This window comes from Mus caroli, unplaced genomic scaffold (assembly GCF_978045245.1).
Source record: "Mus caroli unplaced genomic scaffold, Mus_caroli_1 scaffold_13, whole genome shotgun sequence".
In the NCBI taxonomy this organism is placed as follows: Eukaryota; Metazoa; Chordata; class Mammalia; order Rodentia; family Muridae; genus Mus; species Mus caroli.
Window position 1 is genome coordinate 116,568,046 of NW_028227268.1, and position 72,089 is coordinate 116,640,134.

Here is a 72,089-nt window from a genome sequence, read left to right on the forward strand (position 1 = left end):
TAATTTCTCACTCAGCTGTCCAAAAGACTCTACTTCAAGAGTGGCTCTTTTATCTCACTGTTCAGAAAGATAAAAAAAAAAAAGTGTGTTCAGAAAGCAGCAGTGTGTGTGAGCGAGCATGCATAGGACTGTGATATGGGTACTTCATGAAGCTGTGCATGTAGACATGCTTGCATGTGCATGTGTGTGTGTGCACAGGCATCATTAGAACATGTGTACATGTATGTGCATGGTGCATGGTGGGTGCAGCAGTGCATGTGTGAGTGTGAGTAAGCATGTATAGAAGTGTGAGATGGGTACTAAGTGAGGCTTGCATGTACACATGTGCTTGCATGTGCATGCATGTAGATTCACAGCATCATCTGCACACATGTGTATATAGGTGTGTGGCAGACACAAGAATGTGAGTCTGAATGCACACGTGTATGAGGCCACATGTGCCCTTGTGCTTCTTGTCACAAATGCTCCAACAGCTCTGGCCGGGCAACATTGATAGTGTGCCACCTAATAGCAAGAGGTGCATCGAGCCTCAGGGTGTTTTCTCTGCCTGTTCAGAGATCCCAAAGGCTAGATCCTGCCAACCTATGCTGTGCCCCCCAAAAAAGATCATGTGCTTTAATTGTCAGGTATGGATTATGGGGCCCAGGTTTTGTTTAAATGGAGACACTACCACACTATGCAACCCAGGGTGGCCTTGAATTCAAGATCCTCTTGCAGAGACTCCCAAGTGCTAAAATTCTGGGAGTATGCCACCATGCCCAGCTTCTCACTAGCTTTCTATTTTAACTTATTTGTAGCAAAATTTTCAGACCCATAAAAATAAAGAATGCACACAACTTCTCCGTGTCTGATTTATGGACACTTACTTCATTTTACAAGGTTTCATATCTCAAATAGTATAGAACTAACACCGCTGCTGTGGGTAGAGACTGTGCCCTCTGAGCAGGCATATGTGATCCAAGTAAGGGTGCTAGCCCATGCCTCCTCAGCACTAATGCCACCAGGTTGCTCTCCACAGCACTTTGCATGCCCATCGCCAATGGCTTCCTTACATTTCTGCCAGTGTCTGGCACTGTCAGACTCCCATCTGTGGATTTCTGTCTCATTCTCAAAATTACTGCTCACCATAAAATATTGATTTCCTGTGCATGGCCTGTTCATCTGGAAGTGGTGTGAAAGAGAATGGCCCCCATAGGTTCATATGTTTGAACACTTTCCTAGCTTGGTGGAACTCTTTGAGAGGGATTAAGGTGTGGCTCTATGGAGAAGATCCCAGTGTCCTCTCTCTGCCTCACACTCGCGAATCAAGATGTAAGCTCTCAGCTATTCTTGCTGCCATATCGTTGCTCCACCATGATAAATTATAACCCTCTGCATCTGTCAGCCCAATTAAATAGTTTCTTTTATGAACTTTCTGGTTTTGTTACAGCAGCACAAAAGTAACTAAGACAACTTGCTTGGCCCATTATCTTTCCTGAATGCTGGACCTTTGCCGTATTGGATTGTTATTCTCTAGACACGGTGTCAACAGTTCATATTGCAATGATTCTGTATGTCTTCCAACACTGTTGCAATGCATTTTTGTATGTTGGCAACATTGTTTACGTTTATGGTTAAAATGATGTGACACATCTGGAGGTTCCTCAGAAAATTGGACATAATACTACAGGAAGATCCAGCAATACCTCTCCTGGGCATATACCCAGAAGAAGTTCCAATTGGTAATAAGAACACATGCTCCACTATGTTCATAGCAGCCTTATTTATAATAGCTAGAAGCTGGAAAGAACCCAGATGTCCCTCAACAGAAGAATGGATACTGAAAATTTAGTACATTTACACAATGGAGTACTCAGCTATTAAAAACAATGAATTTATGAAATTCTTGGACAAATGAATGTAACTGGAAGATATCATCTTTAGTGAGGTAACCCAATCACAAAAGAAGTCACTAGATATGCACTCATGGATAAGTGGATATTAGCCCAGAAACATAGAACACCCAAGATACAATTTGCAAAACACAAGAAAACCAAGAAGAGGGAAGACCAATGGATGGATACTTTGTTCCTCCTTAGAATAGGGAACAAAATACCCATGGAAGGAGTTACAGAGACAAAGTTTGGAGCTAAGACAAAAGGATGGACTATCCAGAGACTACCCCACCCGGGGATCCATCCCATAATCAACCACCAAACCCAGACACTACTGTATATGCCAGCAAGATTTTGCTGAAGGGACCCTGTTATAGCTGTCTCGTATGAGGCTATGCCAGGGCCTGGCAAATACAGAAGTGGATGCTCACAGTCATCTATAAGATGGAACACATGGCCCCCAATTGAGAAGCTAGAGAAAGCACCCAAGGAGCCGAAGGGGTCTGCAACCCTAGAGGAGGAACAACAATATGAACTAACCAGTACCCCCAGAACTCATGTTTCTAGCTGCATATGTATCAGAAGACAGCCTAGTCGGCCATCACTGGGAAGAGAGGCCCCTTGGTATTGCAAACTTTATATGCCCCAGTACAGGGGAATGCCAGGGCCAAGAAGCAGGAGTGGGTGGGTGGAGAGCAGGGTGGGAGGAGGGTATAGGGGACTTTTGGGATAGCATTTGAAATTTGAAATGTATATAAAGAAAATATCTAATAAAAATGATGTGACACGTACAGAATATGGACTTACTGACTCAAGCTAAGGGACATGTTGACACTCATCATTTACTCCTCCTGCCTAACTGAAACCTTGTCCCCATTGGCCAGAATGTCCCCATCCTCACCTGCTGCCGTAACAGCCTGGGACCCCTCCCAACTCTGTTCCTATGATTTTGATAGGTTTTGATTGTAGATGAGAATATATCGTATTTTTCTGTGACTCACTAATTTCACTTAGCATAACAACCTCCAAGTTGCAAGGATAGAACCCTCTGGTCTCTTTAAGCCTAACAATATTCTTTTATGTACATTTACAATATTCCCTTTATTCCTACATCCATTGATCTAGATAATTCTGTGACTTGGCTACAAAAAAACATGGCCCCTCAGATTTCTCTTTGGTATCCTGATGTTTTCAGCACATTCAAAGAGTTTATTATGGTAGTCAGATTTCTGCAGCTTTTCAGTATATTGATATCATTTTGTAAAATTAAAGGAATAATATTAATAACCAAAAATTATGACAGAAAAAAGATATGGAAAGACAAAATTATGGCAATATTAAATATTGCCCCCAATGGCTCAGCTGAGGTCCCCATGAGTCCTCCTCAACATACTAAATTTTAAAATTCTTTGGATGTGTGTTCAGTTAGTTGTACCACTATGGGTGTGTAACCAGTCAGTCATATCACTATGGGTACATACCCAGTCAGTGAGGTCACTATAGGTATGTACACAGTTAGTGCTGTCACTATGGGTATATACCCAGTGAGGTCATTATAGGCATATGCCCAGTCAGTGACATCACTATAGGTATGTACCCAATCAATGAGGTCACTAGATCACATAGTAATTCCATTTTTAACTTCTGAGGGGCCTCTGTTAATGGTTAATCTTGGTTGTCAATTTAACTGGATCTATAAACACGTAAAAGATAAACTACTGGACATCCAGATAAGGAATTTTTTAACATATTCTTTGCAGTAAGGACCCACCCTAAATGTTCACAGCACCATTAGGCAACCAGATAAAAGGTGGTCTGAATGGGAAAGCTTCCATTTGCCTGTTTGCCTTCCCATCATACCAGAAAGTTCATCTACTCTGTGGCTGCTTCTGCCACAGATGCTATAATTCCTCACTAACTTCAGAACTAAGATTCTTTGGTTTTCCCATGTGAACTAAACACAAGTGGCCTTTTAGGAATTCTCCAGGCCCTCAGTGCCATGCTGGGACTGTTGAGGCACTGCCTCATGGTCTAAGGAACTGTAGGGTTCTTGGTCTTCCCAGAGTGAGGACAACTGCTTTGTATAAGCCATTCCAGTAAGTATTCTTTTACTATGTATTCAATCTTTCCCTAGAGAAACCTGACTAGCAGGGAACAGAAAGTAAGGTTAGAGGGTCAGCCTAGCACATCAAAGACTACAGGTTTAGTCCCCAGCATCATCTAAAATCAGGTGATATGAGCAGAGAGGTATGTAATCTCTGACACTCCAGATGGAGGCTGGAGAGTTAGGTCTTCAAGCCCATGCTGGGTGTCTTAGTTACTGTTCTGTTGCTCTGCAAAGATACCATGACCAAGGCAACTTTTATAAAGAAACATTTAACTGGGGGGCTTGATTATAGTTTTAGAGTCCATGATCATCATGGTAGGAAGCAGACAAACATGGCGTTCGAGCAGCAACTAGAAAGTTTACCTTCTAATCTTCAGGTAGCAGGAAGACAGACACCAGGTCTGGTATTGGCTTTGAAACTGCTAAGACTACCCCCAGTGACACACCTCCTCCAACAAGGCCACACCTAATCCTTCCCAAACAGTTCCACTAATCGGGGACTGAGCGCTCAAACATATGAGCCTCTGGGGGCCAGTCTCATTCACACCCCCACCCTGGGCTTTTCAGTCAGGTAGAAGTGCCCTGGACTGTATTAAACTCTGTCTCAAAGCAACAGACAGTAGATCCAGAACCAACTACAGAGAACCCCCTTGTTTTTCAGCTATGGCTCTGTTAATTTGCATTTCTATCAGCCATCCCCAGAGTTACCTTTGCCCTACGTTTTTCCCAATACAGTTTCTTATTGTGGTTGTTGTTACAGCCACCCTGACTGATTGAAGCAACATCCTACTGGGATCTTAACTTCCATAATCGATAAATGTCTATTCAAGTAATTTCTCCCTTTTATTGAGTCCTTTATTGTATTTCATTGTCCCAAATTTAATATCACTCCTGGATAGGAGTTTCTAATAAGATTCATAATTTCCAAATATTTTCTCTCAGACTGTGCCTTGTTTGTATTGTTTGGTAAATTGAGATAGTTTCATTTACCATGTCATTTGCTTAATAATGCCATTTCAAATGAAAGAATTTTTAACTTTAATGAAGTCCAATTGATCCATTTTCCCCTTTGAATCAAACTTCTGAGATATATCTAAGTTATCTTTGTCTAGCCTAAGATCAGAAATACTTTTCTTGAGTTCCAAAAGTGTATGAGTTTGGCGCTGATTTTTAGGCCAATGGTCAACTTTTAATTAATTTTATGTGAATTAAATCTTTAAATGTATCTTTTTGCACATTTGCATTTCCCTAACTGTCCCCATTCCAGTCCTTGTGAATTTCCTTCCCTTTTGAAGAGCCTTGACAACACTTTGAGCAATTGAGTGAGCTTCACACTCTGTTCTGTTTCACTGTTTATCTGCATAACTCTTTTAGAGACTGACGCTACTCCGTATGTAAAGCTTGCTTTCTTTTTAGGTTAAAAAAATGAACTCAGAACTTGTAATAAGGCATGGTGTTACCCAAATCATGGTGCAAACAGCAAGCTATACCCACATACAAGAAGTCCCCTTACAAAATGCTCCTCAAGCAAGTCTTTCCTGAGCTGTGCAAAAATTGAGTCCAGAAAGGCCTGCAAGTCTGGAGTGGGCAAGGGAGAGCAGCGGGGGAGAGAGAGGATAGTGGGGAAGAGTTGGAGACTAAAAGCCTGTCTCCATAAGAGCTCAAATAAGGGCTATCCAGTGGAGTTACCATAATGGTTGAAGTACAAATAAAAGGTAGAAACAGGCAACCACAAAATCAGCAGATAGAGGTAGATCACACTGCCTAGCACTGTGTGGGCTACAGAATCCCTGCCACCAGCATGCTTCTTGCTTTCTTGCTCACTCTCACTCTAAAACATGGAAGATTCTCTTTTGTTTGGAGCTAGTAAGGAGTCCTGCATAGACCAGTCACTGAGAAAGGAACAGCCCCCCTCTGGCCTCGAGCCTCCACCTCCATCTTCCTGACTTCAGCAGCCCTTTGGGGCTTACTTTCTCTACAGCAGTGTCTCTCAACCTGTAGGTCAGAACCCCTTTGGCAAACCTCTATCTCCAAAAATATTTACATTACAATTCATAGAAGTAGCAAAATTACAGTGGTGAAGTAGCAACAAAATAATTTTATGGTTGGGGGTCAGCACACCATAAAGAACTGTATTAAAAGGTTAAGGCATTAGGAAGGTTAAGAGCCACTGATCTAGAGGATTCCAGAGACAAACATAGGCCTTTGTCCAGAACTTTCCCTTTGTGGACACATCTCCTTGTCGTGTGGTCCTTACCAAGCAGAAGGAAGACATTTTTCTGGATGTGGAAGATGCTGGTCTGGCCCAGCAGGCTGAGGAGAGGGCTCCCCCAAATGGATACAGCCACTGGGCTAGTAACAGAAGCCTCCTCCAGGTGGCAGGAAGGAGGGGCAGCTGGGATGGCAGGTGGCTGGGGACCTTCAGCTGTAACCACCATGTCTGCTTTCCCATGGTCACAGCAAAGAAACAACTGGCCAGACAGTCAAGTGTTGCTCTTTTAACAGGTTAATTCACAAAGGTTTTGAGATTGAGAACTGAATCCTCTGGTCTTGTTCCAGGCTATTTGGCTACTTCAGGTATTTGTTTATGGGTTTCACAAAAAAAAAAAAAAAAAAAAAAAAAAGCCTTGGGATCCCATGGTGTGTGCACTGAATCTACAGATCAGCTCGGGAAGACTGTCATCTTGATAATGCTGTTGTCTTAGCATGAACTTTGAGCAGCTCCGCATTTCTTCTGACCCTGTATGCTTCCCCTTGGTAATGTCTTATACTTTTCTTTTATAATTTTCATTCTAAGTGTTTAGCATTTTGGTGATACTGACATGAGAACTATCATCTTCTTTTTTTCATTTTTTATTAGATATTTTCTTAATTTACATTTCAAATGCTATCCCAAAAGTTCCCTATACCCTCCTCTCTCCCTGCTCCCCTACCCACTCACTCCCACTTCTTGACCTTGGCATTCCCCTGTACTGGGGCATATAAAGTTTGCAAGACCAAGGGGCCTCTCTTTCCAATGATGGCTGACTAGGCCATTTTCTGCTACATATGCAGCTAGAGACACGAGCTCTGGGGTACTGATTAGTTCATATTGTTGTTCCACCTAGAACTATCATCTTCTTAGTTACACATAATTGAGTTTTATATATTGACCTTGTGATATGCAGCAGCCTTAGGGAAGCTGTTCTTGTAAATCTGTTAATTCCTCGGGATTCACGTATGGGAGCATATGTGGCCATACTGTTTACTGCCGTTATAACTGTTTCTTCTTTTAGCATGCCGATTAGAGCTTCTGAGGCCACACTGAGTGAAATGGGTTTAAGAGCACTCTTCCTTAAAAGGGCACTGCTGCATTTCTGTCTAATTACTAAACCAACCTTGAATTCCTGGGATAAATCCTACCTGATGATGTATACAAATAAGTCTCTTGTTAAGTTTCCTGATTGGTTTGTTAATATTTTATTGAGGACATTCTTAATGTTTGTAGAGGATGTTACTTAGTCTGCAATCTTCATTTTTGTGTGATCTCTTTCCAGTTTTGGTAACAGACTTGAAGAATAAGCTGAGAAATATTCGCCTCTCTACTTCCCTGATTTGGTATTATTTATTCTCTAAATGTTTGGTAGAATTTGACAATGAAGTGTTGTTAGCCGTCCAGTGGCTCACATGGACGGGGTACACCTGAGTGGCAGGCCAGTGCTGAAAGAAAGGGAAACTAGGCAGACGAGAGAGAAATGGAGCCAAGACAATGTTCTGATCAAGGTTCAAATGTTTAATGGTGAATGCAATTATAAGGGATCAGGGGGAGGCCCATTCCCGCCAATTCATCCTTGGAGCCTGGAACCAGTTGCAGGTGATTACATGCAGGATAGGGCATAGTCTCCAGAATAGCTCCGGGGCCTCTCAGCAGGTAGCAGCGACAGTGACTGAACAATCTAGGGAGGAAGGCTCCATTCCTAGGTAATCTCCTTATTGACAGCAAGGTCAAGGTCTGGCTCAGACTGCTTCAGGCTGAGGGGAGGCTACAATTTCCTCCCTATTATTAATATTAAAAAAAAAACTGGACTGAGGCATAAAATTTATTTATGCTCTATAGTCCTGTCTGGGAATTATGGTGGCTGGCAGCCAAGCCTGTCTTAGGAAATCTTAGATCTTCCCAAACCATCCAATTCCATCTTGGAGGCTATGTGCAGCTAGTTTGTGTTATATTTCTCACAAACATGGCTCTGTGGTATGTTATCAACAGCCACAGCCTTTTTGGCATGTACCTCTGTCTTAGACTGGTATTGGTCCAAGATCTGGGTGCCTGTCATTGACTGTCAGGCCCTCTCTAGCACACCTTATTCCCAATTCAGACCAAAGCCACAATATGTTCTTAAAATGCTTCTTGATGAAGATTAACAACTGCCACCTGCGCTGTTGGAGGCAAGGCTGTACACCTGCTGCAGTCAGGCTGAACCTGCCTTTGTGGCTGACCTGCTTGAAAAACAAAGGTGGGACAGTGAAAAGCAACAGTATAAAAGCTTCTTTGGAGAAGTCCAGGTACTACATTCAGTTGCAAATTAGCAATGATCAAGCTTAGACTTAGAGCTCCCAGTGTGGGGGAGGTGACTTTGAGAATTGCAGAAAGGCTGCAGCTTCTCTGGGGGTGGAGGCTGTGCTTCAAATTAACTTTTCGGCTAAAGAGGATTTTTAGTCATAATCAAGGTTAGAGTCATACTTACTAGAAGATTCAGGATCTGTGTCCAGTTGACAAACTAATCTCTCAGGCAGCCATCGTACTCCGTCTTCTTTTTGTGAAAAAAACACAGACGGAGCCCCTTCCCCAGATTAGGACCGGATCTGGACCCTTCCATTCGTTAGTTAATGGGTCCTGTCACTTTACCATGGCATAAGAACTAGAAGTAACTGGATGCCAGTGGCCATCCACTGCAGACTGACATTTAACATCAGTTTGCAAAAAAATTAGAACAAATAAAGCAAAAGCAAGATGTGCCTTTGGTGACCTTGGGGGATATAACTGCCCTTGTTTTGTTTTTAAAAGCCAATTTTTTAAAGTTCGATGAGCACGTTCAACTATTCCTTGTCCCATGGGGTTATAAGGAATTCCAGTTTTATGTTTGATGCCAAATTCTTTACAAAATGAAGTAAAAAATTTTGCTAATTCTAGGATGGTCCGTTATCTGTCTTAAAAATTTTAGGCAATCCCATGGCATTAAAGGCTTGTAGGCAATGATCAATTACATTTTTGGAGGCTTCTTCAGTATGAAGAGAAGCAAAAAGAAATCCTGAACAAGTGTCAATACAAACATGTATATATTTTAATTTTCCAAATTCTGCATAATGAGTTACATCCATTTGCCAAATATGATTAGGCATAAGACCTCGTGGATTAATTTCTAAATGTGGCACTGGAGATAATGTAATACATTTAGGACATTGTTTTACAATCATTCTTGCCTGCTCCTTAGTGATCTTATGTCGGAGCCTTAAGGTATGGCTAGAGAGATGAAATTTTTCATGATCACGTTTGGCCAAAGCAACAGGATCTGAAATTAAGGCTTCTCCTATTAGAGCTCTGTCGATGCAATCATTGCCTGCTGCTATAGGTCCAGGAAGACCAGAATGAGATCGTATGTGGCCAATATAGAACGGGTGTTTTCGGGCAAGAATGATGGTTTGCAATTGTAAAAACAGGGATCCTGCTGGCGTATTAAAGTTAAACGTACCACAAGTCTCCAATAAGGGAATTGATTGTGCAACATATAAACTATCAGTAAAAATATTAAAAGGCTCATTCACAGACTGAAAGACATTCAGTACTCCTGTTAATTCTGCTAATTGAGCTGAGAGGCCAGGAGTCTTTATGATTACCTGTTGATTATTTATAAGAAATCCAGCTCACCCTTTAGAGGAGCCATCAGTAAACACCAGAACAGCATTGTATAAGGGTTGTAAAGAGGTCATATTAGGAAATATCACCTCAAAAAAAAAAAAAAGGAAATATCACCTCATGTACATTCAAAAATTTTATCAACCTATCTTGAGGGTAGTGGCTGTCTATAGTTCCTTTAAACCCTATTTGAGCAAGCAACCAATCAGTACTGTGCTGTTTCAGCCAAGTGTCTTGACTTATGCTGTAAGGCTGAACAATAATATCTTGCTCTTTTGCCAAAATAAGTTAGTGCCTGCTTCCTTCCAAGGATAATCATCTGAGCTACTGCTTCATAATATAGCAAGATATTACATTTAGGAGAAATCCTCGAATGTATCCACATTAGAGGAGACTTTTGCCATAACAATCCTGTAGGCACATGAATCATATTAAAAATTAACAGATATAAAGGCAAAGAGTAATTTATATAAGTGACAAATTGCTCTTTAATAGCTTTCCCACTTGTTGTAAGGCCAGCAATCCTTCTGAGGTTAAAGATCTAGGGGAGATAGGATCAGAATTCCCTTTAAGAATATCAAATAAAGGTTTAAACTCCCCTGTAGTAAGCTATAAATAGGGGCAAAGCCAATTAATATCACCTAACAATTTTTGAAAATCATTCAAAGTCCTTAAGTTGTCTCTGCAAATAACTATCTTCTGGGGGAAAACAGCTTGATTAATAAGTCTAAAGCCCAAATAATTTTAAGGATCCTGAGTTTGTATCTTTTCAGGAGCTATCTGTAATCCTTTCTCAGCTAAAGCTTTTTGTAAATCTCTATAACACAAAAGCAAATCCTGGGGGTCTTTTCCCGCCATCAAAACATCATCTGTGAAATGAATGATGCAGATCAAGGGCCATTGTTGTCTCACAGGCTGAATGGCATAAGGTAGGACTATTAGCCATGCCCTGTGGGAGAACTGTCCATTGATATCTCTTCATAGGTTCCTTAAAACTTATAGAAGGAACACTAAAAGCAAATCTTTCACAATCCTTAGGATGCAAAGGAATAGTAAAGAAACAATCTTTCAGATCTATCACAATTTTATAATATCCTTTAGGAATGGCTACGGGAGATGGAAACCCAGGTTGTAAAGGTCCCATAGATACCATGGTCTCATTAACTTTTCTTAAATCTTGTAACAATCTCCATTTACCAGATTTTTTTCTTGATAATGAAAATTGGTGTATTCCAAGGGGACTGAGATTCTACTAAATGTCCTGCCTCTAGTTGCTCCTGCACTAGCGAAGAAGCGGCTTCTATTTTTTTTCTTTAGGTAAAGACCATTGATCCACCCACACTGGAATATCATTAAGCCATTGAATTTTATTGGCATGGGATGCAGGCAAGATAGTGGCCATTACCAAAAATACTCCAAACCTCTTGTGTTGGAGTGAGGTTGAGGATCTTCAAAAGTCTTAATTCCTTGTCCCTTCTTTTTTAGCCCATGACCAGGCAAAAGTCCCTGTCTGAGTATCTGCTTAGTCACCATCTCCTTAAGACTGCACATTATAATGCCCATCTCTTCCCCATAGAGTTACAGGCAAATTCGACATAACATACAGCTGAATTTGTCCTGATTTGCCTTCCCCATCTCTCCAGGTTAGCAATTTGGAGCTTCATTTTGGGTTACTAGCATAACCAATTCCTTGAAAGTGAGTAAGCATATCAGTCAAAGGCCAAGTTGAGGGCCAATCCTGTCCTCTAATAATTGTTACATCAGCTCCAGTATCTTATCAATCCTTCAATGCTTTTTCCATCAAATGTCAATTTAAGGTCAGGTCTCTGATTAGAAATAGGTTGAACCCAATTCACCCCAGAGGAGTCAAAGCCACCTTGTCCTCTCTCATTTTTAAAGAATCTAGATGGTGGCTGATGTAAAGGAATTAAAACAAGTTGAGCAATTCTTTGATTAGTGGGTACAGTTATAACACCATGAGGGGAAGCAGCTATGATTTTAATTTCTCCCTCATAATCATTATTTATAACACCTGGATAAATCAGCAGGCCTTTTACAATAGAACTGCTTCATCCTAAAAGAAATCCACAAGTTTCTACAGGTAAAGGTCCAAAGACTCCAGTAGGCAGAGTTTGGACTCCCATTTCTGGGGTTAATACTGCGTGGGTGGTGGAACAGAGGTCCAATCCTGCACCTCCTGGTTTTGCCCTGACAAGTTCAAAAACTGATCTCTTTGGCTGGGCAGCAGGTTCATGGCCCCATAAGCTGTTTTCTGTGAGTAAGTCGGAGCCTGGGGCTGGCCCCTCCTCTTGTTTCCCGGCAACAGATAGCCCAGAGTGCCTGGCTTGGATTTGCACACCTTAGCCCAATGGTTGCCCTTCCTGCACCGGGGTCAAATTCTTGGGACAAGGCCTGCTTGTCCACCTTCAGCACCTTTGTTCTTAGGACAATCACTTTTAAAATGACCCAAACTTCCACACTTAAAACATGCATTATTCCCTCGTTTCCACAAGAACATTGCTTGTAAGGCAGTTCCTTGCAAAGTAGCACCAAAAGCCAAACCCTGATTATATGACAACCCAATTTCTGCACAAAGATGGACATATCCCACTAAATCTGTTTGTCCTTTGTGCGGCTGGATAGCAGCGCAACACATTGCATTAGCGTTCTCATAAGCCAATTGCATAACGAAAGGACTTCCCGTGTCAGATTTTCCAAGGATTCTACTAGCTGCTATTAATAGCCTATACACAAAGTTCTGGTAAGGCTCATCAGGACTCTGCCGAATGCTGGCTAAACTCCCACCAACATCCCCTCTAACTGGTAACTGTCCCCAAGTGCAGAGGGCAGCCGCCGCGATTTGCGTGTACACTCCAATGGGAAAACCAATCTGATTAGCCTGGTCCTCATACGGACCTTCTCCCAGAAGCATGTTACTATCCCAGTCTAGGTTGCTGGTCTGAGCATTTAAAGCAGCAGTTGTCTTACTGGTGTCTCACCATTCAGAATCCCAAAGCAAGAAATCTCCTCCTGACAAGGTAGCCTTACATAGTCTTCCAATCTAGGGGGGTTAAGTGTGACTCCACGACCATATCCAGTAATGCTTGTGTGAAAGGGGCTGAAGGACCGTATTGCACAACTGCTGTTTTTAACTCCTTTATCAGCTTGAAATCCAAAGTCTGGTAATGTCTGACTCTAGTATCTTGCTGGTCAATTACTTCGATGACAGGAAAGGCTAGCATATCAGATGTATTCTGCCCTCTCCCACGAGCCTGACTCACAGCTCTTCCTAACAGCGCTTGGTACATTTCAGAAGAGTTACTCCTTCCTGTATCTGACATCCTTTTTAGCTCCTGAAGCTCATCAGTCAATTTCTGCAGCCTAACTTCACACTCTAATTTGCTTAGTTGTGTGTCCCTATGAGTAGCATCTCCCAAGGTGGAGACTATAGGTGGAGCGGGAGACATGCAAGGAGGCCAATCCTCTTCAAAATATTTGGCAGCTCCTCTTTCTGAGTGATCTTCTTTGTCTAAAATTAGCTCATCATCAGAGTCTCTATATCTATCAAATTTAGAGTTGGGAGGACCCTTTTCTGAGAAGACGCTCTCTGAAAGGCTCTCTTCCTGAGATTCATCAAGCTCTGCCTGGGTACTATCTAACCCCTGGGAGATCACCTTTTCAATAGCATCTTTTACGAGCGCCCTGAGGCAAAGGGTGAAATTATTTCAAGGCTTTTCCAATTTTCTCCCAGGTTATGATGTCTAAAGTTTCTTCTTCCTTGAACCATGGGCAACAAGAATCTATCCTATCTAAAAGATTTTCTAACAATTGTACTTCGAGCCCTACTCCTCTTGCTCGAAGCAACTCTTGAAAACTGAGGGCAATTGCCTGATTCATTTCTTTTTTTAAACCCTTTTCCTCTCGCCTGAGGCAGCTTTTAAAAGCTGTGGACAATGCCTAGTTCCTAGTTCTGCAGACCTAAGTGGATCTAGCACTGGGTTAGCACCAAATCCAAACTTAGCCCGTATCTTTCCACACCTCTAGAAACCCTTTAAAAAATGAAGTTTGAATGTGTACCTGCTGCTTTTGTGTCTGATATGATCCTTTTCTTTTTCTTCCCATGGAGCTCCACACAAAACAGCGTTCCTTCAGCGTCTTCCTGAACTTCTTCAGGTCCCAGTCCAGACGCCAGATTGTTGCAAGCAGTCCAGCAGCTCCCATGGATGGGGTACACCTGAGTGGCAGGCTGGTGCTGAAAGAAAGGGAAACTAGGTGGACGAGAGAGAAATGGAGCCAAGACAATGTTCTGATCAAGGTTCAAATGTTTAATGGCGAATGCACTTATAAAGGGGGGGGGGGAGGCATTCCCGCCAATTCATCCTTGGAGCCTGGAACCAGCTGCAGGTGATGACTGCAGGATAGGGTGCAGTCTCCGGAATAGCTCCGGGGGGGCCTCTCAGCAGGTAGCAGTATCTTGAAGAGGAACAGCGACAATGGCTGAACAATAGAGTGATCTAGAGAGGAAGGCTCCACCCTAGGTAATCTCCTTAGTGGCAGCAAGGTCAAGGTCTGGCTCAGCCTGCTTCAGGCTGGGGGGAGGCTACAATGAAGCTTCCTGGGCTGGGGCTTTTCTGCTTGGGGATTATTGGACTACATCTATATTTAAGGGTGGGTGGGAAGGGCCATCCTATGAGGACGCTAGAGGACAGGGGAGAAAGCAGCCATCCCAAAGCTGGGAACCTTCTAGTTTCTCTCAGGCCTTGTTGAGGAGCGGACTGAAAGGAATATTGAGATGTAGTATTCAGTTCTTACCTGGCATTTAGTTAATGAACAGGACTGATTCAAACCGGTAGAATCCTTTAGAACAGGTAGAATTCTCTGTGTCTTCTCAGAATTCATGAACTCCAAGCAGTGGAGTAGAACAGACATCGGCTCTTCTTACATTCTGGGACCTCTGTGTTCACAGTACCGATGCACGTGTGCTGCTTATCTCACTGGTGATGCAATAGACAGTCCTCCTCACCCAACTGTCTTAGGTCCATGGGTCTCAACCTGTGGGTCTGGACCCTCTTTGGAATCAAATGGGAGCAACCTAAGACCATTGGGAAACACAAATATTTACATAATGACTCATAACAATAGCAAATTTAGTTATGAAGTAGCAACAAAAATAACTTTATGGTTAGAGATTGCCACAAAATAAGGAACTGTATTAAAAGGGTCATAGAAGAACCACTGTTAAAGGACCTGCACACTATCTATTCTGGGGAATATTTTGTGTATGATTGAGAGGAACGTGTGTGTATTCCCTGAGCTTAGGTGAAGTGTTCCATAGATGTTATTTTGTTCAAGTCCATTGGTAACCCTATATAAACTTTCTGTGGTCAGCCTGACTTACTGTCTGTTTGCTCTGTCCGTTACTGTGAGTAAGGCGTGGAAAGCTGCAAATATTATTGTTGAATTGCTCATTGTTCTTTCTGCTAGGGTTTGCTTTTCAGATTTAGTGGTTCTCTTGTTAAGTGCATAGATGTTTACAATAAGTATCCTCTGCTGATATATCTGTTCCTTCATCACATAAATGACTCTCAGTCTCAAGTGAAATTCCTCATCTGGAGACTGATTTTGTCTGAGATTACTATACCCATGCCAGCTGTCTTATTTTTATTACTGTGTGGTGAATTCCTATAATTTTCTATTACCTAAGCATCCATTTTAAATAGATGTTGGATTTGTTCTCAGCCACAGCAAGCATCATGAAGTTCATGTCTCCTTGCTCTAACTAGATATTGACCAGAAAAGATGATAAGGTGCTGCCCTAGATTGCAATAAAATATTGTTTACCTCAGACACCCAAAATTACAGTTACAACTATTTTACATGTCTTTTAAATGTTGTATGTGTGCGTATGTGTTCATATGGGTGTGTAAGCAGGTGAGCACACTTGTATGGGCACACACTGGGGGTAGTGGGCAGAACTATAAGTTGAACTTCTTTCTCTCTTGCTTTCCATTTTACTTTTTGAGACAGGGTCAGTCACTGAACCTGGAACTCACAAAATTGGCCAGGCTGGGTTGCCCAACCAGCTCCCGAGAGCCACCCGTCTCTGTCTCCAACTCCAGTATGGTCTTACAGATCCACCAGCATTTACTGGTGCTGTTGATCCACACTCATGCTTGTACAGAAGACAGTTGATCAGTTGAACCGACCCCCTAGTCCTTTGTAAAGATTTTAAGACAGAGAAATACAGCTACCACTGCTAGCACTATGAATGTCTTCCCGTGGATGCACACTGCCCTGAAGATTTCCTTTTCTCTCGCCAGTTCATCCCTGCCTTAGCATCGCTCTCGTGTAATCACTGCTCTCCCTCTTACCTGAGACCTTGAATTGCTCTGTCAGTGGTTGTGAACTTAACTTTAAGTTGGTTATGAGAACAGAAGTGGGGGGGGGGCTGATTTTTGTAATTGCCCACATAATAAGCTTTATTGGTGCACTACATGTTGTGTTATGAGTAAGATTGCTCTCTGGTGTTGCTTCCTTTTATCTCAAATAACTTTTTAGAAACTCAAAGGCACAGATGCTAGTGAGGAGTTGGCTCAGTCTTTGGATGAGAATGTCTTCAGTATGAAAGAAGCTTGCAGGCTACTCCTATTGATTAGGTTTTAGGGTTTAGAGTGTGCGGATTTGTTTTGTTTGGGTTTGGGGGGATACTTTGGATATATCACCCCACCACTGTGCTCTCTATTGCTTGTAGTGACATCAGTTGTTTTTCTTATCAGAGTTGCCTTTATAAACTCTTTTTATTGATTTCTGTGTCTTCTTATCTTTTGACTGTTTCACTGTGTCTGCAGTTGCTCTGTCTTGCTGTGATCCTGCTCAATATTCATTTGTCGCTTTTTTTTTTTTGACTTGTAGGCATTTTCATTATTTGGCATAATCTTGCCTGTTATTTTCAATAGCTTTCACTCCTCCTCCTGGACTGTCACTGTGCATATGTTTCTCAGTGTTGTTCTGGATCTGTTGATGCAGAAACACAGCTCTTTCCTCAAAAGGAATAAGAGATGGTTTGTTCTGGGCCAACAAAGGATGACTGTGGCCTAAGAACGTGCCCCACTGGACAAGTGGTTATGGACCTTATATAGCCACAGAGCAACGAGGGTCCTCAATCCATGTGCTTACCAAACACACTAGAGCGTGGAGGAGACCAGGTAGGCAGGTTATAGCAAAGTAGAGGAAACTCTAAGATAGATTGGAGATGTTAGCAGGTGATGTTTATGACACTGCTTTCTGTCCCATGGAACTAAGAATGCTTTTTCCTAAGGTCTAATAAAAATGAGTATGTATAGACTGGAAAGATGTCTGCAGGAGATAGAAATAGCTGCTAAAGCTGTAAAGGAAGTAGCCCCTGGGTCATACTGACATTATTAGCCATCATGTATAATGATGCATGGTTAATACTGCTCGTCAATTAGCAGGACCTAGAGTCATCTAGGAGAGAGCCCCTGGGCACATGCCTGTGAGCATGAACTGAGGTGGGAGGCCTCACCCTAGCTGGCAGACTACACAAGAAGGAAACAGGAGCTGAGCACTAACATGCAGGGTGCTCTGCTTCCTGAAGCTCCAGCCGCCATGACTTCCCTTCAACTGTAAACCAAATAAATTCCTCTTTCTCTAAGTTGCTTTCATCAGATGTTTGGTTATAACATTTAAAAAAATAACATATAACTGTCCTTCTATTTCCATTTCTTATTTATTTATTATTTTTGGTCCTTGGTAGCATTATATTCATATAAATATAGCATTCACATAGACATATAGTAAGAATATTATTATATCTCAGAGAAAGAAAATGTGAAGTTGAGTGGGTTGGGAGGTAGGAGGATATATGGAAGGAGTTAGGGGGAGGGGGATGAATACAATCAAATTCATCATATGAAATTCTCAGAATTAATAAAAACATTATTTTAAAAATAGTGTTACATGCACAGTTAAAATAATCAAAAATAAATTAAAATAGCAGATGAGACAGGGAATGGCATTTTAATTACCGCCCCCCAATTCTCTGCATGTTTCTTGATACTCTTTATTAGACTGACTCATTTGCTCCTTGTTTCTATAGTTACTATAGTCTATGAAATATTTTAGTTGATGTTTTGAGGGTTTGAAATAAATCATTATTTTTTTTTTTAATTCTAGCTTTTCCTTCTAGCCAGGTTGATTTCATGCCCAAAACCTCATGTGAAATAACTAGGTTCTAATTTTAGAAATGATTGGTCTTTCATGTCTAAATTACTCCAGCTCTTCCTTACGGCTAATAATTTCCTTTGCTTACTGTTTGATATTATATCAGATTTTTACCTTGGGTAAGTAAACAGATAGTCATAATGCAGGCTAAATCAGATAATAACAGTGTCATTTTTTTAATTCTTTTCTCAACAAAATTGTCCTTTCTCCACGCAACAAACATTAATGACAGTGGGCCAGACACAAAGCCAGACTCGTGGAAGATCAAGATTCTATGGACACAGCCCTACCTTAGTCCTCATTTTACAACCACAGAGGAAAATAGCTCCAACAGGAGTCATTTTGTAATACAGCCTGTTTACTTTCCATTGGCAAAATAAGACTGTTATTTAGTCTCTCTACAACCTCAACTAATTGTACTGTGAGCTACACTGAAGACTAATTTCAGAGGAAAATGCGGGCTCACGAGGCATAGTCTCTTAGGTTACACATTCTCACTTTTAAAAATAATGTTGTCTCTACATGTCTTATGTTTTGAACACGAATCCTTTCCTAAAGCGTGCCTTTATTATTTTTAGTAAAGCCAGCCTGTCTGAAAGATTCCCAATTTCTGTGCCTGCACCGTGAGTGAGGTAGGTTTGGGCTCTAACATTTGTCCAATTTTGATTAAAAATAAATAATTGAACTGATTAGAATACCATGATGCCGTTGTCGTTGACTGTTTTTGGACACTTTGAATATGAAGAATCAACTCAAGTGTTTGAGTCAAGAGAGCTGGAGGCACTCCAAGGCAGGCTGGAGTCTGAGTGTGTTAGGATTCCCAGAGCCTTCCAGCCCTGACGGTGGCCCATACCCGAATCCTGTGGAACTGAACCCTATGAACTGGAGATAATGTGATTGAGAGGTATGACTAGGCACCATATCAAAGGACATATAAATTTACATATTTACAATATTCATATACATATTTACAATACAGATGGTCATCAGAACAGGCTGTGCTGATAGGATTGGGGAATTCATTGAATCTTAGTTCCACTATCAAGAGCAATAGCCAGCCAGCTGGACCCAGTTAATATTCCTCTGTTTCTCTTAGAAGAAACCCTGTCATTTGCACTGTAGATGTTTTATATCTAAAAAGAAGTTCTCCAAAAACAGGGCTCCTTTTGGAAGATATAAAATAAGTCTCTGTCAATCTATAAACTAGATTTTCTTCCAGCTACACTGAATAATGAAAGGATTATTTTATGGCAATAAAAAAAAAAGGATTGGAATCTTTTTAAAGATGAAGACCCAGATCAAATGAAGTATGGAGACTTGGGTGAGAATAAAAACATTGTCAGTGAGAAGCAGTAATACTGTCACTGTTGCCGGGAGTTTTCCTGGGACCAACATCACCAGCATCCCTGTTGTTCTGGAATCTCAGACATGTCTGTTGTTTAAGAGAACACACCAGGACAGAGTCCGAGAATCTCAGACAGTTTTCCCAAGCTCTAAATATAAAAAAACTTAAGGGCCAGGTGTGGTGGTGTACACCTTTAATCCCAGCACTTGGGAGGCAGAGGCAGGCAAATTTCTGAGTTCAAGGACAGCCTGGTCTACAAAGTGAGTTCCAGGACAGCCAGGGTTATACAGAAAAACCCTGTCTCGAAAAACAAAACAAAACAAAAAAACAAAACAAAACAAAACAAAACTTAAGGACTGGGTTCTAAAGGCTGAGTATGGGAAGAAACATCACCAGTGGGGTTTTACACTCTGTCCCTGTGGTTTGAGATGACTGTCCCCATACTCCCTGCTGCCCATGCAGCTGTGTTCTCAGAAGAAGTTGGCACGCAGGGAGAGTGAGACCCAGCCTGGGAGTCAGTCCTCCCCAGTTCTGCAGCACAGCAGGTGGCTGGGATCCTGCTTAACCACACAAAAGCCTTCCCAGAATTCTCAAAGCCTTTCCTTCTCACTTAGCATCTTTATCACAAATATGCTTAAAAGTATGCTTTTCATCTCTTGTGCCTCACTTTCACACTTGAAATACTTTCTTACTTTTCTTTATAAAATTTCTCAATCTAGAAAACTCATTTTGGTAACAAAATAAAATAACTTACATTTTAATTAAAACCTAGAAAGCTACCTCTCTCTCTCTCTCTCTCTCTCTCTGTGTGTGTGTGTGTGTGTGTGTGTGTGTGTGTGTGTGTGTGTGTGTGTGTGTGTCTTTCTCTCATGCATGTGTACATATACTTATGTGTGCAGATATGGAAAGCCAGAGGTCAGCACTGGATGCCTGTTTCAGTTGCTCTCACCGTATTTTTGCATCTCATTGGTCGGGAGCTCACTGACTTTGCACAGCTTGCCAGCCAGTAGAGTGAGGATCAGCCTGTCTCTGCCTCCTTGGCCCTGGGATTACAGGTACACATATTTGTACCCAGCATTTCTGTTTTTTTTTTTTAACAGTTTATTATAATTTATTTTATTTAACAATCTAGGAAGTTTGCAGCCATCAGCAGTTCCAGTGCAATTTCAGGTGCAATTGGGAATTCAGGAATTTCAGTGGAGCTGTTAGTATAGCGGACCTTGTAGGTAAAATACATGCACACTTTTGATAGCACATGTGAGGGGATCTCTCTAAAATTGACCTCGTTGGTTTCATTCTCAGCAAACTGACCTGGACCACTCAACATGGGCTTTATTGTTCCTGATGTTAATGCATGTTCTCTTTTTACAATAAATTCATGACCATCAGAAGACATTAATTTCACATACATAGCATCAGGGCCTTCACAGCCACCATAGGTTTTCTCCTCTCCATCCATTATGTTCTTGTAGAATTCTATCTGAGCCCAGAGGAACTTTAGTATTTTCCTGGCAAGGCCGAGACGCGATCTGCCAGTAACTTGTGTCTGAAGGAAGTCAGCATTTCTGTTTTAATTCTTCTCTCTTATAATACTTCCTGACTGCAGTTGCTCCTCCCTCCTCTCAACCCAGCCCCTCCTCCCTCACCCCTCATCCCCTCACCCCTCACCCCATCCACTGCTCCTCCTCTGTTTCTTTTTAGAAGAACACCCAGCTTTTTTATGTGAAACCTGAGGATCTGAACTCAGGTCCTCAGGCTCATGCTGCAAGAGCTGCACTGACTGAGCCATCTCCCTTCCGGGAAGTTACATTGAAACATAGAAGATGTGGACACTGTGTGTTAAATATCTAACAATAATAACACAGGCAAGAGTGTGCTTGCTGTCTTTGATACATTTCTATTTTCTCTTACTAATAAGTCTAAGTTAATTTATTAAACTTGTTTCAGTCTTATGAATTAAGAAGTATTTCAACTACATTTACATAAGCACTTACTTTCCTATAAGCTGATTTCGACTGGCCCTTCACGGGATGGTATCATGTAGACCATTCACACAACAAATATAAAGGTGGCTTTCAGAAACTCACTCAGATCACATGACTTTTCAGTTGAAATCTTAACCATAGACAAAGTAATCCAATAAAGCAGATTGGTAAATTTTAAAAAGGAGTGTTGGGGCTGGAGAGATGGCACAGTGGTAACAAACACTGACTGTTCTTCCAGAGGTCCTAAGTTCAATTCCCAGCAACCACATGGTGGCTCACAACCATCTGTAATGGAATCTGATGCCCTCTTTGGGCATACATCTTGAAAGAAAGAAAGAAAGAAAGAAAGAAAGAAAGAAAGAAAGAAAGAAAGAAAGAAAGAAAGAAAGAAAGAAAGAAAGGAAAGACAAGACAAAACAAGAAAAAAAGAAAAGAAAAGGAAAAAGAGAAGAGAAGAGAAGAGAAGAGAAGAGAAGAGAAGAGAAGAGAAGAGAAGAGAAGAGAAAAAATGTGTCTTGATCTAAATTTGTAACAGGGTGAAAAAAATTGTAACCACCTGTCCATTTGGTCAAATCCTAAGGATTTTTATTGTTGCTGATGACTTAGGTAAAACTCATTGTTTTATTATTTTATGTGCAGGTGTTTTGCCTGCATATCTGTCAAATATCATATATGTGCCTGGTGCCCAAATCAAAGAGAGAGCTGGATTCCTTGGAACTGGAGTTGCGTGTGATTGTGAGTTCTAGGAATCGAGTCTATGTCCTCTGGAAGAGCAACCAGTGCTCTTAACTGTTGAGTCATCTCTCCAGCCCCACTGCTTAGATTCCAAACCTTTTCCCTTGCACAATCCCAACCCAGGGTCATAATTAACTGTGGCATATCTGACTTTAGGTAGGATGGGCTTTAGACAACACAGAAGCAACCAAGGAATATAGTGAGGCAGACATGGGGAAAACACAATGCCACCCAGGAGAGTAAATATACATATAAAACAAGGGCATCAAATCAGACCCATAGGCCAACAGACAAAACGACACAAGCAGTTCATGAAATCAACAGTTACCATGAAACCAATTTAACAAGGAACTCTAAGACCACAACACAATCGCCATTAAGTCCAAGAGGGAGATTAACCTAAATGTGGAGAAGGCCTAAGGAAGACAAAAAGCTAAAGGATGGGCTCACTGTGCAGATTCCAATAAACACAAATTGGTCGTGGTGGCATGATCCAGCAGAAACCACGAGGCTCTACTAGATCAACAGAGGAGTCAGTGGAAGCAGCCAGAGTCAGCCAGAATACCACGAGAAGTTTTTTGGTGCATTTCTCTCTACGAAGTGAGGTCCAGCAAAGACCAGTGAAGCATTGCAGGGCATTGCAATGCAAGAGCCACCTCTCACTGTTTATGGGGTTCCATTTACACTCTTTCCAAACATCACACCCCCTCTCAAGAGTCTGCTTCAGCAAAACATCACATGCCACTCACATGTTGGCTTCAGCAAAACATCACATGCTACTCACATGTTGGCTTCAGCAAAACATCACATGCCACTCACATGTTGGCTTCAGCAAAACATCACATGACACTCACATGTTGGCTTCAGCAAAACATCACATGACACTCACATGTTGGCTTCAGCAAAACATCCTCTCACAAGAGAGCTTCTGGAAAAACATCACATGACACAACTGAGTTTCCAAAGAAACCAGAAATTTCCACTTCACCTGTGAGTGGGTCAGTAGTATGATCTGAAACACTTTGGTAAGTCTCAGTGAATAAATGACATGACTCAGGAAATAGCTCAGGTTTTGTCCAAGACAAACAGTTTAGGACTCCCTCTGGGCTCTGTGTTGAGATTATAGAGATTTTTCTGGGATATAAACCTCCATTGGTCTCTTGTGCACTGCCTAGGTTTGGTGTACGAGTCAGAGAAGGTCCAGGCACACCCTGCTCTGAACTACTACTTGGCTTTCCTGTCAAGATGCCTGAGGAAATGTACCATGGAGAGGAAGAGAGGGAGACCTTTGAGACAGAAATAGCTCAGCTCATATTCCTCATTACTGATACTTTCTATTGAAACAAGAGATTTCCTTTGGGAATTGATCTCTAATGCTTCTGATGCCTTGGGCATGATTGACTGAGAGCCTGACAGATCCCTTCTAGTGAAACAGCCATAAAACCCCCAACCCTCATGAGTGCATGCTGACTTTGGTGGACACGGGCATTGTCATGACCAAGGCTGACCTCATAAGTAACTTGGGAACCATTGGTAAATCTGACACAGGTCTTATACATGATCAATTGATCATGGAGGATCTCCAGGCTGGTGCAGGCATCTCCATGATTGGCAGTTTGGAGTTGGATTCTACTCTGCCTGTACAGTAGCAGAGAAAGTGGTTGTGATGACAAAGCACAATGGTAATGAGCAGTGTGCCTGCAAGTCTTCTGCTGGCACATCCTTCACAGTTTATACAGGCCAACATGAGCCCATAGGCTGGAGTACCAAAGTGATGCTTCCCTCTGGGCTCTCACCTCAAACGAGACCAGACAGAATACTAATAGGAGATGGGGTCAAGGAGAAGGTGGAGAAACTCCTAGAGTTCATAGGCTATCCCATCACCCTCTACTTGAAGAAGGGACTAGGAAAAGAGATCACTGATGAGGAGGCAGAGGAAGATAGGATGAGAAAGAGGAGGAAGATAAGGATGATAAGGAGAAGCCTAAGGTTGAAGATGTAGAGTCAGATGAGGAGGATGACAGTGGCAAAGTTAAAAAAAAATAAGAAAAGGAAGAAAAGGAAGGAAAAAGACATTGATCAGGAAGAGTTGAATAAGACTAAGCCTACTTGGACCAGAAACCCTGATGACATCACTCAGGAATATGGTGAATTCTATAAGAGCTTCACCCATGATTGGGAAGGCCACTGGGCAGTCAGTCAAGTATTTCTCTGTAGAAGGTCAGTTGGGATTCAGGGCATTGCTCTTCATTCTTCATAGGGCTCCCTTTGACCTTTTTGAGAAGGAAAAGGAGGAGGAGGAGGCAGTCAACCTGTACGTCCACCATGTGTCCATCATGGGCAGCTGTGATGAGTTGACTCCTGAGTACCTGACCTTATCCGAGGTGTGGTTGTCTCCAAGGTCCTGCCCCTGAACATCTTCCGAGAAATGTTCCAGCAGAACAAGATCCTGAAAGTCATCCACAAAAACACTGTGAAGAAGTATCTGGAATTGGCTGAAGACAGAGAGAACTACAAGAAATCTTATGAGACATTCTCCAAGAATTTAAAGCTTGAAATCCATGAAGATTCCACTGAACACCAGCACCTCTCTGAGCTCTCAATATCACACCTCTCAATCTGGAGATGAGATGACTTCCCTGTCAGCCTATGTATCTCACATGACTGCAACACAGAAGTCCATCTAGGATATCACTGCTGAGAGCAAAGAGCAGGTGGGCAACTCTGCCTCTGAGGAGTGTGCACAGAAGAAGCAGGGCTTTGAGGTGGTGTATAGGACTAAGCCTATCGATGGCTACTGCATACAGCAGCTCCAGAAATCTGATGGAAAGGGCCTGGTCTCAGTGACTAAGGAAGACCTGTGGCTACCAGAAGGTGAGGAAGAAAAGAAATGAAGGAGAGCAAGACGAAGTTTGAGAATCTCACTCATGAAGGAGATCGTGGATGGGAAGGTTGACTGGTGACAATCTCCAATAGGCTTGTGTCTTCACCCTGCTGCCTGTGACAAACACCTACAGCTGAACAGATGGAGCAGATCATGAAGGCCCAGGCACTGAGAGACAACTGTGCAGTGAGCTACACCATGGCCAAAACACACCTAGAGATCAGTCCTGACCACCCCATTGTGGAGACTCTGGGGTAGGAGGCTGAGGCAGACATAAACAACAAAGCTGCTGTTGGCCCTGGTGCTGCTGCTGTCTGAAACCACCCAGCTCCCCTCTTTCTCACATAAGGATCCCAACCCCACTCCGACTGAATCTACCACATGATCACACGAGGCCTGGGCATTGCTAAAGATGCGGTGACAGCAGAGGAACTGCTGTTTCTGATGACACTTCCACACACACGCTTGAGGGTGAGGAGATGCCTCTTGCATGGAAGAACTAGACTAGAGACTCCCTGGGAAGCCCAAGCCCTCTGTATAGCGTCCCTGTGGCTCCCCGAGCATCCATGAGGGGTCCTGACCCACCTGGCTCTCAGCTAACGTCCAAAGGGATCTCTTCTATCCTGTCTTCGTACCTTAGGGCAGGAAAAGCCTCTCCCATGGAATAACAGGATTGGGTACTGTGTATTATGGGTTGGCTGAATTGTTGGTTGGTTGTGTTATTTTGTTCTGAAATTAAAAATATGCAAAGTAAAGTAGATGACTTTCTTGCCCTTGAGGGTGAGAGTAGGAGCGGGAGGGAGAAGCGAGGTCAGAGGAGGACAGTGAGAGAGGCGCTGACACTGAGTTCCTCAGAAGTCCTCTTTACTTTCTTACTCTTTAACATCACTTTGTTTTAACCTCCATGTAATTTTCAAAGCTCTCATTGACTTCTTGCTAACTAGTAATTTCATCATTTCCTCTCTTACATGCTTTTAAATCCCAATTAAAGGGGGTTGACAGGTTGTCAACGTCTCTACTTGTAGTTCAGCATGAGAAACATGAGCGATAGCAAATGTTTCCCCACTTCCCCCAATACCTTGAAACTGAATTGCTACAACTATTCTAAAAATACGGCTCTGGGGTCTCAAGAAAATGACCATGCCACCCAAAGTTTTTTGGCAAGTTCGAGAGTTTTAGGTCTGCAGAAGAGTATGTAGCTGCCAAATCAAGCAGGCATGCGCACCCTGCGGATGCCCCACGGGGTTTCCTTCCTCTGTCTGATGCTGAACAGTCAGCGCTCAAACTCATGCTCAGAGTTGGCTAACATACAGCAACTCGGGTTCTAACTGGTGGTTCCTCTCTAAGCGTACCTTGTTCCCATTTTAGGATCCTGTGCTCTCACTCCGGCTCCGGCTCCGGCTCCCGCTCCCCCTCTCGTTCCCCCTCCCCCTCTCCCTCCCTTCTTCGCTCTCTCGCTCTCTGGCTCTCCTAAAAATTGCAACCTCCTTGTTACCTGTGGGATCCTGTTTTCAGTCAGCGTTCTGTGCTGATTATGGGCATGGTTCCCTCTATTCTCATCCCCAGGATGCTTCTACTCATGAAGTCTGGGGCCGGGGTACCTGTTTATAAGAACTTGAGGGGGCTCGGAGCTGGGTAAGATATATCTCCATATATATGCATCTTCTCAGCTGAGCCAGCAAGGCTCCTTTCCGCTCAGGAGTGAGGGATGTGGTCCTGGGTTTCCCTGTGAGGCCATTGTATGTCCACTAGGAAGTCTCACCCGACACTTTTTGCAGATGGGCTGGTGGAACAAGTGTTCTTACCATCAAGTGTTCGTAGAATTTCTAGAAGCCACATGCACACACAAAAGGCTCCAACAGGCGGGAGAGGAAAGGAAAACACTGAGTTCAATATTGGAGGTGTGGCAAGGGAAGGCCACGTGATCCAAGGTTCTGACACCCGCTCCGAACCAAGACTACAGCACTGGACTATCACCCTGCCCAGGGTACTTACCAGTGTTTTCCTGAGAAAGCAATATGAGCAGCCAGGCACCCGGGCCCATGCTGGCTCTTCATACCAACGTGGATGAAACAATATGAGCAGCCAGGCACCCGGGCCCATGCTGGCTCTTCACACCAACGTGGATGATCTTCTGGTGAAAGTGGATCATCCTTGGGGTCCCACACTGAACCACCCAACACCTGACACATATCACAGTCCTCGTTCCTCAGAAAATAGCAAGTAGTTTGTTCTGAGCCGAGTATATGTGACTGAAAACATGGAAGCAGATTGTCCTGGGTAGCATGCTCCTTCCACAGTGGCTCTAGGGCTTGAACTCAGGAGGCCAGGCTGGCACCACACCACCAGCCTCGAAAACCAAACCCAATTTTTACACAGTACCTTGATACATATCCTCATAGACAAATTCCCAAGAGCCCATATCTATAAAATAAAGCTAAGCTCTGTTTCTGTATCTGAATTATGACAGCTTGGGTCTCCATTGGCCTCGCTGGGAAAAGCTAACTCCCTTCAAAACTGCCGTGAGTGGCCCCTGAGAATTCCACAGAATTGCTCTGTGGATGCTTAGGGACCTACACCTCCCAGCCTATCACGGAACCCTCTTCCCCGTTTCCCATCTATGCACCCACAAGATGGCCACTCTTCGGGATCACAGTCCTCTCCTCAGCCACTTCATCTGAGGTGTGAGTGGACTGGCCTTGCTGCCCCCAGAACAGCTCTTACTGACATTTGTGGGGAGCCAGTGACCTGAGGGAAGCTGTAAGTCCCTAACTCGCAGAGATGATGAACGTGATCCAGTCAGGAAAGATCTTGGCAGATTGAAAAGTTACACCAGAGCAACTTGTGGAGTGGGGAAGCTTGGCCTGTGCATTTCCCCGTGCAGATGAGCTAGACTCAATGCTCATGAGCACTCATGGGCGTTGTCTGCCAGAGATGCATCTCATACTCCCTTTCCCAGCTCTTGGTTCCATGTGCAAAGATCTGCTTCACTGGGGTTCAATCTCCAATGTCACCTTGATTGGGTTTACCATCACCTAGACTAGTGAGTCCTCAAGAGCAAAACGACTGGCGCCCTCAGTGTACGAGACTGCATCCCCTGGACTGAGGGCTTGTATGGAATGATACTGGGGAAAGAAAAATATCCACAGGGTACTGGCACCCACCCTCCTGGCCCACCATGCTAAAAACTGGTCAACTCTCTGAGTCCTTTATACTGTGAAACAGGATTTCTTATACACATACACACACACACACACACACACACACACACACGTCGAAATAAGTTCTCCCTCCCTTCCGTTGTTTCGGTGGGGTACTCTGTTCACATAGACAAAAAGCTAACTGTCAAGGCCCAACCAAAGCCTGGTGTGAGGCCACATTCAGAACCAAGAGTTCCTTGCCAGGACAAACCATCATCAGGCATCCTTGTGTTGGTGACATTCAGCACACTGCCAGGTCACCATGCTTGTCAGCCTGTGGTGATTGACATAAACTAGGAAAACCTCACCAGCTGAAATAACAAGTCCAAACCCATGTATCTGTGCTGCTTGTAGAAACAGGAACACTGAATCTTGCCTTATCTCATCCTAGGACACTTGACAGCCACCTCAAAATTGTCTGTAAGCCCCAGTCGGTCCATCATCTCCTCACAATTTCAAAGGCTTCACACACAAACCTAGGGAGGCAGTCCTCTGCAGTAGGGGCTTCTCCTTTTCTTGTCCTTGGTGAGTAAGAGGTAGCTGACAAGAAAAAAATCTTGACCTGGTCCCGGTGGGGGGGGGGGGGGAGCTTACTGAAGCGTAGTCTACAGGGAAGGCTCCTGATGGCACACAGTGTATCTGGACTGGGGGCCTCTGTGTTCTCACTTGTCAGCCAGCCGCAACAGGGAACATGCCCCTGGGATTGATGCATCCTGTACTTGCAGTGCGGTGGTGAAGCTAGCTCTCCCTCCCTTTCACTTCAAGCCTGAGCCTCACCTGCTCCCAGAGACCACGTGCAGGAATTGCCCAGGGAAGCCCTCAGTGCTGAAAAAGCTAACACACAACCATGTGGCTCACTTTACGGGAGTCCAGAGATTTGTACGGCAGCAGCTTTGAAGACAGGCTCGTCTCCTGCTTCTAAAAATAGCTGCAGGTGAATAATTCCAGGGAGACACGAGACTTCTGCTCTCCAGAAATTCTAACAATACCTTGAAATACCTGCTGCTAGAATAGATCTTCACTGCTGTCGCAGAAGTCTCTCTGGGGACTGCTGGAGGCAGGTGAGCGTGGAGGTCTGGAGCTGGGCCTAACCATTACTCTCACTGTCTTGGCCATGAGTGTGATAGGAGCTTGCTTCTTCAGCTTTCTTCTGAGGTTGAAGTGACTGCCCATGAACCAAGGGATGTGCCCACATCCTTCCCATCCCTGAAGCATCTGAAGAAGCAAGAGTAAGCAAGAGATAAGATCTTAAGTCATGATAAGACGGGTTTCTGGACTACCTCCCAAGCCTGTGCAGTAGGGCCTTCCCTGGTGTGAAAAGCACTGCTAACTCACCCCTTCCCATTTATCCCTCATTCGTTCATTTATCTCAAGAATATATCCTGAGAACCAAGCCTTCTGCTGGAAGCAGAGAGGTCCCACCACAGGGATCAGCATCCAAAGGAGGCTGTCTCACAAGCAAACTGGTGAATGGGCTGGGGGTTCCGAGGGAGGTAAACGGGGGCGGGGGGGGGGGCATGAAGCTCTGCAGAAAAGCAATCTCTCACCAGCAAACAGGTGTGAGAAGAGCAAAATCCCAGGCAGCCAAACAGCAGAAGCTGAAGCAGAAAGGCCTTAAGAGTGTGGCCAGCTCATGGGTCCACCCTGCAGTGAGGGCTCAGGGGCACAGCCAGCCCACACTGCTGGCTCCAAACACATGCTTACCACTGCATGTGGCCCTTCACTTGGCACCTTAGCTCACAACCGGCTAAGAGATTGTCAACCCCAGTCATGGCACTCCTCAGGCCAAAGCACAGAGTAACATAATGTAGAGAGAGCTCCTGATACTCAGGCTGTCTCAAGTTTCTCAGGAACACAGAGACTCTGCAGAAAAGTCCAACCAAACTCTGGACCTTCAGATTTCTCCTGCTTTCGAGGGTTCCCCCAAGCCAAGCTCCAAACTCCAGGTCCCTGAAGGCCACGGTCACATGCAAGAAAGGCATGCTTACACAAAAAACTTCCTTGACTCCAATAACTGTCCAATCCTGCTATCTTTTACGAAGTCAACTAACTAAAAATTAACAAGGAAAATTCAGAAGCACAAAACTGATGAGTTTGAGACACCATCCTGAATAATGTAAGGACTCGTGTATTTCCCTCTGTCCCACTGGGAGCATGTTTAGCAGTCTGCCCGGGTGTCCTTGCTGTGTAAATTTCCTTCCTGGAGTTACTCAGTAATCACCATAGTCCTCAGACCGGCTTCCTCAGAATTCTGGGGCTCGTGGTCAAGTGACCTCTACTTAGCAATGGCCTCAACCTTTAAAGGCTTCAAAAGCAACCAGATGAGCCAGGTGGTGGTGGCACACTCCTCTAGTCTCAGCACTTGGGAAACAGAGACAAGCAGATCTCTGAGTTAGAGGCCAGACTGGTATTTAGAGAGAGTTCCAGGTCATCCAGTGTTACATAGACAAACCCTGTGTTGAAAAACCAACAAACGCTGGAGAGATGGCTCAGTGGTTAAGAGCACTGGCTGCTCTTCCAGAGGTCCTGAGTTCAATTCCCAGCAACCATATGGTGGCTCACAACCATCAATAATGAGATCTGGTTTTCTCTTCTGGCCTGCAGGCATATATGCAGGCACAATGTTGTATATGTAGTAAGTAAAATTTAAAAAAAAAAGGAGGGAGGTTGTTTATTTTGAGTCAGAATCTCACTCTGTAACCGACTTGCCTGAAACTCAGTGAGGAGCAGGCTGGCCTTATACCTCCCGAGTGGATTAAAACATCAAATTTCATTACAGCATGGTTTTCCCAAGACACACAAAAAAAAAAAAAAAAAAAAAAAGGAAAAAGAAAAGAAGAGAAGAGAAAAGAAAAGAAAAGAAAAGAAAAGAAAAGAAAAGAAAAGAAAAGAGAAAATCAAGCAAACATCAACCAGCTGTAAAAAGTTGAGATAATCACGGAAATGCAAATCAAAACAACCATGAGATTCCACCTCACACCAGTCAGAATGGCTACGATCAAAAACTCAGGTGACAGCAGATGCTGGTGATGATGTGTAAGAAGAGGAACACTCCTCCATGCTGGTGGGATTGCAAGCTGGTACAACCACTCTGAAAATCAGTCTGGCTGTTCCTCAGAAAATTGGACATAGTACTACCAGAAGATCCAGCAATACCTCTCCTGGGCATATATCCAGATAATGCTCCAAAACGTAATAAGGACACATGTTCCACTATGTTCATAGCAGCTTAATTTATAATAGCCAGAAGTGGAAAGAACCCAAATGTCCCTCAACAGAGGAATGGATACAAAAAAAAATGTGGTACATTTACACAATGGAGTACTACTCAGCTATTAAAAATAATGAATTTATGAAATTCTTAAGTAAATGGATGGATCTGGAGGATATCATCCTGAGTGAGGTAACCCAATCACAAAAGAACACACATGGTATGCACTCACTGATAAGTGGCTATAAGCCCAGAAGCTTGGAATACCCAAGATACAATTCACAGACCACATGAAACTCAAGAAGAAGGAAGACCAAAGTGTGGATACTTCAATCCTTCTTAGAAGGGGGAACAAAATACCCATGGAGGAGTTACAGAGACAAAGTGTGAAGTAGAGACTGAAGGAATAACCATCCACAGACTGCCCCACCTGGGGATCCATCCCATAAACAGCCACCAAAACCAGACACTATTGTGAATGCCAACAAGAGCTTGATGACAGGAGCCTGATATAGCTGTCTCCTGAGGTGCTCTGCCAGTGCCTGACAAATACAGAAGTGGATGCTCACAGCCATCCATTGGATGGAGCACAGGGTCCCCAAAGAAGGAGCTAGAGAAAGGACCCAAGGAGCTAAAGGGGTTTGCAGCCCCATAGGAGGAACAACAATATGAACCAACCAATACGCCCAGAGCTAAACCACCAATCAAAGAAAACACATGGTGGGACTCATGGCTCTAGCTGCATATGTAGCAGAGGATGGCCTAGTCAGTCATCATTGGGAGGAGAGGCCCTTGGTCCTGTGAAGGTTCTATGCCCCAGTATAGGGAAATGCCAGGGCCAGAAAGTGGGAGTGGGTGGGTTGGTGAGCACGGGGAGGGGGTTTTCAGAGGGAAAACTAGGAAATGTAAATAAAGAAAATATTTAATAAAAAATAGAAAAAAGAAAGAAAATATTAAAATCATGTTCTAAAAAAAAAAAAAAAAAAAGTTGAGATGAGGCCATGCTTGGTTTACATTGAGCCAAAGTGGAGGGTTTTTGGTTTTTGGTGTGTGTGTGTGTGTGAGTGTGAGTGGCAGAAAAGTAAAACCTCGATGACATATAAGATTGTCCCTCCTGATTACTCACACCAAGAGGAAGAAGGCTCGTGTGTTATGGTTATGAATTGTTCTCTGGGCTCAGTCATGGCCCCTGCCATCCTGGGCTGACCCCGGACTGCGCAAAGTAAATAAACTGACTGCCTTTAGGACTCTTAAGTGTCCACTGCTCTTATTATGAAATAAGAGTGCTCTTATTATGGAATGAGAATCTTTGTTCCTCACACTGACTCTGCCTAGTCTGTTGGGCTACACCAGAGGGAGTGTCCACTGTGAGGCAGAGACAAAAAATAAAAATTAAAAAAAAAAAAATCCTGCACCCTAGGAAAGCAAACCTCTTGTGTGGGATGGTTATTTCCATAAGAATCAGTACTGATTCTAACCAATACCATCTCAGCTTAGCAGGTTCAATTCAAAGAAATGACTGAGTGCTATAATAGGGAAGAAACTTCCTGGAGACAAAATTAAAGTGAAGGTCCCAAATTGACACACTCGAAAAATGGAGTCCTGCTCTCTCAGGTAACCGGCCAGGGAATTTTATTGCATACATTTTTTAAATACAGCTAAGCATAAAGTCAGTTACAGCTGGGGGTGGGGGGAGCTATGGAAAGACTCAGCTGTAACTCACTTAGAGACCGCTGTGCCTGCTGTGGACATAAGGAGAAAACAATGCATGGTCACTAAATTATAAATCAGTTTATCCTAATCCCAAACTAAGAAGAGAGGCATTCAGAAATGCAGTAACACAGAGCCCCGTGGGCACCACGGTCCCATCAGATCAAGGCCACGTGTCCCTCGGTTTATCCATTTTCTCTCAGCCCCCACAGCACCAGCAGCCCAACACCTCCAATTACACCAGCCCTGCCCTCTGTTCCGTTGTCAACCACAGAGACTTCAGTGCTTCTGACACTCACTGCCTCTAAAACTCAGACAGCCCCAGGGCTCAGGCCTCGGACTTCCTCTCTTTGCATGTTTGCCTTCCTAGTTCAGAAGGATTCAGAAATGTCCTAAATAAAGTTAGAGCCCAAAGAACAGAGGAAGGGAAGCTGTGTATTACAATTCACAGCTTCGAGTAGGATCAGCAAAGAAAAAGAGAAGGTGGTTTGGTGTTCCTGGTTTTAGGGTCAGCCAATCCAGAAACAGCAAAACCTTCTCTTTGTATACTGGTTGCTGGTGTCCTGACAGCAAAGCAGATACCCTAAAAAGAGACACCTGTACCCCTCCCTTTAGCTTTCAGACTATTGAAACAGGGACCCCAAAATAGTGAACCCTGGGGAAATCCCATCCTGGGACAAGGAAGAGGCATAGCAGAGCCAAGCAGAGGAGAACCTTGCTACGTGAGCAGGAGGCTCACACAACTCTCACAGCTTGCTTCACAGTTAACACACACATACATTTCCTGGCCTTTTGCTTCACAGTTAACACACACATACATTTCCTGGCCTTTTCTGCTTTAAGGAAGGCAGACTGAAACCAGGAATCTTTCTCTCCCAAGTTTGGCCAAACTCTATCAACTATTTTCCTTTACCAGTTTCTATGTCCCTCTAGGGACTGAAATCCCATAGAAGAGACTCCAGCCATATCTACGCTAATAATAAACCGGGGGGACTGACAGAGAGAGTTGGAATGTTGCAGATTCAGAGCCAAGATGATCTTGGATCATCTGCCAGCTGTCCATGCTGCCTCCTCCAGGAGGTGTGAGGAAGCCCATTCTGAAGCCCAGACCACCCCTTGGTTTGCTCAGTGTCCATTCCTTTCTTCTGAGCTGGTCGCTTAGATATTCGTTTGTTTCAAAGCATTCCCTTCAGAGTGTTTCCATGAAAGCATTTGTCTGCGACATTCAGCCTATGTCCCTGCCACTCCTCCAATATCGAAAGCTCCTTTTTTCTGTCTCCTCTCTACTGCTTTTTATAACCTTGTCTTTTGAGTTTAGAAATTTTGTGAGTGCTTCATAAAAATACCAGCTAAAGAGTTTTTCTTCCTCCAATTCAACAAGGTAGAGGGGTCACATGGGGACTCCCTAGAACATGCATCCCTGGAAAGACTAAAGCATCTCTTCTATCTTACTGGCTTAGCCACGAAGATGATCACCCAGGCTCTTGAGCCCCTGATACTCCCTTAAACATTTGAGATTAGCCCTATATAAATCAGGATAAGTGTGGGAGGACGCACCCTTAGGATGTGAACTCTTAAGGGAGTGACTCCCATAAGCAGCACTGGGCTCTGACCCAACGCACACATCCCACCACCTGTCATATACAGCTGCAATAGTCATAAAAACATCTTTTAAATGACACTAAAGCAAGAAACAAGCCCAAGGAAGGAAGAAGTGCTTTGAGACAATAACTTCCATTCTGTACTCTGGTACATGGTAGCAGTGGTAATTCAACTTGAAATGATTCTAGAAATGGGAACATTGATAGTCTAAATTAGGTTTTGTTCATTAAACTAGATAGCCTAAGCAATAGAAGAAAAGATGACAAATGGGCAGGCTACTCTAATTAGAATGTTAAAGCATTTAAGAGAACAAGTGGGAAATTGCTCTTTTATAAGAAATTAATAAGTGTTTTTGAAAGCCACCAAAAAAAAGAAATGAGCCGGGAAGCTTCCATCTTGGATGAAAGTGGAAGTAGCTAAGCATCCTTTGATCTTGGTCCCGAGACCTCCCTCCCTCTCTGCCTAGTTGTAACTAACTAGCTCCCTGTCTCCTTTGGAAGTGCATCACAGACTTAGAAGGAGAATCATGTCGTCCCCAGGCAGGCAGCGTTGGGAGAGGGGAAATGAACAGAAGACAAAGTGACCATCCAGAGAACGCTGGAGAAGCAAAACTACAAGCAAGGGATCCTCGCCTAGGACAAAAGTCTGGCTGTTCCGACTCTTTAAGCAAATGACTGCAGAAATGGGCAAGCAGGTTGATATTCTGGCGGTGGCAAGATGGCAAAGGCTAAGATGAAAGAAAAGCTGCTTCCTGCCGCAACCCAGAAGATAAGAGGTCATTGGTGAGCACATCCTACTTCCCCGGGGCCTTCCTCAGCGGAAACCAGCCCTGGCTTCGGGCAAACTCGCTCACTGACTAAAAGATCTGATTGTCAGGGCTGGAGAGATGTCTCAAAGGTTGAGAGCCCTGACTGCTCTTCCAGAGATCCTAAACTCAATTCCCAGCAACCATATGGTGGCTCAACCATCTAGAATGAGATCTGACGCCCTCTGCTGGCATGAAGGCATATATGCAGGCAGAACACTGTACATAATAAATCTCGCACACCTTTAATCCCAGCACTCAGGAGGCAGAGGCAGGCGGAGTTCAAGGCCAGCCTGGTCTACAAAGTGAGTTCCAGGATAGCCAGGGCTACACAGAGAAACCCTGTCTCGGAAAAAAACAATACAAAAAACAAAACAAAAAATCTGTTTGTGTGCCTTTAACACTTCCACACAGGGTGGCTTACCCACTCTTAATATCTGTTCATGTGCAGTCATTTGATAGTGACAGCTTCATATACAGCAGTGCTGTGTGCTGCAGGCGGAAGGGAGCATATCTATGCAGAAATCCATGTTGCAGCAATGTAAGTAATCAACCTGAAAATAATAGTATATATTTATGTACCTTAGTGTGGACCTGGTTCATGCAAGCAGCTAGTGAGCTCCACAATATTAACATTTTCATTTCCTCCACCATAATTACAGCTTTGTGTGTTGCTCTTGCTCAATAGGACCGACCTCCATTGCCTCGGATTTCTTCTTTCTTCCTTTCCAAAACAGAACTTAGAAAACTTAACGTACTTTAAACGCAAGTTGGTGGGCTCCAAAAAATTTGAATGGCTGTGCAAACTTGAACTTAGCCTTAAATCTGTTTCCTATTCAGCAATAGACTTTTAGTAGGGCGGTATTTGCCTATTCCGGGACACGTGTGACTTCAGCACTTGCCGGCTGTCACTGAAGCCAGTGTCCTGCCTCAGCTCTGCTGTGTTGGGGCAGCTCCCTTGGTTGCAGGAGGGCCTGCAATGACTGCTGCATTCATTTTGGTCCTGTTTTTGAAAGTGTTATAGTTTTGCATGGTCAAACCTTTGCACAGCTCTGGGGACTTGACCTGACTGGGGTCACAAGGGAATGGAGACAAGACAGACACAGACATGCAAAAAAGCTGGGGTCAGGTGGTCTGAGCTCACTGATGGAGAAGCTACAGCACCTAGAAGCCCAGCATGTTTATGATATACAGGTGAACTGAGAGGTGGGGTTGTTGAGTAGATCTGAACAAGGGAGTGGGGTTGTCATAGACAGATGAACAATGAGATAGGTTTTATGGGACACAGCTGAGAAAGGAGACAAGTGTAGACTGAGTATGAGCAGTCTTGATAGGGGGACAGTCTTCAGGCTGTAAACATGGTGGACATTTTCTGCACTTACTATCAACATTTGCACTCAAACCAGAAGGACAGACTTTTCCATTTCCCTGAGCCTTGCTTGGAGATGGCTTTGCCATGTTCCCATTGGTCTAAGGCATTGTTCCTTGACATGGCTGACTCAGTCAACAACAAGCATCCATTTAGGACATGACACGCTGGGGGCCTCCTCCACCCCCACCCCCATTCCCCCCCCACACACACACACACACACACTGCACAACCTCTTAACATGTCTGTATAAACTCCACACATTCAAAAGGAGACACTGTGCCAAACAGAAGCACAGACCACCCTATACATTCTCCATATGCCACTACAGCTCCTGTAGAAGAGCCTACAATCCTAAGCTTATTAAAACTGAATGTCTGCTCTGCCAGCTAAAGAATTATACTCATTCATTATTGCTAATATTCACAACTTTCAGTGGCCTTATACAAAAATGCTACTTTGCTGAGGCTTATCTTGTACCCTGTGCAAAACCTTTTTATTTTGACTTCTATGAAAATTATACTTCATATAATTTATATAAACTTCCTTTTACTACCACATTCAACTCTGGGGACACTAAAGTAAAAGCCTTGCATTCTTGGTTTTCTGTTTTCTTCTCATGTCCCACACCACACACACACCACACACACACCACACTCCCACACACATCACACATCCCCACACACACCACACTCCCACATATACACCCCACACTCCCACACATACCACACACACCACAGTCCCACACACATTACACATACCACACTCCCACACACACCACACACATTCCATTCTCCACACTCCACCCTACACCACAACCCACATACCACATACCCTACACACCCCACACCTCACCCCACACACCCCACACTCCTGCACCCCTGCACCCCTGCACACCCACACCCACATATCCCACACCCCATCTTTTCTCTGCTTCAGTGCCTCATGGTTTCGGGATGTTTCACTTATAGGAAAGCATAAGTGTCTCTAGCTTTACTCTTTAATTTTACTTAATGAAAAGATTTTTGTGAAAAAATATGAAATACAGATGACCAATAAACATGAAAAGATGTTTGACTTCATCAGCCATAAGAAAAGTGTAGATCAAAACTACTTTGAGAGTCCATCTCACTCCAGTTAGAATGGCAGCCATTAAAAGACAAATAGATTCCAGTACAGGTAAGGACAAAAGGGAGCCCTTCTATGTGGATGGTAGGAATGTAAACTGAAGTTTTCTCAAATGAACCTTTCATGTGACTCCGTGTTGTGTAACAGTTTCCTCAGAGCTTAAAACACCTCATCTTGGAAAGAAACCTCTTAAGACTTGGGATGTAAAGGAAATGTAAAAAGGAAGGATATTTTAGGACAGATTGTCTACAAAGAGGCGAAACATTCTGAGAAGTTCATTAAGACAAGAACTAGAACACCGGGTCACCTTGGGTGCGGAGTCAGCAGACACCCCCAAGGTCCCCTAGAGGACTCTCCACTGGATCTTAGGACCACCGGTGAGTGGAACACAACTTCTGTTCCAATCCAATCGCACGGGACCTGAGACAGCATTAGAGAAGCAGGAAACCCGGCCTGATCAGGGTCACAAGTCCCTTCCAGTCAGCGCTGGCACTGGGTCACCTTGGACGCAGAGTCGGTGGACACCCCCAAGGTCCCTAGAGGACAGCTGCTAAGACAGATGCCGTTTCCGGCTCCAGACATCCGGGCACCTTCCCTGCCAGAGGAGAGGTGTCCGCCCTGCCCCGGAGGGCTTTGCCGGAGCACCTGGGGGAGCCATCTTGGTTCCCTGATCCCTGCAAGACTAGTCTGTGCAGGAGAGAGTGTGGACTACAGAAGCTAAAAGCTTCTGTGACAGGCCGAAGCAACACAGCTTCTGGGACAGGTCCTGTTTCAGGCCTTCATCTTCTGCCAAGAGGGAGGTGCAAACTCCAGATGTCTGTGGACCTTCCCTGTAAGAAGACAGCTTGCCTGCAGACAGTGCTCTGACCACTGAAACTATAAGGAGAAAGCTAGTCTCATGTCTGCTGATAGAGGCTAACAGAATCACCAGAGGAACAAGCTCTAACCAGAGACAATTATAACAACTAATTCCAGAGATTACCAAGTGGCGAAAGGCAAATGTAAGAATCTTACTAACGGAAACCAAGACAACTCACCATCATCAGAACCCAGCACTCCCACCTCACCCAGTCCTGGGCACCCCAACACACCCCAAAAGCTAGACCCAGATTTAAAAGCATATCTCATGATGATGGTAGAGGACCTCAAGAAGGACTTTAATAACTCACTTAAAGAAATACAGGAGAACACTGCTAAAGAGTTGCAAGTCCTTAAAGTAAAACACGAAAACACAACCAAACAGGTAGAAGTCCTTAAAGTAAAACAGGAAAACACATCCAAACAGGTGATGGAAATGAACAAAAAAATACTAGACCTAAAAAGGGAAGTAGACACAATACAGAAAACTCAAAGTGAGGTAACGCTGGAGATAGAAACCCTAGGAAAGAAATCTGGAACCATGGAACAACAGAATACAAGAGATGGAAGAGAGAATCTCAGGTGCAGAAGATTCCATAGAGAAGATTGGCACAACAATCAAAGACAATGCAAATGCAAAAAGATCCTAACTCAAAACATCCAGGAAATCCAGGACACAATGAGAATGCCAAACCTACAGATAATAGGAGTAGATGAGAATGAAGATTTTCAACTTAAAGGGCCAGCAAATATCTTCAACAAAATTATAGAAGAAAACTTCCCAAACCTAAAGAAAGAGATGCCCATGAACATACAAGAAGCCTACAGAACTCCAAATAGACTGGACCAGAAAAGAAATTCCTCCTGACACATAATAATCAGAACAACAAATGCACTAAATAAAGATAGAATATTAAAAGCAGTAAGAGAAAAGGGTCAAGTAACATATAAAAGCAGGCCTATCAGAATTACACCAGATTTTTCACCAGAGACTATGAGAGCCAGAAGATCCTGGACAGATGTTATATAGACACTAAGAGAACACAAATGCCAGCCCAGGCTATTATACCCAGCCAAACTCTCAATTACCATAGATGGAGAAACCAAAGTATTCCACAACAAAAACAAATTCACACGTTATCTTTCCACAAATCCAGCCCTTCAAAGGATAATAACAGAAAAAAAAAAAAAAACAATACAAGGACGGAAACCACACCCTAGAAAAAGGAAGAAAATAATCCTTCAACAAACCAAAAAGAAGACAGCCACAAGAACAAAATGCCAACTCTAACAACAAAAATAATAGGAAGCAACAATTACTTTTCCTTTATATCTCTTAATATCAATGGACTAAATTCCCCAATAAAAAGACATAGACTAACAGACTGGTTACACAAACAGGACCCAACATTTTTGCTGCTTACAGGAAACCCATCTCAGGGAAAAAGACAGACACTACCTCAGAATGAAAGGCTGGAAAACAATTTTCCAAGCAAATGGTCTGAAGAAACAAGCTGGAGTAGCCCTTCTAATATCCAATAAAATCGACTTCCAACCCAAAGTTATCCAAAAAGACAAGGAGGGACACGTCATACTCATCAAAGGTAAAATCCTCCAAGAGGAACTATCAATTCTGAATATCTATGCTCCAAATGCGAGGGCAGCCACATTCATTAAAGAAACTTTAGTAAAGCTCAAAGCACACATTGCACCTCAAACAATAATAGTGGGAGACTTCAACACACCACTTTCATCAATGGACAGATTGTGGAAACAGAAACTAAACAGGGACACAGTGAAACTAACAGAAGTTATTAAACAAATGGGCTTAACAGATATCTACAGAACATTTTATCCTAAAACAAAAGGATATACCTTCTTCTCAGCACTACATGGTAGCTTCTCCAAAATTGACCATATAACTGGTCACAAAACAGACCTCAACAGATACAAAAATATTGAAATTGTCCTATACATCCTATCAGATCACCATGGACTAAGGCTGATCTTCAATAACAACATAAATAATAGAAAGCCAACATTCACGGGGAAACTGAACAACACTCTTCTCAATGATACCTTGGTCAAGGAAGGAATAAAGAAAGAAATTAAGGACTTTCTGGAGTTTAATGAAAATGAAGCCACAACATACCCAAACTTATGGGACACACTGAAAGCATTTCTAAGAGGAAAACTCATAGCTCTCAGTGCCTCCAAAAAGAAACTAGAGAGAGCACAACACACTAGCAGCTTGACAAAACACCTAAAAGCTCTAGAACAAAAGGAAGCAAATTCACCCAAGAGGAGTAGACGGCAAGAAATAATCAAACTCAGGGGTGAAATCAACCAAGTGGAAACAAGAAGAACAATTCAAAGAATCAACCAATCGAGGAGCTGGTTCTTTGAGAAAATCAACAAGATAGATAAACCCTTAGCCAGACTCACTAGAGGGCATAGGGAAAGTATTCTAATTAACAAAATCAGAAATGAAAAGGGAGACATAACAACAGACCCTGAAGAAATCCAAAACACCATCAGATCCTTCTACAAAAGGCTATACTCAACAAAACTGGAGAACCTGGATGAAATGGACAAATTTCTAGACAGATACAAGGTACCAAAGTTAAATCAGAATCAGGTTAGTGATCTAAACATTCCTATATCCACTAAAGAAATAGAAACAGAGATTAATAGTCTCCCAATCAAAAAAAGCTCAGGACCAGATGGGTTTAGTGCAGAGTTCTATCAGACCTTCAAAGAAGATCTAATTCCAGTTCTGCACAAACTATTCCACGAAATAGAAGCAGAAGGTACTCTACCCAATTCCTTCTATGAAACCACAATTACTCTGATACCTAAACCACAGAAAGATCCAACAAAGATAGAGAACTTCAGACCAATTTCCCTTATGAATATCGATGCAAAAATACTCAATAAAATTCTCACTAACCGAATCCAAGAACACATCAAAACAATCATCCATCCTGACCAAGTAGGTTTCATTCCAGGGATGCAGGGATGGTTTAATATACGGAAATTCATCAACATAATCCACTATATAAACAAACTCAAAGACAAAAACCACATGATCATCTCATTAGATGCGGAGAAAGCATTTGACAAACTCCAACACCCATTCATGATAAAAGTATTGGAAAGATCAGTAATTCAAGGCCCATACCTAAACATGATAAAAGCAATCTACAGCAAACCAGTAGCCAACATTAAAGTAAATGGTGGGAAGATGGAAGCAATCCCACTAAAATCTGGGACTAGACAAGGCTGCCCATTTGGTCCAGACCTATTCAACCAGACCTATTTGAAGTCCTAGCCAGAGCAATTCAACAACAAAAGGAGATCAAGGGTATACATATTGGAAAGGAAGAAGTCAAAACATCCCTTTTTGTAGATGATATAATAGTATATATAAGTGATCCTTAAAATTCCACCAGAGAACTCCTAAACCTGATAAACAGCTTCAGTGAAGTAGCTGAATATAAAATTAACTCAAACAAGTCAATGGCCTTTCTCTACACAAAGGATAAAAATGCCGAGAAAGATATTAGGAAAATAACACCCTTCACAATAGTCACAAATAATATAAAATACCTTGGCGTGACTCTAACTAAGGAAGTAAAAGATCTGTATGATAAGAACTTCAAGTCTCTGAAGAAAGAAATTAAAGAAGATCTCAGAAGATGGAAAGATCTCCCATGCTCATGGATTGGCAGGATCAATATAGTAAAAATGGCTATCTTGCCAAAAGCAATATACAGATTCAATGCAATCCCCATCAAAATCCCAACTCAATTCTCCAAGGAATTAGAAAGGGCAATCTGCACATTCATCTGGAATAACAAAAAACCTAGGATAGCAAAAACTCTTCTCAATGATAAAAGAACCTCTGGGGGAATCACCATGCCTGACCTAAAGCTGTACTACAGAGTGATTGTGATTTTAAAAAACTGCATGGTACTGGTTTAGACAAGTAGACCAATGGAATAGAATTGAAGATCCAGAAATGAACCCAAACACCTATGGTCACTTGATCTTCGACAAGGGAGCTAAAACCATCCAGTAGAAAAAAGATGGCATTTTAAATAAACGGTGCAAGCACAACTGGCAGTTATCATGTAGAAGAATGCAAATTGATCCATTTCTATCTCCTTGTACTAAGGTCAAATCTATGTGGATTAAGGGATTCCACATAAAACCAGAGACACTGAAACTTATAGAGGAGAAAGTGGGGGAAAGCCTCAAAGAGATGGGCACAGGGGAAAAATTCCTGAATAGAACAGCAATGGCTTGTGCTTTAAGATCGAGAATAGACAAATGGGACCTCATAAAATTGCAAAGCTTCTGTAAGGCAAAAGACACCATCAATAAGACAAAAAGGCCACCAAGAGATTGGGAAAGGATTTACCTATCCTAAATCAGATAGGGGACTAATATCCAATATATCCAAAGAGCTCAAGAAGCTGGACCCCAAAACAATCAAATAACTCCATTAAAAAATGGGGCTTAGAGCTAAACAAGGAATTCTCACCTGAGGAACACTGAATGGCTGAAAAGCACCTGAAAAAATGTTCAGCATCCTTAATCATCAGGGAAATGCAAATCAAAGCAACCCTGAGATTCCACCTCACAACAGTCAGAATAGCTAAGATTAAAAACTCAGGTGACAGCAGATGCTGGTAAGGATGTGGAGAAAGAGGAACACTCCTCCATTGTTGGTGGGATTGCAAGCTTGTACAACCACTCTGGAAATTAGTCTGGCTGTTCCTCAGAAAATTGGACATAGTACTACCAGAGAATCCAGAAATACCTCTCCTGGGCATATATCCAGAAGATGTCCCAACTGGTAAGAAGGACACACACTCCACTATGTTCATAGCAGCCTTATTTATAATAGCCAGAAGCTGGAAAGAACCCAAATGTCCCTCAACAGAGGAATGGATACAGAAAATGTGGTACATTCACACTACTCAGCTATTAAAAAATGAATTTATGAAATTCCTAGGCAAATGGATGGACCTGGAGGGCATCATCCTGAGTGAGGTAACCCAATCACAAAAGAACTCACATGATATGTACTCACTGATAAGTGGATATTAGCCCAGAAACTTAGAATACCCAAGATATAAGATACAATTTGCAAAACACATGAAACTCAAGAAGAACGAAGACCAAAGTGTGGACACTTTTCCCCTTCTTAGAATTGGGAACAAAACACCCATGGAAGGAGTTACAGAGACAAAGTTTGAAGCTGAGACAAAAGGATGGACCATCTAGAGACTGCCACACCTGGGGATCCATCCCATAATCAGCCTCCAAATGCTGACACCATTGCATACACTAGCCAGATTTTGCTGAAAGGACCCAGATATAGCTGTCTCTTGTGAGGCTATGCCGGGGCCTAGCAAACACAGAAATGGATGCTCACAGTCAGCTATTGGATGGATCACAGGGCCCCCAATGGAGGAGCTAGAGAAAGTACCCAAGGAGCTAAGGAGGTCTGCAGCCCTATAGGTGGAACAACATTATGAACTAACCAGTACCCCGGAGCTCTTGACTCTAGCTGATATGTATCAAAAGATGGCCTAGTCGGCCATCACTGGAAACAGAGGCCCATCATTCTTGCAAACTTTATATGCCTCAGTACAGGGGAACACCAGAGCCAAGAAGCTGGAGGAGAGGAGAAGTTGAGTTGTGGGGGGAGAGTACGGGGGGACTTTTGGGATAGCATTGGAAATGTAAATGAAGAAAATACCTAATTAAAAAAACTTAAAAAAAAAAAAGACAAGTAAACAATTTAAAATATCCTCAGGAAGTCTCTGAAACTGACCAGATTCACTAGGTCCCTCACTCTCTGTCCCAGTTAGGGCTTTTATTGCTGTGATCAAACAACATGACCAACAGCAATTAGGGAAGGAAAGGATTTATTTCATCTTGTACTTTCACATAGTCCATCACCTAGAGAAGTCAGGGCAGGTACTAAAGCAGAGGCCATGGAGGAACACTGCTGGCCCATGGCTTACTCAGCCTGCTGTCTTATAGCCCTCAGGAGTACCAGCCCAAGAACAGCACCTCCCACAGTGAGCTGGGCCCTCTCCCATCAATCACCTATCAAGAAAAGGAGCTGCAGGCTTGTCCACAGGTGAATCTGGTGAGGGCATTTTCTCCGTGGATGTTCCCTCTTCCCAGATAACTCTGCTTGAGACAAGCTGATGTAAAAGTAACCAGCACACTTCCCAGGAGTACACAAGCAATAAAGAATGCTAAGACAAAACAGGCTGCAAAAACACTCCCGGGCCAGTTGCTTGGAAAAGGCTCAGACCAAGCCAACTGGAAGAAACAGAGACCATCTGAGAAGCCAGAAAGAAGCAGCGCCCAGCCAAACGGCCTAGAAGAAACAGAAGATTGAGCCGTCAGGAAAAGACATCCTCCAGCCTGTTAACGTGCGCTGGTTATGCATGTCTTCCAGGCTCCCAGCTTTCATAAGCTCTCAGCCATCTGGGGTGAGCTTTAGTGATGCAGCTGACTCTTAAGTCACATCTGCTCCTGTAAGTAACCCCTCACCCATATTCCTGCAGGCAAGTAAGGACACCCAATACAACTCATTAGCTCACCAGGTTGTTCTTTGGAGGTATCTGTACTGCAGTCTGTCGCTGACTCCCTGTCTAGGGAGAACAGACAGTTGTTCATGTCTCCCCAGAAACACTGCCACACAACTCCCAGCTATACTGCTCCTGGGTGTGTGCCCACAACTCAACCCAACACATCACAGAGATGCCTTAAACATCAGTGTTTGCTGCCTCACTTTCCACAAGAGCTAAATTATGGAAACTCAGTGTCCAACAACAAACAAATGGATAAGGAAATAGAACATGGCTAGATATTTTTCAGCCATAAAGAATGAAACAGTTGAGTGGTGGTGGCACAAGCCTTTAATTCCAGCACTTGGGAGGCAGAGGCAGGCGATTTCTGAGTTCGAGGCCAGCCTGGTCTACAAAGTGAGTTCCAGGACAGCCAGGGCTATACAGAGAAACCCTGTCTTGAAAAAAAAAAAGAAAGAAAGAAAAAGAATGAAACAGGAAAACAAATACAACTGAAGCTATTAAATGAATTAATCCAATCTCAATTTATGAAATTAATGACAGGTATTATCTGTCATTTGTGATTGCTAGATTTTACATATACACATAAAATTATAGATATATGTATGCATATAGAGAAAGACAGTCTTACATATACAAAATTATATATGTGTGTCATATAAATACATAAAATTATATATATGTGTATATACACATTTATATAAAGATACTACCTTACATATATAAAATTATGTGTGTTTTACATAAATAAATAAAATTTTATATATACACATATAGAAAAGACACTTATCTTACATATATAAAATTATATGTATCTTACATAAAAACATAAATATATAATTATTAAATATGCATGTATATATATGTAATATACACACACACATCATGAACATAAAAAAAGACACTGCCTTAGTTAGGGTTTCTATTGCTGTGATTAAACACTATAGCCAAAAGCAATTTGGGGAAGAAAGAGAGAAAATTTACTTCATTTCAAAACTTATAGTCAGTCCATCATCCCGGGGAGTCAGATTGGGAACAGGAGGCAGGGACGCTGCACTTAGGAATGCTGCTTACCGGCTTGCTTCCCGAAGTTTTCTCATCCAGTTTTCTTATAGCACCCAGGACCACCTGACCAGGGATAGCACCACTCACAGTCAGCTGGGCTTTCCCATACCAATCACTGATTAAGAAAATGTACCACAAATGACTCTAGTTTGTGCCCAGTTGATATTAAACTAACCAACATGGGCACACATGTATACACATGCCTTGGGCACAAAGGGGAATGATGGTAAAGGGGAGATGGAGATAATAGTGGAAAATGTTCAATATACAGTTTATAATGCACAAAAGTTTAATAAATGAATTAAAATATAGAAAATCTGTCAGAAACTTTTAAAGAGTGTGTGTGGTGGTTTGAATGTTTGGCCATAAGGAGTAGGAGGTGTAGCCTTATCGGAGGAGATGTGGCCTTATTAGAGGAATTGCCTCGTGGCTTTGGGGTCTCCTGTGCTCAGGTTCTATCCAGTGCAGAAGAGGTCCCCCTCCTCCTGACAGCCTGCAGAGGACAGCCTCTCCTGGTTGCATTTGGATCAAGATGTAGAACTCTGCCTGCATGCTGCCATGCTTCCCACCATGATGATGATGGACTAAACCTCTGAATCTGTAAGCCAACCCCAATTAAATGTTGTCTTTTACAAGAGTTACCTTGGTCGTGGTGTCTCTTCAAGCAATAAAGCCCCGCCTAAGAGAGTGTGTAAGATCTGAATAACCTCTGGAGAACCCAGCCTTGTTAACCGTTTTCTCTCATTACCCTCTTCTTCTGTTCTCTTCTCTAGTGATTCTCAACACCAAAATCTTGTATCAGTGGATTTGAGGCCAGTCCTCACATCTGATGTTGTAAACCTTGACAAAAACCCATGGCTGCACCCCCTGGCAGTGGGCAAAGAGACACCTTGTTGGTGGGGGTGTTCTTGTATCGGCCAGTGGCAGAGCAGATGGCAGTCCTCTGTTCATCCTAGCCTGATGCCTGGCTTAGTGGCCAAAGATGTCTTATACCTAGGATTCATAAAAATCAAATCAAACAAAATCAAAATCAGGCAATGCTGCGTGTGAGGAGGAAGACACAGAGATCTGCAGACCACCAGCCACGGCACAGGCTAGCCATAGGCACCCGCTTGCTGCCACACTGTGCAGTGTGGATGGAGGATGTCACCTAGGGGCCCACCTGCAGGAGGAACCACCAAATGTGCGAGTCTGTGGTTGTCAAATGGGAGAGAAGTGGAGCAGCCTGAGCATGGTGAAGAGAGATGGAACTGGAGACTCTAGGATAAAGAGAAGGAGCCTGTTGTGAGTGGCCAGCCCTGCCACCTGAGGCCGTGATAAGGTCCCAGCCTGAGCTACTGCTGAGGGCCTTGTTTGGATGTGGGCTTATGCAGCAGCAGGGGTCAGTGTCAAGTTCATGCCTCACATTACCACTTGAGAACATAAGGATGCGCCTTGGGCAACTTTCCAGAATGCCATGGATGTCCAGGGGCTGTGCATAACTGGTCCTACCCCTCACTAGCCGCAGTGCTGCTTGGGTAGCCAAGAACCTGAGGCTAGATAGGCCATGTACCTGGGCAAAACCAAAATACTACTATTCTGCTAAAGGAATGTAGCAATAAAATGACTTCTAATGACATTCTGCTATACCACAATTAAGGGTCTTGCTCAGCCCCTACAGAGAAGCTCTGTCCTGCAGATAATGGGAATAAATGCAGAAACCCACAACTGGACAATGGATTCCATCTTATGGAGTGGGCCTTAAATCCAATAAGATAGTGGTTGGTTACACCCATAACTTTTGTGCCACTCTTGTACCAGCATCTCTGACAGATAGGACATCATTGAAGATTAAAGGGTTTGTAGCTAAGTTGGTGTTCAAGCTTCTCATCTGGTAGTGTGCGGAGTACTTCCCTATACCATAAACACTGGTCATTGGGGATGGAAGCTTTAGTTAGGCACCAACCTCTCCATGTTTAATGAGTTATGTAGGTGCTTTCTTAAGCAATAGAGCCTTACCATCAGTACATAGAGAGCATCCAATAGTCTTAGCAATAGTCTGGCTTGTTTAGGGGTTTTATCTTACTAGCCTTTTGCTTGTATATTATGGTTTCTGATTTTGTGGGGATTTTTTTTTTAATATTTTTATTACATATTTTCCTCAATTACGTTTCCAATGCTATCCCAAAAGTCCCCCATAGCGCCCCCCCACTTCCCTATCCACCCATTCCCATTCTTTTGGCCCTGGCATTCCCCTATATTGGGGCATATAAAGTTTGCGAGTCCAATGGGCCTCACTTTCCATTGATGGCTGACTAGGCCATCTTTCGATACATATGCAGCTAGAGACAAGAGCTCCGGGGTTCTAGTTAGTACATCATGTTGTTCCAACAATAGGGTTGCAGATCCCTTTAGCTCCTTGGGTACTTACTCTAGCTTCTCCATTGGGAGCCCTGTGATACATCCAATAGCTGACTGTGAACATCCACTCCTGTGTTTGCTAGGCCCCAGCATCGTCTCACAAGAGACAGCTATATTTGGGTCCTTTCAGCAAAATCTTGCTAGTGTATGCAATGGTGTCAGCGTTTAGAAGTTGATTATGGGATGGATCCCTGGATACGGCAGTCTCTAAATGGTCCATCCTTTCATCACCGCTACGAATTTTGTCTCTGTAACTCCTTCCCTGGGTGTTTTGTTCCCAATTCTGAGAAGGTGCACAGTGTCCACACTTTGGTCTTCATTCTTCTTGAGTTTCATGCGTTTAGCAAATTGTATCTTAAATCTTGGGTATCCTAAGTTTTGGGCTACTATCCACTTATCAGTGAATACATATTGTGTGAGTTCTTTTGTGATTGTGTTACTTCACTCAAGATGATGCCCTCCAGGTCCATCCATTTGGCTAGGAATTTCATAAATTCATTCTTTTTAATAGCTGAGTAGTACTCCATTGTGTAAATGTACCATAATTTCTGTATCCATTCCTCTGTTGAGGGACATCTGGGTTCTTTCCAGCTTCTGGCTATTATAAATAGGGCTGCTATGAACATAGTGGAACATGTGTCCTTTTTACCGGTTGGGACATCTTCTGGATATATGCCCAGGAGAGGTATTGCTGGATCCTCCGGTAGTACTATGTCCAATTTTCTGAGGAACCGCCAGACTGATTTCCAGAGTGGTTGTACAAGCTTGCAATCCCACCAACAATGGAGGAGTGTTCCTCTTTCTCCACATCCTCGCCAGCAACTGCTGTCACCTGAATTTTTGATCTTAGCCATTCTGACTGGTGTGAGGTGGAATCTCAGGGTTGTTTTGATTTGCATTTCCCTGATGATTAAGGATGTTGAACATTTTTTCAGGTGTTTCTCTGCCATTCGGTATTCCTCAGGCGAGAATTCTTTGTTCAGTTCTGAGCCCCATTTTTTAATGGGGTTATTTGACTTTCTGGAGTCCACCTTCTTGAGTTCTTTATATATATTGGATATTAGTCCCTTATCTGATTTAGGATAGGTGAAGATCCTTTCCCAATCTGTTGGTGGTTTTTTTGTCTTATTGATGGTGTCTTTAGCCTTGCAGAAGCTTTGTAGTTTCATGAGGTCCCACTTGTCAATTCTCGATCTTACAGCACAAGCCATTACTGTTCTATTCAGGAATTTTTCCCCTGTGCCCATATCTTCAAGGCTTTTCCCCACTTTCTCCTCTATAAGTTTCAGTGTCTCTGGTTTTATGTGAAGTTCCTTGATCCACTTAGACTTGACCTTAGTACAAGGAGATAGGAATGGATCGATTCGCATTCTTCTACATGTTAACAACCAGTTGTGCCAGCACCATTTGTTGAAAATGCTGTCTTTCTTCCACTGGATGTTTTTAGCTCCCTTGTCGAAGATCAAGTGACCGTAGGTGTGTGGGTTCATTTCTGGGTCTTCAATTCTATTCCATTGGTCTATTTGTCTGTCACTATACCAGTACCATGCAGTTTTTATCACAATTGCTCTGTAGTAGAGCTTTAGGTCCGGCATGGTGATTCCACCAGAGGTTCTTTTATCCTTGAGAAGAGTTTTTGCTATCCTAGGTTTTTTGTTATTCCAGATGAATTTGCAGATTGCACTTTCTAATTCCTTGAAGAATTGAGTTGGAATTTTGATGGGGATTGCATTGAATCTGTAGATTGCTTTTGGCAAGATAGCCATTTTTACAATGTTGATCCTGCCAATCCATGAGCATGGGAGATCTTTCCATCTTCTGAGATCTTCTAGAATTTCTTTCTTCAGAGACTTGAAGTTTTTATTATACAGATCTTTCACTTCCTTAGTTAGAGTCACGCCAAGATATTTTATATTATTTGTGACTATTGAGAAGGGTGTTGTTTCCCTAATTTCTTTCTCAGCCTGTTTATTCTTTGTGTAGAGAAAGGCCATTGATTTGTTTGAGTTAATTTTATATCCAGCTACTTCACCGAAGCTGTTTATCAGGCTTAGGAGTTCTCTGGTGGAATTTTTAGGGTCACTTATATATACTATCATATCATCTGCAAAAAGTGATATTTTGACTTCATCTTTTCCAATTTGTATCCCTTTGATCTCCTTTTGTTGTCGAATTGCTCTGGCTAGGACTTCAAGTACAATGTTGAATAGGTATGGAGAAAGTGGACAGCCTTGTCTAGTCCCTGATTTTAGAGGGATTGCTTCAAGCTTCTCACCATTTACTTTGATGGTGGCTACTGGTTTGCTGTAGATTGCTTTTATCATGTTTAGGTATGGGCCTTGAATTCCTGATCTTTCCAAGACTTTTATCATGAATGGGTGTTGGATCTTGTCAAATGCTTTTTCCGCATCTAACGAGATGACCATGTGGTTTTTGTCTTTGAGTTTGTTTATATACTGGATTACGTTGATGGATTTCCGTATATTGAACCATCCCTGCATCCCTGGGATGAAACCTACTTGGTCAGGATGGATGATTGTTTTGATGTGTTCTTGGATTCGGTTAGCAAGAATTTTATTGAGGATTTTTGCATCAATATTCATAAGGGATATTGGTCTGAAGTTTTCTATCTTTGTTGGGTCTTTTTGTGGTTTAGGTATCAGAGTAATTGTGGCTTCATAGAATGACTTGGGTAGAGTACCTTCTGTTTCTATTTTGTGGAATAGTTTGTGAAGAACTGGGATTAGATCTTCTTTGAAGGTCTGATAGAACTCTGCACTAAACCCATCTGGTCCTGGGCTTTTTTTGGTTGGGAGACTATTAATGACTGCTTCTATTTCTTTGGGGGATATAGGGCTGTTTAGATCATTAACCTGATCTTGATTCAACTTTGGTACCTGGTATCTGTCTAGGAACTTCTCCATTTCATCCAGGTTCTCCAGTTTTGTTGAGTATAGCCTTTGGTAGAAGGATCTGATGGTGTTTTGGATGTCTTCAGGATCTGTTGTTATGTCTCCTTTTTCATTTCTGATTTTGTTAATTAGGATGCTTTCCCTGTGCCCTCTAGTGAGTCTGGCTAAGGGTTTATCTATCTTGTTGATTTTCTCAAAGAACCAGCTCCTTGATTGGTTGATTCTTTGAATAGTTTTTCTTGTTTCCACTTGGTTGATTTCACCCCTGAGTTTGATTATTTCCTGCCGTCTACTCCTCTTGGGTGAATTTGCTTCCTTTTGTTCTAGTGCTTTTAGGTGTGTTGTCAAGCTGCTAATGTGTGCTCTTTCTAGTTTCCTTTTGGAGGCACTCAGAGCTATGAGTTTTCCTCTTAGAAATGCTTTCATTGCGTCCCATAAGTTTGGGTATGTTGTGGCTTCATTTTCATTGAACTCTAAAAAGTCCTTAATTTCTTTCTTTATTCCTTCCTTGACCAAGGTATCATTGAGAAGAGTGTTGTTCAGTTTCCACGTGAAGGTTGGCTTTCTATTATTTATTTTGTTATTGAAGATCAGCCTTAGTCCATGGTGATCTGATAGGATGCATGGGACAATTTCAATGTTTTTGTATCTGTTGAGTCCTGTTTTGTGCCCAATTACGTGGTCAATTTTGGAGAAGGTACCATGCATGAGGTGCTGAGAAGAAGGTGTATCCTTTTGTTTTAGGGTAAAATGTTCTGTAGATATCTGCCAGATCCATTTGATCCATAACTTCTGTTAGTTTCACTGTGTCCCTGTTTAGTTTCTGTTTCCATGATCTGTCCATTGGTGAAAGTGGTGTGTTGAAGTCTCCCACTATTATTGTTTGAGGTGCAATGTGTGCTTTGAGATTTACTAAAGTTTCTTTAATGAATGAGGCTGCCTTTGTATTTGGAGCATAGATATTCAGGATTGATAGTTCCTCTTGGAGGATTTTACCTTTGATGAGTATGAAGTGCCCCTCTCTGTCTTTTTTGATGACTTTGGGTTGGAAGTCAATCTTATCTGATATTAGAATGGCTACTCCAGCTTGTTTCTTCAGACCATTTGCTTGGAAAATTGTTTTCCAGCCTTTCATTCTGAGGTAGTGTCTATCTTTTTCTCTGAGATGAGTTTCTTGTAAGCAGCAAAATGTTGGGTCTTGTTTGTGTAGCCAGTTTGTTAGTCTATGTCTTTTTATCGGGGAGTTGAGTCCATTGATATTAAGAGATATTAAGGAAAAGTAATTGTTGTTTCCTGTTATTTTTGTTGTTAAAGTTGGCATTCTGTTCTTGTGGCTGTCTTCTTTTAGGTTTGTTGAGGGATTACCTTCTTGTTGTTTCTAGGGCGTGGTTCCTGTCCTTGTATTGGTTTTTTTCTGTTATTATCCTTTGAAGGGCTGGATTCGTGGAGAGATAATGTGTGAATTTGGCTTTGTCGTGGAATACTTTGGTTTCTCCATCTATGTTAATTGAGAGTTTGGCTGGGTATAGTAGCTTGGGCTGGAATTTGTGTTCTTTTAGTGTCTGTATAACATCTGTCCAGGATCTTCTAGCTTTCATAGTCTCTGGTGAAAAATCTGGTGTAATTCTGATAGGCTTTCCTTTATATGTTACTTGGCCTTTTTCTCTTACTGCTTTTAGTATTCTATCTTTATTTAGTGCATTTGTTGTTCTGATTATTATGTGTCGGGAGGTATTTCTTTTCTGGTCCAGCCTATTTGGAGTTCTGTAGGCTTCTTGTATGTTCATGGGCATCTCTTTCTTTAGATTTGGGAAGTTTTCTTCTATAATTTTGTTGAAGATGTTTGCTGGTCCTTTGAGTTGAAAATCTTCATTCTCATCCACTCCTATTATCCGTAGGTTTGGTCTTCTCATTGTGTCCTGTATTTCCTGGATGTTTTGAGTTAGGATCTTTTTGCATTTTCCATTTTCCTTGATTGTTGTGCCCATGTTCTCTATGGAATCTTCTGCACCTGAGATTCTCTCTTCCATCTCTTGTATTCTGTTGCTGATGCTTGCATCTATGGTTCCAGATTTCTTTCCTAGGGTTTCTATCTCCAGTGTTGCCTCATTTTGGGTTTTCTTTATTGTGTCTACTTCCCTTTTTAGGTCTAGTATGGTTTTGTTCATTTCCATCATCTGATTGGATGTGTTTTCCTGTTTCTCTTTAAGGACTTCTACCAGTTTGGTTGTGTTTTCCTGTTTTTCTTTAAGGACTTGTAACTCTTTAACCATGTTCTCCTGTAGTTCTTTAAAGTCCTTCTTGATGTCCTCTACCATCATCATGAGATATGCTTTTAAATCCAGGTCTAGTTTTTCAGGTGTGTTGGGGTGCCCTGGACTGGGCGAAGTGGGAGTGCTGGGTCCTGATGATGGTGAGTGGTCTTGGTTTCTGTTAGTAAGATTCTTACCTTTACCTCTCGCCATCTGGTAATCTCTGGAGTTGTTATAGTTGTCTCTGTTCAGAGGTTGTTCTTCTGGGGATTCTGAGTATCCTCTGTCAGCAGACCTGTACAGACTAAGTTCGGCGGAGTCCCGGAGCCAAGATGGCGCTCCCTGCAGGGCAGGTCACTGTTCTCCGGCAGGGAGGGTGTCGGATGTCTGCGGCCCCAAAAGGGTGCTGCCTCAGCGGTTCTGTGGCTCCCGCCTGTCCCAGAAGCTGTCTGCCTCTGTGGTCCTCACTCTGACCTGTACAGACTAAGTTCGGTGGAGTCCCGGAGCCAAGATGGCGCTCCCTGCAGGGCAGGTCACTGTCCTCCGACTGGGAGGGTGCCGGATGTCTGAGGCCCCTAAAGGGTGCTGCCTCAGCAGCTCTGTGGCTCCCGCCTGTCCCAGAAGCCGTCTGCCCCCGTGGTCCCCACTCTGACCTGTAGAGACTAAGCTCGGCGGAGTCCCGGAGCCAAGATGGCGTTCCCTGCAGGGCAGGTCACTGTCCTCCGGCTGGGAGGGTGCCGGATGTCTGCGGCCCCAAAAGGGTGCTGCCTCAGCGGTTCTGTGGCTCCCGCCTGTCCCAGAAGCTGTCTGCCTCTGTGGTCCTCACTCTAACCTGTAGACTAAGTTCGGCGGAGTCCCGGAGCCAAGATGGCGCTCCCTGCAGGGCAGGTCACTGTCCTCCGACTGGGAGGGTGCCGGATGTCTGAGGCCCCTAAAGGGTGCTGCCTCAGCAGCTCTGTGGCTCCCGCCTGTCCCAGAAGCCGTCTGCCCCCGTGGTCCCCACTCTGACCTGTAGAGACTAAGCTCGGCGGAGTCCCGGAGCCAAGATGGCGTTCCCTGCAGGGCAGGTCACTGTCCTCCGACTGGGAGGGTGCCGGATGTCTGCGGCCCCAAAAGGGTGCTGCCTCAGCGGCTCTGTGGCTCCCGCCTGTCCCAGAAGCTGTCTGCCTCTGTGGTCCTCACTCTAACCTGTAGACTAAGTTCGGCGGAGTCCCGGAGCCAAGATGGCACTCTCTGCAGGGCAGGTCTCTGTCCTCCGGCTGGGAGGGTGCCGGAAGTCTGCGGCCCCAAAAGGGTGCTGCCTCAGCGGCTCTGTGGCTCCTGCCTGTCCCAGAAGCCGTCTGCCCCCGTGGTCCCCACTCTGACCTGTAGAGACTAAGCTTGGCGGAGTCCCGGAGCCAAGATGGCGCTCCCTGCAGGGCAGGTCACTGTCCTCCGACTGGGAGGGTGCCGGATGTCTGCGGCCCCAAAAGGGTGCTGCCTCAGCGGCTCTGTGGCTCCCGCCTGTCCCAGAAGCTGTCTGCCTCTGTGGTCCTCACTCTAACCTGTAGACTAAGTTCGGCGGAGTCCCGGAGCCAAGATGGCGCTCTCTGCAGGGCAGGTCTCTGTCCTCCGGCTGGGAGGGTGTCGGATGTCTGCGGCCCCAAAAGGGTGCTGCCTCAGCGGCTCTGTGGCTCCTGCCTGTCCCAGAAGCTGTCTGCCTCTGTGGTTTTGTGGGGATTTGTGTGTGTGTGTGTGTGTGTGTGTGTGTGTGTGTGTGTTCTTTTTGTTTTGTTTGATTGTTTGTTTGATGGGGGTTCTGCTTTTTCTCTAAAGAGGGGAAAGAGGACATGGAGTTGGGTGGATGGGAAGATGAGGACAATCTTGGAGGAGTAGGGGTAGGGAAAACCCTTATCAGAATATATTGTATGAAAAAATATTTCTAGTTAAAAACAATTATGTGTTTTGGGGTTAAAGAAATTGCTCGGTGGTTAAAAGCATGTGATGGTTCGTTTTAAACATAAATTAGAAGCATCTAAGGGGAGGGAGCTTCATTTGGAAAATGCCTCATAAGACTGATCTGTAGGCAAGCCTGTAGGGCATCATTTTCTTATTTAATGATTGATGTGGGAGTTACCAGCCAATTGTGGGTGGTGCCACCCCCTGGGCTGGTGTTTCTGGGTACTGTAAGTAAGCAGTCTGAGCAAGTCATGGAAAGGATTCCTTCCCCATGACCTCTGCTTCGGCTGCTGCCTCCAGGTTCCAGTCCACTTGAGTTCTACCTTGCCCGAATACACTGTTATTTAAGATATGCAAGCCAAATGGGCCTTGCGCCACACCCACCAGTTACTTTGGTCATGGTGTTTCATCACACCAATAGGACCCCTGACTAAGACAAACACTTGTTGCTTTTGGAGAGGACCCAGGTTTGGTTTCCAGCAACTCCGTGGCCGTTCGCAACCATTTGTAACTCCAGTTACAGAGGGTCAGATCCCCTCTTCTAATACCATAAAATAAAGAGAAAGGCACTTTCAAATAATTCTGTATCAAATGCAAGCTATGGTGCTGCTTCCTTTTCTGGAGCCTGGAAAGAGGAGACCCTGATACTTCCTGCACTCATTAAACGGAGCTGCTCTGAACACTTGGATTATAAGGTTTTCTGAACCATATGAGTCTCTCTGGAATTCGCTAAAGAGTGTCACATCATCTTATTGACCTGCAGTCCAATTTTCTCACTTTTATTCATTAATTCAAAAGTTCCATTTGCAATGGCACCTTCCTCCCTGCTCATTCACACTTAATACAGGGGAAGCTATCAGCATAGCTTTGTGTGAAATCTGCACAGCAAGTTCCACTTGTTAATGTCACTGCCTCTCACGAGACCCCTGTGATGCCGCAGATGGGGACGTGGAAACTGTCTGCCTTGTTTTCATCCTGTGTGCACTCTAAATTAGTGCAATTGCGTTTTGTGTTCTTTTAGTTTGTGTTGATAATGACTGGTGTCAGATCTCTGCTTATGCTGGTCTCACCTGTAGTACTTGCTTATGGTTTAATATTTTTGTTTTACATAAACATATGTGTGAGATACTACAACATAAAGGACTTTTTGCCTCTTGGTGTATATGCATTTTGTTTTCCTACTGCTTTCGTCTAAGAAGAGTGGTAAACTTTCTACTTCAACTCCATCTTACCTAAAGTCTAGGCATACAGAAACTGCTGGGGAGAGCTACTTTGAAAAGTCAAGGCCTGCCCCACCTCCTAAGCTTCCCCAACCAACCAACTGGGGATCAAGTATTCAAATGCCCATGACTTATGGGGCAAACCCCTACAAGCTAGGCTTTCTGTCCAGTGAGTCCCAGGACTGCCCCTGTCTCTACCTCCACATTTCTGGGGTTACCAGTACACAGCACAGCCCTGGGCTTTTCCCATGGGTGCTAGACTTCATACACAGGTCTTCACACTTCCACAGAGAGCACTTCACTGACTGAGCTACACCCCAGACCAGACTTTCTAAAATAGTGTTTTGCTGTATTACTGTCAAGAGAATCTGATGCTCTCTCGCCTGACTTCCTCAAGCACCAGGCAGGCAAGTGGTGTGCAGACATAAATGCAGGCAGAACACTCATATCCATTTAAAAATATTTTTTAAATATATACAAGAAGAAAATCGTCAGTCTGGTTAAAATATGCTAATACATACAAATAACTTTTTTTGGTTACTTAGAATGCCTATCTGGCACTCTTACTCCCTTGGAGCTACTATAGTATTGATTATTTTAACTTTGGGTGTAATAAGTGTATTGTATGTCACATCTCAGATCCAGACTGCAGTCAAGAAATAGAACTCAGACCTAGGTCACAAAGGCTGGTCACAAATATGACACAAATCCCCTATCCTTAATAACTTCAGCAAAACTCTCCTCAAAACTGCTTCCACATCACCTTGGCCACCATCTTTATCAGATTCAAGGTATAGATTATTTAGCCTCCAAATGTACAAAATGTAATACTTGCTCAGCAGGAGTCACTGTGTCTGACATTCCCAGAATAAAACCCAACCTTTAGTTAACATTTCTACAAGGCTGATTGACTGGTCCAAACATCTTGATTGTGGAGTTGGAATGTTGTAGATCCACAGCCTAAGCTACCTTGGGGTGTCTTTAATTCCTTAGTAGCCATTTATCAAGCACCTTTTGTACCTAACATTCCTATTAACTATAAGGTTGAATTTTTGAGATGAAACAACTTAGGAGACTTCTAGATCCACTGTTCTAAATGCTAATATTATTAGATATCATGCAAAACCTATGGCAGAGATTTCTCTGCTTTGCTGTGACCTGCTACATGTTGTCCTCATGAATGTATTTAGTAAATATATTTATTTAAGGTATTTTTCTATGTATGTAATCAACTAACCTGGGCTCATAGGAGCTCACAGAGACAATCAGGTAGCCTATATGGGTCTGACCTAGGTCCTCTGCATATATGATATGGTTGTGTAGCTTGAACTGCTTGTGAGACTCCTAGCAGTGGAAGTGGGAGATATCTCTGAGTCTTTTGCCTGTTTTACAGACCTTTTTTCTCCTACTGGGTTGCCTCATTCAGCCTTAATAGGAGGGTAGGTTCCAAGTCTTATTGCAACTTGATATGTCTTGTTTGGTTGATATCCCTGGGAGCCCTGCCCATTTCTGAAGAGAACCAGAGGAAGAGTGGATCTGGAGGAGAGAGGAGGTGGAGGGACTGGATGGAGAGAAGGGAGGGGAAACTGTAGTTGGAATATAACATGTGAAAGAAAAATAAATTTAAATTTTTCTTTAAAAAGGAAGGAAGGGCCTTCCAGTCAGCACCAGCACCGGGTCACCTTGGGTGTGGAGTCATCTGACACCCCCAGGTCCCTAGAGGAATCTCCAAGCGATCTTAGGACCTCTGGTGAGTGGAACACAACTTCTACCAGGAGGCAGGTTTGAACGCCAGATATCTGGGCACCTTCCCTACAAGAGGAGAGCTTGCCTGCAGAGATTGCTCTGACCACTGAAACTTAGGAGAGAGCTAGTCTCCCAGGTCTGCTGATAGAGGGTAACATAATCACCAGAGAAACAAGCTCTAACCAGAGACCAATTTAACAACTGACTCCAGAGATTACCAGATGGCAAAAGGCAAACATAAGAATCTTACTAACAGAAACCAAGACCACTCACCATCATCAGAACCCAGCACTCCCACCTCACCCAGTCCTGGGCACCCCAACATACCCCAAAAGCTAGACCCAGATTTAAAAGCATATCTCATAATGATGGTAGAGGACATCAAGAAGGACTTTAGTAACTCACTTAAAGAAATACAGGAGAACACTGCTCAAGAGTTACAAGTCCTTAAAGAAAAACAGGAAAACACAACCAAACAGGTAGAAGTCCTTAAAGAAAAACAGGAAAACACATCCAAACAGGTGATGGAAATGAACAAAACAATACTAGACCTAAAAAGGGAAGTAGACACAATAAAGAAAACCCAAAGTGAGGCAACTCTGGAGATAGAAACCCTAGGAAAGAAATCTGGAACCATAGATGCCAGCATCAGCAACAGAATGCAAGAGATGGAAGAGAGAATCTCAGGTGCAGAAGATTCCATAGAGAACATGGGCACAACAATCAAAGACAATGCAAATGCAAAAAGATCCTAACTCAAAACATCCAGGAAATCCAGCACACAATGAGAATACCAAACCTACAGATAATAAGAGTAGATGAGAATGAAGATTTTCAACTTAAAGGGCCAGCAAATATCTTCAACAAAATTATAGAAGAAAACTTCCCAAACCTAAAGAAAGAGATGCCCATGAACATACAAGAAGCCAACAGAACTCCAAATAGACTGGACCAGAAAAGAAATTCCTCCTGACACATAATAATCAGAACAACAAATGCACTAAATAAAGATAGAATATTAAAAGCAGTAAGGGAAAAAGGTCAAGTAATATATAAAGGCAGACCTATCAGAATTACACCAGACTTTTCACCAGAGACTATGAAAGCCAGAAAATCCTGGACAGATGTTATACAGACACTAAGAGAACACAAATGTCAGCCCAGGCTACTATACCTAGCAAACTTTCAATTACCATAGATGGAAAAACCAAAGTATTCCAGGATGTCTTAGTCAGGGTTTCTATTCCTGCATAAACATCATGACCAAGAAGCAAGTTGGGGAGGAAAGGGTTTATTCAGCTTACACTTCCATATTGCTGTTCATCACCAAAGGAAGTCAGGACTGGAACTTGAGCAGGTCAGAAAGCAGGAGCTGATGCAGAAGGCCATGGAGGGATGTTCTTTATTGGCTTGCCTCACCTGGCTTGCTCAGCCTGCTCTCTAATAGAACCCAAGACTACCAGCCCAGAGATAGCACCACCCACAAGGGGCCTTTCCCCATTTATCACTAATTGAGAAAATGCCTTACAGTTGGAACTCATGGAGGCATTTCCTCAACTGAAGCTCCTTTCTCTATGATAACGCCAGCTGTGTCAAGTTGACACAAAATTAGCCAGTACACAGGACAAAACAAAATTCACCCATTATCTTTCCACAAATCCAGCCCTTCAAAGGATAATAACAGAAAAAAAAAACAATACAAGGACAGAAACCATGCCCTAGAAAAAGCAAGAAAGTAATCCTTCAACAAACCTAAAAGAAGACAGCCACAAGAACAGAATGCCAACTCTAACAACAAAAATAATAGGAAGCAACAATTATTTTTCCTTAATATCTCTTAATATCAATGGACTCAATTCCCCAATAAAAAGACATAGACTAAGAGACTGGCTACACAAACAGGACCCAACATTTTGCTGCTTACAAGAAACCCATCTCAGGGAAAAAGACAGACATTACCTCAGAGTAAAAGGCTGGAAAACAATTTTCCAAGCAAATGGTCTGAAGAAACAAGCTGGAGTAGCCCTTCTAATATCCAATAAAATTGACTTCCAACCCAAAGTTATCAAAAAAGACCAGGAGGGACACTTCATATTCATCAAAGGTAAAATCCCCCAAGAGGAACTCTCAATTCTGAACATCTATGCGCCAAATGCATTAAAGAAACTTTAGTAAAGTTCAAGACACACATTGCACCTCACACAATAATAGTGGGAGACTTCAACACACCACTTTCATCAATGGACAGATCATGGAAACTAACAGAAGTTATGAAACAAATGGATTTAACAGGTATCTACAGAACATTTTATCCTAAAACAAAAGGATATAACTTCTTCTCAGCACCTCATGGTAGCTTCTCCAAAATTGACCATATAATTAGTCACAAAACAGGCCTCAACAGATACAAAAATATTGAAATTGTGCCATGCATCCTATCAGATCACCATGGACTAAGGCTGATCTTCAATAACAACATAAATAATAGAAAGCCAACATTCATGTGGAAACTGAACAACACTCTTCTCAATGATACTTTGGTCAAGGAAGGAATAAAGAAAGAAATTAAAGACCTTTTAGATTTTAATGAAAATGAAGCCACAACATACCCAAACTTATGGGACACACTAAAAGCATTTCTAAGAGGAAAACTCATAGCTCTCAGTGCCTCCAAAAAGAAACTAGAGAGAGCACAACACACTAGCAGCTTGACAACACACCTAAAAGCTCTAGAACAAAAGGAAGCAAATTCACCCAAGAGAAGTAGACAGCAGGAAATAATCAAACTCAGGGGCAAAATCAACCAAGTGGAAACTAGAAGAACTACTCAAAGAATCAACCAAACCAGGACCTGGTTCTTTGAAAAAAATCAACAAAATAGATAAACTCTTAGCCAGACTCACTAGAGGGCACAGGGACAGCATCCTAATTAACAAAATCAGAAATGAAAAGGGAGACATAACAACAGATCCTGATGAAATCAAAAACACCATCAGATCCTTCTACAAAAGGCTATACTCAACAAAACTGGAAAACCTGGATGAAATGGACAAATTTCTAGACAGATACAAGGTACCAAAGTTAAATCAGGATCAGGTTAGTGATCTAAACAGTCCTATATCCCCTAAAGAAATAAAAGCAGTCATTAATAGTCTCCCAATCAAAAAAGCCCAGGACCAGATGGGTTTAGTGCAGAGTTCTATCAGCCCTTCAAAGAAGATCTAATTCCAATTCTGCAGAAACTATTCCACAAAATAGAAGCAGAAGGTACTCTACCCAATTGATTCTATGAAGCATCAATTACTCTGATACCTAAACCACAGAAAGATCCAACAAAGATAGAGATCTTCACACCAATTTCCCTTACTAATATTGATGCAAATATACTCAATAAAATTCTCGCTAACTGAATCCAAGAACACATTGAAACAATCATCCATCCTGACCAAGTAGGTTTAATTCCAGGGATGCAGGGATGGTTTAATATACGGAAATCCATCGATGTAATCCATTATGTAAACAAACTCAAAGACAAAAACCACATGATCATCTCGTTAGATGCGGAGAAAGCATTGGACAAAATTCAATACCATTCATGATAAAAGTATTAGAAAGATCAGGCATTCAAGGCCCATATCTAATTATAATAAAAGCAATCTACAGCAAACCAGTAGCCAACATCAAAGTAAATGGTGGGAAACTGGATGGAATCCCACTAAAATCTGGGACTAGACAAGGCTGCCCACTTTTTCCCTACCTATTCAACATTGTACTTGAAGTCCTAGCCAGAGCAATTCGACAACAAAAGGAGATCAAAGGGATACAAATGGGAAAGGAAGAAGTCAAAATATCACTTTTTGCAGATGATATGATAGTATATATAAGTGACCCTACAAATTCCACCAGAGAACTCCTAAACCTGATAAACAGCTTCAGTGAAGTAACTAGATACAAAATTAACTCAAACAAGTCAATGGCCTTTCTCTACACAAAGAATAAACAGGCTGAGAATGAAATTAGGGAAACAACACCCTTCACAATAGTGACAAATAATATAAAATACCTTGGCATGACTCTAACTAAGGAAGTGAAAGATCTGTATGATAAGAACTTCAAGTCTCTGAAGAAAGAAATTAAAGAAGATCTCAGAAGATGGAAGGATCTCCCATGCTCATGGATTGACAGGATCAATATAGTAAAAATGGCTATCTTGCCAAAAGCAATCTACAGATTCAATGCAATCCCCATCAAAATTCCAACTCAATTCTTCAACGAATTAGAAAGGGCAATCTGCAAATTCATCTGGAATAACAAAAAACCTAGGATAGCAAAAACTCTTCTCAAGGATAAAAGAACCTTGGTGGAATCACCATGCCTGAGCTAAAGTTGTACTACAGAGCGATTGTGATAAAAAAAAAAAAACTGCATGGTATTGGTATAGTGACAGACAAGTAGACCAATGGAATAGAATTGAAGACCCAGAAATGAACCCACACACCTATGGTCACTTGATCTTTGACAAGGGAGCTAAAACCATCCAGTGGAAAAAAGACAGCATTTTCAACAAATGGTGCTGGCACAACTGGCAGTTATCATGTAGAAGAATGCGAATTGATCCATTCCTATCTCCTTGTACTAAGGTCAAATCTAAGTGGATCAAGGAACTCCACATAAAACCAGAAACACGGAAACTTATAGAGGAGAAAGTGGGGAAAAGCCTCGAAGATATAGGCACAGGGGGAAAATTCCTGAATAGAACAGCAATGGTTTGTGCTTTAAGATCAAGAATAGACAAATGGGACCTCATAAAATTGCAAAGCTTCTGTAAGGCAAAAGACACCACTAATAAGACAAAAAGGCCACCAAGAGATTGGGAAAGGATCTTTACCTATCCTAAATCAGATAGGGGACTAAGATCCAATATATATAAAGAACTCAAGAAGCTGAACCCCAGAAAATCAAATAACCCCATTAAAAAATGGGGCTCAGAGCTAAACAAAGAATTCTCACCTGAAAAATACTGAATGGCTGAGAAGCACCTGAAAAAATGTTCAGCATCCTTTATCATCAGGGAAATGCAAATCAAAACAACCCTGAGATTCCATTTCACACCAGTCAGAATGGCTAAGATCAAAAACTCAGGTGACAGCAGATGCTGGTGAGGATGTGGAGAAAGAGGAATACTCCTCCATTGTTGGTTGGATTGCAAGCTTGTACAACCACTCTGGAAATCAGTCTGGTGGTTCCTCAGAAAATTTGACATAGTACTACTGGAGGATCCCACAATACCTCTCCTGGTCATATATCCAGAAGATGTTCCAACTGTTAAGAAAGACACATGCTCCACTATGTTCATAGCAGCCTTATTTGTAATAGCCAGAAGCTGGAAAGAACCCACATGTCCCTCAACAGAGGAATGGATACAGAAAATGTGGTACATTTACACAATTGAGTACTACTCAGCTATTTAAAAAAATGAATTTATGAAATTCCTAGGCAAATGGATGGACCTGGAGGGCATCATCCTGAGTGAGGTAACCCAATCACAAAAGAACTCACATGATATGTACTCACTGATAAGTGGATATTAGCCCAGAAACTTAGAATACCCAAGATATAAGATACAATTTTCGAAACACATGAAACTCAAGAAGAACAAAGACCAAAGTGTGGACACTTTGCCGCTTCTTAGAATTGGGAACAAAACAGTCAATGGAAGGAGTTACAGAGACAAAGTTTGGAGCTGAGACAAAAGGATGGGCCATCTAGAGACCGCCACATCTGGGGATCCATCCCATAATCAGCCTCCAAACGCTGACACCATTGCATAATCTAGCAACATTTTGCTGAAAGGACCCTGATATAGCTGTCTCTTGTGAGACTATGCCGGGGCCTAGCAAACACAGAAGTGGATGCTCACAGTCAGCTATTGGATGAATCACAGGGCCCCCAATGGAGGAGCTAGAGAAAGTACCCAAGGAGCTAAAGGGATCTGCAACCCTATAGGTGGAACAACAATATGAACTAACCAGTACCCCCCGGAGCTCATGTCTCTAGCTGCTGCATATGTATCCGAAGATGGCCTTGTCGGCCATCATTGGAAAGAGAGGCCCATTGGTCATGCAAACTTTATATGCCTCAGTACAGGGGAACGCCAGGGCCAAGAAGTGGGTGTGGGTGGTTAGGAGAGTGGTGGGGAGGGTATGGGGGACTTTTGGGATAGCATTGGAAATGTAAATGAGGAAAATACCTAATAACAAATTATAAATAAACAAATAGGAAGGAAGGAAGGAAGGAAGGAAGGAAGGAAGGAAGGAAGGAAGGAAGGAAGGAAGGAAGGAAGGAAAGAAGGGACAGGCCAGTCAGTTCAAGTTCAGCCTGAATAACTAAGGGAGCCCCTGTCTCAAATTACATGGTAAAAAAGGACTAAGAATAGATGTAGCTCAGTGGGAAGGCACTTGCTTAGCGTGTTCAAGATCCTAGAGCCAATCTCCAGAGTCATAGATAGATAGATAGATAGATAGATAGATAGATAGATAGATAGATAGTATAGATATGATAGAGTAAAAAAAAATTTGTGCCTCTCAGAGAAACATGACTCTATTCCCAGATAATAGTCACTCATATTTGACTCAGAATAAATAACCTCTTACTTTCTTTGAGGTGAGAGCTATGCACACTTGCTGTTTCTTACATGTTTGTTAGCAACATGGGCTAAGAATCCTGAAGTCACTTTTCTTGGATTCCAAAAATGAATTGCTAGGTAATTGAACAGTGGGTTTGGGGAGCCAGGCTTATCAGACTCATATTTTTGATAAGACAGAGGAGAAGATCAGGATGAGGCATGTGCAGCTACATGGACATTTTAAGCCCTAATTGTCAGCAGATAGATGAGTATGTGTGTGTGCAGACATGGGGACAATGTTCTACAGAAGAAATTGTCAGACCTCACTGTTTTGGCTGGTTGTAGTTGTTGTTGTTGTTGTTGTTGTTGTTGTTGTTGTTTTGTTGTTTGGGGGGGTTGTTTGTTTGTTGTTGTTGGTTTGGTTTGGTTTGGTTTGATTTGGTTTGGTTTGGTTTAGTTTTGTCAACTTGACACAAGCTGGAGTCATTGGGGAAGACTCTTAATTGAGAAGATGGCTCCCTCAAATTAGCTTGTAGGCAAGCCTGTGGAACATTTTCTTACTAATGATTGATGTAGGAGGCCTGAGCCCATAGTTGGTGGTACCACTTCTGGTCCTGGATGGTATATGAAAGCAGGCTGAGAAAGGCATGGTGAGCAAGCCAGCAAGCAGCACTCCTCCATAGTCTCTGCTTCAATTCCTGCCTCTAGATTCCTGCCCTGGCTTTTCTCCATAATGGACTACAATCTTTGAGGTGAAATAAATCCTCCTCAAATTGGTTTTGGTCATTGTCTTTATCACAAGAGTAATGTGTAACTAAGACAATTACTCAGGCCAGTGACCAAAGCAACTCATTAGCTCATAATAATAAGTATTCTTTATGTTACTTGATAGTGATAGCACTTTTTTATTCAATCTTTCTCCAGAAAAACTTTTATCCCTAAACTGAAGGATCTTCTCTAAAATCCCTGTTATGGTTTTGAGGGTTATGTTTGGTGTTTGTGGTGGTGGTGGTGGTGGTAGTTTAGTCTTTCTATGTGACTCAGGCTAACCTCAGACTCATCACCTTCCTGCCTAGGCATGTACCACCTTGTAACTGTAAGCCACCGGTGGTTTGGCTTGGCTTACATGAACCGGGTACTCTTGAAAGGCAGGCTGGGGATGAAAGAGACTAGACGGTGAGAAAAGAATGAGGCCAAGACAAATTTTTCTCTGATCAAGGCCCCAAAGTTTACTAAGAGTCTGTACTTATAAAGGGGGGAGGCCCATCCCCCCCCCCCAATTCATTCTTGGTGCCTGGAGCCAGCCTGTAGGCGATGTGCAGGATAGGATGTGTCTCCAGAATGTCTCAAAGGTCTCTCAGCAAGTAGCAGAGTCTCAAAGAGCAGAGGTAGTTGACATAACAATATAGCCATCTAAGTCATATTCAGTGGCAGCAAAGTCTGAATCAGCCTGCTTCAAGGCTGAGGGAGGCTACAATTCCTCACCTAAATATATACTAAAAATTAGCTAGATAGGGGCATAAAAATGTTTTATGCTCCACAGTCCTGCCTGGGAGTTATGGTGGCTGGCAGCTACGCCTGGCTTGGGAAATCTCAGATTTTCCCAAACTATTCTTATCTGTCAAGGAGAATATATGCAGCTCATTTGTGATTATTTTGCACAAACCAAGGCCTCTTGGCATATACCTCTGTCTTAGATTGATATAGTTCCAAAATCTGGTTGCCCTTCATTGACTCACCAGCCCTCATAGCACACCTTATTCCCAAATCAGACCAAAGCCACAATATATACTCAATATGCTTCTTCATATCGATGAATTTCTGCCACCTGCGCTTGCTAGAGGCAGAGCTGCATGCTTGCTGAAAACAGGCTGTAAGGCATTGACTGACCTACTTGAAAAACAAAGTAGAGACAGTTGAAAAACAACAGGATAAAAGCTTCTTTGGGGAAGTCCAGGTACTCTATTCAGTTGCAAATTAGCAATGATCAAGCTCAAACTCTGACCTCCCAGTGTAGGAGAGGTGACTTTGAGAATCAACAGAAAGGCTGTAAATTCTCTGGAAATGGAGGGCTGTGCTTCAAATTAACTCTTCCAGCTAAAAAAAAGATTTTTAGCCGTCATCAAGGTTGGAATCATACTTACAAGAAGATTCAGGGTCTGTGTCCACTTGACAAACCAATCTTTCAGGCAGCCATCCTGCTCCGTCTTCTTTTTGTGAAAAAACACAGACCGAACCTCTTCCCCAGATTAAAACAGGGTCTGGACCATTCCATGTATTAGATAATGGGTCCCATCATTTAACCATGGCATAAGAACTGGAAGTAACTGAATGCCAGTGGAGATCCACTGCAGACTGACCTTTAACATCAGTTTGCAAAAAATTTAAAAGGAACAAGACAAAAGCAAGTTGTGCTTTTGGTGACCTTGGGGGGTATAACTGCCCCTGTCTTGTTTTTAAAAGCCAATTTTTCAGAGTACGATGAGCACGTTCAACAATTCCTTGTCCCATGGGGTTATAAGGAATTCCAGTTTTACGTTTGATACCAAATTCCTTACAAAATGAAGTAAAATTGTTGCCAGTATAGGATGGCCCATTATCTGTCTTAATGAGTTTAGGCAATCCCATAGCATTAAAGGCTTGTAAACAATGCTCAATTACATTTCTAGAGTCAGTAAAAATCAAAAGAGCATTATACAAAGGCTGTAAAGAAGTCATATTAGGAAATATCACCTCATGTACATTTTAAAAATGTATCAACCTATCTTGAGGATAATGATTATCTATGGTTCCTATAAATCCTATTTGAGCAAGCAACCAATCCGTACTGTTGATCTACACTATAAGACTGAACAATGATATCTGGCTCTTTGTCAAAATAAGTTAGAACCTGCTTCCTTCAAAGTATGATCATCTGAGCTACTGCTTCATAATATGGCAGGATATTACATTTAGGAGAAATCCTCAAATGTATCCACATTAGAGGAGCCCTTTGCCACAACAATCCTGTAGGCATATGAATCGTATTAAAAATTAACAGATGTAAAGGCAAAGAGTAATCTATATGAGTAACAATTTGTTCTTCAATAGCTCTTTCCACTTGTTGCAAGGCCAGCAATCCTTCTGAGGTTAAAGATCTAGGGGAGGTAGGATCAGAACTCCCTTTAAGAATATCAAATAAAGGCTTCAATTCCCCTGTAGTAAGCTTTAAATAGGGGCGAAGCCAATTAATATCACATAACAATTTTTGAAAATCATTTAAAGTTTTTAAGTTGTCCCTGTGAATAACTATCTTCTGGGGAAAAACAGCTTCATTTGTAAGTCTAAAACCCAAATAATTATAAAGATCCTGAGTTTGTATCTTCTCAGGAGCTGTTTGTAGTCCTTTATCAGCTAAGGCCTGTGTAACTCTCTATAACACAAAAGCAAATCCTGAGGGTCTTTTCCCACCATAAAGACATCATCTGTGTAATGAATGATGTAAATCATAGGTCATTGTTGTCTCACAGGCTGAATAGCTTGTGCCACAAACTTTTGACATAAGGTAGGACTATTAGCCATGCCCTGTGGGAGAATTGTCCATTGATATCTCTTCATAGGTTCTTTAAAATTAATAGAAGGAATACTGAAAGCAAATCTTTCACAATCCTCAGGATGTAAAGGAATAGTAAAGAAAAAAATCCTTCAGATCTACCACAATTTTATATTATCCTTTAGGAATGACTACCAGAGATGGAAGCCCAGGTTGTAAAGCTCCCATAGGTATCATGGTTTCATTAATCTTTCTTAGATCTTGTAACAATCTCCATTTACCAGATTTTTTCTTGATAACAAAAGTTGGAGTATTCCAAGGAGACTGAAATCCTACTAAATGTCCTCCCTCTAATTGCTCCTGCACTAGCGAAGAGGTGGCTTCTATCTTTTCTTTAGGTAAAGACCACTGATCAACCCACACCAGAATATCATTAAGCCATTGAATTTTATCAGCATGGGATGCAGGCAAAATAGTGGCCATTAACTGAAAATACCCTAAGCCTCTTGTGTTAGAGTGAGGTTTAGGACTTTCAAAAGTCTTAATACCTTGTCCTTTCTTTCCTAGCCCATGACCAGGCAAAAACCCTTGTCTGAGCATCTGCTTGGTCACTGCCTCATTAGGACTGCACATTATAACACCCATCTGTGACAAGAGATCTCTTTCCCATAGGGTAACAGGCAAATTTGACATAACATACGGTTGAATTTGTCCTGAATTGCCTTCCTCATTTCTCCAGGTTAGCAATTTGGAGCTTTGTTTTGGGTTATTGGCATAACCAATTCCTTCAAGGTGAGTAAGTGTATCAGACAAAGGCCAAGTTGAAGGCCAGTCTTGTCCTCTAATAACTGTTACATCAGCTCCAGTATCTATTAATCCTTCAAAGCTTTTTCCACCAAATGTCAATTTAAGGTTAGGTCTCTGATTAGTAATAGATTGAACCCAATATACACCAGAAGAACCAAAGCCACCTTGTCCTCTCCCATTCTTAACAAATCTGGACGGTAGCGGATGCAAAGGAACTAAGACAAGTTGAGCAATTCTTTGATTAGCAGGTACAGTTATAACACCATGAAGGAAAGCAGCCATGATTTTAATTTCTCCCTCATAATCATTATCTATAACACCTGGATAAATCTGCAGGCCTTTTACAATAGAACTGCTTCATCCTAAAAGAAATCTACAAGTTTCTGCAGGTAGAGGTCCAAAAACTCCTGTAGGCAGAGTTTGAACTCCCATTTCTGGGGTTAATACTGTGTGGGTGGTAGAACAGAGGTCCAATTCTGCACTTCCTGGGGTTGCCCTGACAAGTTCAAAAATGGATTTCTTTGGCTGGGCAGCAGCTTCAAGGCCCCATAAGCTGCCTGCTGTGAGTGTGAGGCCCAATAGCAGCATGACACGCTGCCTTAGCATTCTCATAAGCCAATTGCATAATGAAAGGACTTCCCGTATCAGAGTCTCCAAGAATTCTACTAGCTGCTATTAATAGCCTATCCACAAAGTTCTGGTAAAGCTCATCAGGACTCTGCCGAATGCTGGCTAAACTCCCACCAAGATCCCCTATAGCTGGTAACTGTTTCCAAGCACGGCAGGCAGCCATAGCAACCTGCGCATACACTCCAACAGGAAACCCAATCTGATTAGCATTGCCTTCTTATCAACCTTCTCCTAAAAGCATGTTAATATCCCAGTCTGGATTACCTGTCTGAACATTTAAAGTGGCAGTTTTCTTCCTGGCTTCTCGCCATTCAGAATCCCAAAGTAAGAAATCTCCTCCTGACAGAGTGGCCGTACATAGAGTCTTCCAATCTTGGGGGGTTAAGTGTGACTCCATGACAGTATCCAATAATGCTTGTGCAAAGGGAGCTGTAGGGCCATATTGTGCAACAGCCATTTTTAACTCCTTTATTACCTTGAAATCCAAAGTCTGGTATTGCCTGACTCTATTATTTTTGCTGGTCAATTTATCTCAACTACAGGAAAGGCTAGCACTTCAGATGTATCTTGCCCTTCCCCACGAGCCTGACGCCCAGCTCTTTCTAGGGGAGATTGGTACATCTCAGAGGAGTTGTTCTTCCCTGTATCTGACACCCTTTTTAGCTCCCGAAGCTCATTAGTCAATTTCTGCAACTTAATTTCAAACTCTAATTTACTTAGTTGCATGTCCATTTGAGTAGCATCTGTAGTGGAGGCCATAGGTGAAGCAGGAGGTTTGCAAGGAGACCAATCCTCATCAAAATATTTGGTGGCTCCTCTTTCTGAATGATCTTCCTTATCTAAAATTAGCTCATCATCCGAGTCTCTACATCTTTCTAATTTAGGGTTGAGAGGGCCCTCTTCTGAGAAAGTCCTCTCTGATAGGCATTCTTCCTGAGATTCTTCAAGCTCTGCCTGGGTACTATCTGATGCCTGTGAGTTCTCTTCATCAATAGCATCTTTTATGAGTGCCCAGAGGCAGAGGGTGAAATTATCATCTGCCTGGGTGTTTTTCAAAGCTTCTCCAACTCTCTCCCAGGTTCTCTTATCTAAAGTCTTTTCTTCTCTGAACCATGGGCAGCAAGAATCTATCTTATCTGAAAATTTTTCTAACAGTTGTTTTTCAAACCCTACTCCTCTCGCCTGAAGCAGCTCTTGAAGGCTGCAGACAATTGCCTGTTTGGAATTTTCTAGTCCCATATTTCGCTGACAAACCCTAAGTGGAACCAGCACCGGATCAGCACTGTTCCAACTTAGCCCGTATCCTATTGCACCTCCTGCAACACTTTAAAAAATGAAGTTTAAAGCCAGCACTAGCATAAATATCTGTTGCTCACTGTGCCCGATATGATCTTCTTG

At 42.7% G+C, this 72,089-nt stretch overlaps 1 non-coding gene and 2 pseudogenes across 1 annotated transcript; 2 read left to right on the plus strand and 1 right to left on the minus strand.

The window, feature by feature from the left end:
- Nucleotides 1-20,559: 20,559 nt before the first annotated feature.
- On the minus strand, nt 20,560-20,988 carry LOC110305923 (elongin-C pseudogene; annotated as a pseudogene).
- Nucleotides 20,989-23,425: 2,437 nt separating this feature from the next.
- LOC110306287 (heat shock protein HSP 90-beta pseudogene) lies at nt 23,426-25,572 on the plus strand (annotated as a pseudogene).
- A 21,919-nt stretch (nt 25,573-47,491) lies between these two features.
- On the plus strand, nt 47,492-47,635 carry LOC115032682 (small nucleolar RNA SNORA48). The gene has a single exon (XR_003838311.1). It is a non-coding gene; the product is annotated as a small nucleolar RNA SNORA48 (small nucleolar RNA).
- The last annotated feature ends 24,454 nt before the right edge of the window (nt 47,636-72,089 follow it).